The following is a 51,699-nucleotide window of genomic DNA, read 5'->3' as shown; positions in this document are numbered from 1 at the left end:
TCCCTAGAATTGAGTAGTAACGTTTTTTGACATGAGTTCTTAGATGGATTTTACGTTTGACCTCGTTTTGCGTGACGGGGTCAAAACTGTGGCTTCTCGGGTAGTCTTGGCTTGTTTCTCTTCAGTGATTTAGTTTAATTTAGTTTTAACAAAGTTACTGAAAATAAGATTATGAGGATGTTTTTTGGTTCAAATGAGAGCACTTATCGTGGATGAGAAGCGAATATATCTCAACTTTATGGAAGTAAGAGAGCTTTTACCATTTGAGTTAACTCTTGTTTTTAGATTATGAGGATGTAGCATTATTAAAATTAAGGATATTAAGATTTATCACCCTTAAAACGTTTGCTACAAGTTAGAAAATAATTGTCACCATATCCATAATCTTTGCTAAATTATCATTTGCATAGTTTGTAACCAAAATATTTTCTTATGAAAGCAGGAGTTCTTCTTTCTGGTTGGATAATGAAGCCTTCAAAAGGGATATTGTGTTCAATAGTCATATTAAAATGGAGAGTTTTATCGTTCTAGTAGTTCTACACTTAGCACTTAAATCAGCTAGTAAGGGGTTTTTCTAGAACCTTGAGAATGCATAAATGTTTAAACTTATGAAGAAGAGTTTTATCGCTATAGTAGTCATACCTAGCTCAAATCCAAATGCATAAATGTTTAAACTCATATAGAAGAGTTTTATCGCCATAGTGGTGATTCTCAGCTCACATCCGAACTAAACCATATCAAGTTATACTCCGTACTAAATTTTAATGCCAACGAGAAGAATTAAAATTCACATCATCGGGTGACATCATCTCATTAAGCCGTAAAAACCGTATGAATAAAATACGAAATTGCAAAGCTAGGGAGAAGCAAACAGAAAGTAACAACCAAACAGCAAAAAGGAGAGAGAAGTGTGAAAGAGTGAGTGAAATCATTGAATAATGGCGTGCACAACAGTGCTACTAATTGTATTCTCAACAGAGCCATGGACATGGTTGCCTCCCAGCTGTTCAACCCGATATCTTGGTGGGACCTTAAAAGCCCAAAAACAGAAAATGGGTCCGGGTTATCGGGTTAACTCAACCCAAAACTACAGAAGCCATTGTTGCTCTGCTCAAGATGACCAAGGCCCTCTTCAAGAGGCTGTTCTCTTTAAGATTTGCAAAGTAGCTCATACACCATACACAAAGTACAATCTCAAGGAAAATACATTAGACTATATCAAACCAACCTCCTTAACCCAATTCATATCCCTACTGTGAACTTTCTCCATACGCAGGCTAGTGAGTCTTCCAATCAGAACATCATGGATCCTCTTCTTGATGTGCTCTGGGTGGGGTACCCAGGTCTCCACTCTGCACTTGTTCCGCCCTTCCCATATGAAGTAGACAAGGCTAGCAAGTGCAGCTAATATAATCTTCTTGCGCAATACGGATCTATCTCTCCACGTTAAACTTCGAGCAATAACATCAGTAGTCCAACAAAAGCCGAGCCACTGTTGCACCAATTGTAGACACCTCTTGCTGAAAGGGCATTTAAAAAAGAGGTGTAAGGACGTTTCCTGCATAATTCCACACAGATAACACACCCCATCTGTTATAACACCAAACTTGGCCAATCTATCCTTAGTAAGTAACCTTCTTTGAATGAATAGCCAATTGATGAAATTCACTCTAGGTAGGTTAAGTCTATGCCAGACATAAGGTTGCCAAGTAACCTTCAAATGATCCCCAGACAACCACTTATAAACAGCATTAGTTGAATATGGAGACTACAACCAGTTATGATGCACAAAGCCTGGTTCCAGAAGAGCCTTAACTTTACACAATTGCCTCCACGTCCAGCTAGAATTGATTGTAGGAGAGTAAAGCCACAAGTCATGCTGCTTTATATAAAGATGATGCACCCATCTGACCCATAAGCAATCTTTCTTATTAGCTACCCACCAGATGTATTTCCCAAGAGTGGCAATGTTCTAATTGTAGCAATTCAGGATCCCAAGCCCCCCATGACTCTTTGGTAAACAACACTTATCCCAAGACACTGCAGGTGCCTTATGGTGCTCCTCTGTCCCAGACCATAGATATGCTCTTCAAATACTCTCTACCTTATGAATGATAGCTTTAGGTAGCAGGAATATTCTCGCCCAGTAACTATGAATTTGAGTCAGGACAGCTTTAACCAGCAACATTCTACCAGCATAGCTCAAATGTTTTGCCCCCCAACCTCTGCTTCTAGCTACCAATTTATCAACCAGGATGCTAAATTCCACATTTGAAATTCTCTTGTAAGAAATAGTGATCCCCAGGTACTTGAAAGGAAGAGATCCCTTTTTGAACCGAGAGATGCTAAGATTTACTTGTTCATCAGCTGCAGCCACTCCATTCATATAAATGTCAGATTTGTCTTTGTTGATATGCAAGCCTGAAGCTTCAAAAAACATTATCATAGCTCTCATTATCACTGTGACAGATGCTGGATCTCCTCTACAGAAAATGAGGAGGTCATCATCAAAGGCCGGGTGACACAAATTCGGAGCTTTGCACATGGGGTGAAATCTGAAACCCTGGGTTATAGTAACAACATTTAGTATTCTAGTGAAATACTCCAAACACAAGGTAAACAAGAGAGGGGAAATTGGATCCCCTGTATCAAACCTCTTCTTTCTTTGAAATAACCAAACTGGTTTACATTAAGGGAGAGAGTCTAAGCAGGCATTGAGACACATTGCATTATCCATCCAATCATTTTACTAGGGAAATTAAGTGCATATAACATATCCTCCACAAAGTCTCATTCAATGGAATCATATGCCTTCCTCAAGTCAATCTTCATCATCACCCTAGGAGAGCATGATTTCCTGTTGTACAATCTCACTAGATCTTGACAAATGAGGATATTATCCACAATATTCCTATTCTGTAGGAATGCACTTTGATTCATGCTTATAATATCAGCAAGCACTGCATTCAATCTGCCACATATGACTTTGGAAATGCATTTGTACAACACATTACAACAAGCTATAGGCCTGAAGTCCATAACTGAAACAGGTACCTCTTTCTTGGGAATGAGAGGTAGCACAGTGGAATTAATTTGATACAACAGATGACCATTAGTGAAAAACTCCATGACAGCCCCAACCACATCCTCTCCAATGATATCATATGAATCCTTGAAAAAACTGGACGAGAAACATCAAGACCAGAAGCCTTCTCATTAGGCATAGAGAATAAAGCAGACCTAACCTCAGTTGCAGTAACAGGAATAACCATAGCAGAGGCATGTATATCAGAAACACTCTTTCCCCTCCTAACAACTTCAAGATTAACTCTGGTTACTCTCTCAGAACTGCCTAAAAGCCTATGGTAATAATCAATAAAAGCTTGTTCTATGGTTGAATTGTCAGAACATAGATTACCATTCATATCCATAATACTAAGCACCTTGTTCTGAGCTCTGTGAACTTTAATAGAACTGTGAAAATAATGTGTATTTTCATCATTGCGGTGCATCCAGTTGATCTTAGCTTTCTGTCCTAGAAAAGAGTGCTTAGCTTTATGTAACTCCTTAAAAGATTGAGCAGCAGCTCTTTCTTCAATCTGAAGCATAAGATTTTGAGGATCTAAATGGAGTTGAGCTTGCTTTTCTTCTAGGACCATTCTTGCAACCTCTGCAGTGTTCAAAATATTACCAAACCCTTCTCTATTCAGCTTCTTTAGAGGGCCTTTAAGCATTTTTAATTTTTTAGCTACCTGAAACATGAGACAACCTCTAATCTGTTTGGTCCAAACATCCTTCACAGTATCACTGAAATGACCATCTTTGCTCTACATGGAGAAATATTTGAATGAAGTCTTATGTATGCCACCACCCTCCCAAAGACTGAGAACACTAGGACTATGATCAAACAAAACTTCTGGTAGAAAAGAGACAATACCAGTAGGTCCATTCAAAATCCAGTGATCATTTTGTGGGAAATAATCTGTATACTTCCCTTAAAATTGAAGGATTATAACGAATTTAATTAAGACGATCACTAGTCATAAATAAAATACATAAACAAAATAAAGGATTCAGAAATAACCTTCGGTCCTAGCAAATATGGCCTAAGAACAATATCAAAGTAGATATTCGCCTATCAGTTGCACCCAAGACGATATGAGATATGCCCTTCTGATTATGCTAGAATCGATCTAAAATTTTCTGTAAAATTATGTTGTTTTTGTGTTTTTCTGATGAGAGAGAGGGGGCTAGGTTAAAAAGGAATTAGGGTAGAATAATGATCTCTCTTTCCTTCTTATTCTCACCAAAATATGAGAGTCAAGTAGGAAGATATAATCTTCCCTAATTTCGGCCCATATAACCGAAATAAGGAGTGTAATCTCCTTATTTTTGGTTATTCCAAAAATGTATAAAATGTGTTAAATTGTCATCTAGTGAGGACCGAACCCGTGACCTCTTGGTTTGTGTACCCTCACTATTACCACTATGACACATTCATCTTGTTGATATTAAATATAACTGATTACATTTAATTACGAATTAACATATTAATTCGTCCAAGCTAACATTACATACATTTAATTAAATATAACTTATTATATTCAATTTACGAATTGACAGTTAATTTGTCTCAACTAATATTATTTAATCTTCATTAAATAATTGTCTCATCAACACATTGACTAACTGTTTAGTCATATTAAGCATCAATGTGATCATATTTCTATAACCACATCTCTCAAACACATCCTATAGGTGTGACCTTTAGGGACCAGTTGATCACCGCCATCTGTATGATAATAACGTCAAACTTTATAGCAAGCCAACCGTTATTAGGTAAACGTTAATCAACTGATTAAATATACGAAGTATACCCTTGTGAACTTGTAAGAGATTTAAAAATGTTATCACACTAATTTGTGGAGGACACAAGCTCCAACAAACTCCCATTTGTCCTCACAAGTGTATGTGCGATAACCGATTCTCATATCCTATAATTTCTCCCACTCAATGTAAAACAATTTGAAAATACGCATTCACAAAGGTCGTATTTTACAAGCGGTCAATATCAAGAGTGGTTTCCCCGACTAGAGAGTAACTTAACTGATAAACGAATCAACATTCGAGCATGGCCATGCATTTCAGTTACAACTCCTCGAGTGGCCCTGAGAAATAACTATACCTGATAAGGATTGGATATTTTCTTCAACTCGAATCCTGCAGATGTAAGCACAGTATGAAATGACCCATAAAAAATCTACTTAGCCTCCAGTTACGGCAGACCGTGAGAAAGAAACCAAAGTCACCCAAAAACTGCCTTAATCTCAAGAGACAGTCGATAGTCAAAAGAATCGACTCTAGGAACACAATAGATGTCCTATCCACGACCTGGCACCGAATGTTTTTAAACATTTAGGACTCCATTACGTTGTCACAAAAAGTTGTCCTACGAGGTATCATTATAATCTCGCATCTGTGATTGATCAGTCAACTGTTTGACTTATGGCTCGTTGAACCCACCATCAATCGACTGCACAATATAATAGCCGGAGGTATCAGCTCACATTGGCGATTACGGACCAAAACAAATATAATGTAATTCAGTTCACTTTGTGGCGTTCAATGTTGTCAGTACAATCCACATGAAAAACAAAATATTATAATAAAACGATGAAGTTATAAATAGTATATGAAAAAGATAATGTATCAAATCCATAATCAAGTACTACAACTCAGGAACGCGTTTAATTCCCATGGAATTAACGTGCCCTACATGTTTATCATAATTCAACGGTTTAGTGAGAGGATCCGCGATGTTATCATCCGTCGCAATCTTGTCTATCACTATCTCCTCTTGCTCCACGTAATCACGGATCAGGTGAGCTTTCCGATGTACATGTCTAGATTTGTTGCTAGACTTTGGCTCCTTAGCCTGGAAGATGGCACCTCTATTGTCACAATAGATGGTGATCGGGTCATTCGAACTAGGAACTACTGTAAGTCCTTGTAAGAATTGACGCATCCATATCGCTCCTTCCTTTCTTTGCCTCCGAGCGGCATAGTACTCGGATTCAGTAGTATAATCTGCTACAACACTCTGTTTGGAACTCTTCCAGCTGACCGCAGCACCATTAAGAGTGAAGACGAACCCGGACTGGATTTTGAGTCATCTCGATCCCTTTGGAAGCTAGCATCTGCCTAACCGATTGTGCATAGCTTAGTATCACCTCCATAACTCAATACCCAATCCTTAGTCCTCCGTAGGTACTTGAGGATGTTTTTGACAGCTATCCAGTGTGTTTCACCTGGAGTCTTTTGGTACCAACTCGTCATACTCAATGCATATGCCACGTCTGGACGTGTGCATATCATGGCATACATGATTGATCCTATTGCAGATGCATAAGGAACACGACTCATGCGCTCAATCCCTTCAGGCGTCGTGGGTGATCGAGACTTGCTCAATCGCATCCCGATCGTCATTGGAAGGTTCCCCTTCTTGGAGTTGGTCATCTGAACTTCTCAAGAATCTTATCCAAATAAGACTCCTGACTAAGTGATAACGTCCGTCGTGATCTATCTCGGTAGATACGGATTCCCAAAATGCGCTGTGCCTCACCCAGATCTTTCATCTGGAAATGGTTCTTCAACCATTCTTTAACCGAAGATAGGAGAGGAATGTCATTCCCAATCAAGAGTATGTCATCGACATACAATATCAAGAATACAATCTTGCTTCCACTCGACTTGATATATAAGCATGGTTCTTCGACCGATCGAGTGAAACCATACTCTTTTATCACCTGGTCGAAACGATGATTCCAACTCCGAGAAGCTTGCTTAAGTCCATAATTGGAACGCTTAAGCTTGCATACTTTCTTAGGATGTTCAGGATCTATGAAACCTTCGGGTTGCACCATGTACAACTCTTCCTCCAAATAACCGTTTAAGAAGGCGGTTTTCACATCCATTTGCCAAATTTCATAATCATGAAATGCGGCTATCGCTAAGATTATCCGAATGGAACGTAGCATGACTACAGGTGCAAAAATCTCATCATAATGCAATCCGTGCACTTGAGTGAAACCTTTTGCCACAAGTCGTGCCTTATAGGTATCTGGTTGCGCGTCTACAGAACGCTTTATTTTGTAAAGTCATTTGCACTGTAGAGGTTTTACCTTATTAGGTAAATCAACTAGATCCCATACATCATTCTCATACATGGAGTCCATCTCGGATTGCATGGCTTCGAGCCATAGCTTTGAGTCGGAACAGGTCACATCACCTTTATAGGTAACGGGTTCATTACTTTCTAGGAGTAAAACGTCATTCTCCTCGACCGTACCAATGTATCTGTCCGGAGGATGAGAGACTCTACCCGACCTCCTAGGTTCCTCAGGAATATTAACCGTATCATCAGTTGGAGGAACAACTTCCTCCATCTGTTCCTCGGTTGTTGGTTCTGGAATCTCCGACAGCTCGAAGGTTCTATTACTCGTCTTGTTCTCGAGAAATTCTTTCTCTAAGAACGTCGCACTAGCCGCAACAAAAACTCGATGTTCGGTAGGCGAATAGAAGTAATGACCAAATGTTCCTTTTGGATAACCTATAAAGTATGTCTTGACCGATCGCGGACCGAGCTTATCCTCGTGTCTCCACTTGACATAAGCCTCGCAACCCCAAACCCGAATAAAGGACAAGTTAGGGACCGTTCCCTTCCACATTTCATATGGAGTCTTGTCGGCGACTTTAGACGGACTTGGTTAAGTATAAGAGCGGTGACAAAAGAGCAAAACCCCATAATGAATCAGGCACTACCGTGTGACTCATCATGGATCGAACCATATCAAGTAAGGTTCGATTTTTCCGTTCGGACACACTATTCAATTGAGGTGTTCCAGGTGGAGTTAACTGCAAAACGATTCCACAGTCTTTCAGGTGTTGATCAAACTCATTTGAAAGATATTCGCCACCCCGATCTGAACGGAGTGCTTTAACCTTTCTACCCGGTTGGTTACGACCCTGCTTACGGTATTCCTTGAATTTCTCAAAGGACTCACTTTTATGCTTCATTAAGTAGACATATCCGTATCTACTGAAATCGTCCGTGAAAGTGATAAAATATCTATAGCCATCTCTGGCGGTAATTGACATAGGTCCACAAACATCAGTATGTATGAGTCCTAATAGGTCACTAGCGTGCATTCCAACACCTTTGAAGGAGATTCGAGTCATCTTGCCAATAAGACATGATTCACACGTGCCATATGTAGAAAATCGAATGCGGGAATAGTCCCATTATCGACGAGTTTCTTCACGCGTTTCTCATTTATGTGCCCCATTCGACAATGCCATAGATAGGTTTGATCTTTGTCACCAACCTTTATTTTCTTATTATTCACGTGTAATACTTCTGTGGTTTGGTCTAAGATATAAATTCCATTCATGGAACCTGCTTTGTCATAAATCATTTCATTGAAAGAGAAAATACAGCTATTATCCTTTATTGAAAATGCAAAACCGTCTTTAGCAAGTACGGAAACAGAAATAATGTTCTTAGACAAACTGGGTACATAGTAACAGTTATTTAAAAATAACTCAAAATCATTAGGGAGTTGGATTACATATGTTCCCTTCGAGACAGCAGCAACTCGTGCTCTATTCCCGACTCGCAGGTCCACATCACCTTTTTCGAGAGGTATGATGTTCTTTAGGCCCTGCAAATGATTACACAGATGAGAACCACAACCAGTATCAAGTACCCAAGTTCCGAAACTTGCATGGTTAATCTCAATCATATGAATATAAGATGACATACCAACAGGAACGACGCGGCCTGCTTTGATGTCCTCACGGTAGACGGGACAGTTCCTCCTCCAATGTCCAGTCTTGTGACAATGGTGGCACTCTATGTCACCGCCCTTGCTCTTTGCCTTGCCCTGTGAGCCACTAGTCTCACCAGGCGCACTCTTACCGTTTCCTGGCTTCTTGAACTTAGGCTTACCTACAGCTAGGTCGCCATGAGCTTTGCCCTTACCTTTACCCTTGTTGTGAATCGTGAGAACATCCTGCTTCATGCTCCCACTCAATTTCATATCCTTCTCGGTCTCTACGAGAAGGGAGTGTAGCTCATGAGAACTCTTTTTCAAGTCATTCATGTAATAGTTCGCCCTGAAAAGGGCAAAACCATCGTGAAGAGAATGAAGCATTCGGTCAATGACAATGCTCTCACTGATTTTACAATTCGATGCCTTCAGCTTCTCGATATTCTCAATCATGTGAAGAATGTGTGGGCTAACCGGTTGGCCCTTCTGGAGTTTCGCATCAAAGAAGCGACAGTATGCTCATATGTAACGATTCTCGGTGCTTTTGAGAACTCGTTAGTGAGCGTAGTGAAAATCTTGTTTGCACTTTGGGCAATGAAGCGTCTCTGCAAATTGGTTTCCATTGCAAAGATGAGTACGTTCTTTATCGCACCCGCTTCCATAACGAAATCACTATAAGCGAGTGACTAGTTGACTCCTGTATTGGGGCCTGGGTTGACCGGTATTGGCTCAGTTAAGTACTTGAGCTTACCGTCAGCAATGGCAGCATTCCGTAGTGCCGCCTCCCAGTCCGCAAAGTTGGACCCATCATTTTTCAGACGTGTGAACTGATTCATCTGGTCCATGAATACTTTCAGCCAGGACGCGCGATCAAGTGTGGCACTAGGCATTGGGATTGCGTTATTTCCAACCATTTCGTTGTAACAGTTTTATGAAAAATAATCGTGTTCTACACTGCGAGAAGAAGAATAAAAATAATAAGCATGTGCATCGTTTATATTTTTAAGTCTAATGAACTACTGTCATAACGCGAAGACTCAAAACATTTATACAATTGACCTCCCTCAAGAATTATATAAATGATCCCAAGACTCAATTCTCTGTAAATTGATAAGCTAACCTTTTAGCTAATTCTACCTTTAGAATTCTTGGTCGATAAATTTCTGTAAATTTTATCTTTAGTCCATCATAATCACGAGAAACTCTTCGGACTATGATGTTGAGGTAAACTAAGTCAACACAACTACTTACCCAACGTAGAAGGGGTCATATTATGCCTACCGACGAAGAAGGGATTCATAGTTGTTTGCCCTTATAAAGACTAATCTCAATTTCCATTTTAGAGGAAGATCCCATCAACTTTATTTTAATTCATTTTAAGTGAACTAATATCTAGCATGCGAGAATGAATAAACTAAGGTGATGGCTTAAAAAGACTGTGACATCTGTATGTCCATGAAAACTAACATACAACCTATATGAGTCAATTTTCATGCATTTTAGTAGTAGGTGGTTTGGTTTTAGGCGGAATATGATGCATAAACTAACATGTGAATGAAAAGCAATAATAATGAAAACGTAAAAATAGTAAAAGTCCTAGTGTGGCCTATCCTATCAAAATGAACAATAAATACAAGTTTGGAATCCATCCTTGGACCCGAGAAGCTTGTCTTGATGTTCCATCTTGATCCATGTAGCGGGAGTGAGCTCCAATCTCCATCTTTAGTCTTCTTTGAAATTACAATAATTAAAATTACATAATAAACCTATTTATTACAATCTAATTTCAAAACCCAAAACTAAAAATAAAGGAGATTCGAGATCTCATAATTACATAAAAATCATGTTTCCTTCATTACGAAAACATAATTTGACTAAGGCCACACTAAGTATTACAATTTACAACCGATTGCAAAAATAAATACGTAAATAAAATTCATTCATTCGATTCATTCAACAAAATTAAAATGCATCAACTAAAAATAAATTAAACATATATGACACAATTCCTTAATTATGTTGATTAATTTATCCAAACCACCTATTTAATTGATCAAATTAAGTGACAATTCCTTAATAATCACTATAAATTTAATCTTAATTCACATTAAACTTGTAATATGAATTCAATCCGTCAAAATTTTAAACTGCTTTAAAATAATTAGGTATCTTATAATTATGAACCGCATCCCAATAATTAATTTGCCAAAACAAAACAAAAACAAGACTACTTTTTTTTTATTGTCTCGGCAAAACCCAAAAAAAAAAAAAGATTTTTTTTTTATACAGCCTTGTCGTGAACAGTAACAAAACAAAACAAAAAAAATTTTTATCTTTTCTCGGTAAAACTGAAAAAAAACAAAAACATCCCGTAATCTTTTCTCGGTTTTTCAGCAAAAACCGAATGGAAAAAAAACAGAATTTTTATAAAAAAAAAATTACTGTTCATCCGTGAACAGTAACGGAAACGGAAAAAAAAAATTCCACGGCTCAAAAAACAATCCAGCCGATTACATTTTTTTCTCGCAAACCCTAATTATTGTTTACAAACAATTTTATGAAAATCATCACAATTAAAATTCGTGGCCTTGGCTCTGATACCACTTGTGGGAAATAATCTGTATACTTCCCTTAAAATTGAAGGATTATAACGAATTTAATTAAGACGATCACTAGTCATAAATAAAATACATAAACAAAATAAAGGATTCAGAAATAACCTTCGGTCCTAGCAAATATGGCCTAAGAACAATATCAATTATGTTGTTTTTGTGTTTTTCTGATGAGAGAGAGGAGGCTAGGTTAAAAAGGAATTAGGGTAGAATAATGATCTCCCTTTCCTTCTTATTCTCACCGAAATATGGGAGTCAATTAGGAAGATATAATCTTCCCTAATTTCGGCCCATATAACCGAAATAAGGAGTGTAATCTCCTTATTTTTGGCTATTCCAAAAATGTATAAAATGTGTTAAATTGTCATCTAGTGAGGATCGAACCCATGACCTCTTGGTTTGTGTACCCTCACTATTACCACTATGACACATTCATCTTGTTGATATTAAATATAACTGGTTACATTTAATTACGAATTAACAGATTAATTCGTCCAAGCTAACATTACATACATTTAATTAAATATAACTTATTATATTCAATTTACGAATTGACAGCTAATTCGTCTCAACTAATATTATTTAATCTTCATTAAATAATTGTCTCATCAACACATTGACTAACTGTTTAGTCATATTAAGCATCAATGTGATCATATTTTATAACCACATCTCTCAAACACATCCTATAGGTGTGACCTTTAGGGACCAGTTGATCACCGCCATCTGTATGATAATAACGTCAAACTTTCTAGCAAGCCAACCGTTATTAGGTAAACGTTAATCAACTGATTAAATATACGAAGTATACCCTTGTGAACCTGTAAGAGATTTACAAATGTTATCACACTAATTTGTGGAGGACACCAGCTCCAACACATTTGCCATTACCCTATCAATTCTGCTGTAGACCCTCGTATCTCCCTCTTATTTATTGTTCCAAGTGAAATAGGCCCCATTGACCACCAGATCATATAAACCACAGTGATCAACACACTCTTAGAAGTCCTTAGTTTCAGCATCAGTTACCTTAGCCCCTATCCTCTCATCAGCATAAAGAACATTATTGAAATCTCCCATCACTAACCAAGGACCACTAATGCCTGATGCCAAGTTAGTGAGGGAAGACCATAAGCTTCTTCTATCAGTATCTTTATTGCAGCCATACACCATAGAGCAGGTCCAACAAAAACCAGTCTGCTGGTATATGACGCTCAAATGCATAACTTGCAACTCTTTTTTTATCACACTCACATTGAAAAGAGATGGATCCCACAAGACCCAAATTCTACCACCATCTATAATATCATTATTCACTTCAAACTTCCATTTAGATCCTAAACCATCTTGAACTTTATTCAAATTTTTCCTTTTAACTCTAGTCTCTACAAGACCAAAAAAACCAACATTATTCATATGCAGGAGTCTTCTCACATCTCCTTGTTTATTCCTTTTATTAATACCTCTAACATTCCAAAAACTAATACTAACCATGAGAATGTAATGAGGTCTTCCCCTTTCCAATACTGTTCAAGAGATTCCTCCTAATGGAATAGTTGAGAACATCCATAAAAGAAGGCCCACTCTGAACACCACCATCTCCTCTCTTAGCAAACTTATTGATGAACCCATCCGGTGAAACTGAATTAAGCATTGAGCCCTGATATGGCATAGGAGTTCCCACAGATGCAGGATTCAACATTGGCAAGGTATCTGCAGCTGCCCCCTGAACAGGTTGAATAGGTGGTTGTACCACCACATGAGCCACAATCTTAGGTTTCCAGACCATGTGAACTGTTTTTGGGATTGATTTTGCTGGCTTCTTCTTGCAACTATCAGTTTCATGACCAATTCCATTGCACGTAGCACACACAACAGGTTTCCATTCATAGTGAACCAGTTAAGTCCTTAATATTCCATGTTCATCTAGAAATTCAATAGAATCAGGGAGAGGTTGTCCCACCTGTACTTCCACCAAGTACCTAGCATACTCCAGGAACTCCTTCTCCTGAGTAGCACGGTCACATTGGACAGGAGTTCCAACCAAGCCTGCTAGTTTGGGTAAAGCAAGCCCCCAATACTTGAAGTTAAGATTATAAAACCTAATCCATATAGGTACTGATTTAGGTTTTACTTTCTCCAGTTTAGAATCAGGGACCCAATCTTTAACAATAAAAGGTTTAGTGTCAAAGAAAATAGGTCCTAACTGTAATGCTTTAAGTTTATCATCACCAGTCTTAAACCGAATCAAACATACAACATTTGGTTGAAAAGACACCTTATCAACTGATAAATTCTTCCAAATCCTTCTAACAAACCCTCCTAATACAGAACTAGGTGGATTTTCTCCCAGAACATAGCAGAAAATCGATGTAGACCAGAATTTCAATTCAGTCTTAACATCATCAATAGATAGTTGTAATATCGGAGGCTTACCAGCTGCAGGAGTAGGCAAACGATTACGACGACGTCCAACCTCTTGCCATTCCTCATCATCCGTTGATTTGTCCTCCGAAATCACATTCAGCTCCTTAGTAAGATTGAAAGAGCGCAATTCAGCAGCCTTAGAGCTCTCACCTTCACTCACATTCCTTCCAATTTCACTCAATTCTATTATGTAACGTAATACTACTATTTTTTGATTTATTTGTATTAATACTTGATGAATTATTATTATTATTTGATCAATTAGGAGTGTTACAAGGGGACGTTGCCTTCTTACTTCTCGCCATTGCAGGGAAGCTCGAAGGAAACAGATTTCTCACAGTTTCTCGCCATTGCAAGAGGCTGTTCTCAAAGCCATTTCAGGTGAATGTTTTTTATGATTGGGGTTATCAGTTTATAATTGATGCAAAATGATCTATGTTTGTTAGAGAGTGGAAATTATCCAATTATTCTTTTGTTTGCTTTAAATTATTGATTTTCATGGGATTTTGATGCTTATTGATGATTAATGTGTAACACCCCCATACTCCAAGTGCCTTACCAGGACCACTCAGGTATAAGGATGCTACCATCTCGGTTACCCGAGGCAATGATAATCAAATAGACAATAACGAAACAACAATTAAGTAGAAATACTTTAGCGAAAGGTTACAAACCAAAACCAAAACCAAAATACGGCTACAAGTCCTCAAACCAACTGTCTAGCAACAAACTGAAACGTTTATTAAACTACTAAGCTACAACGGAAGACTTCTATCATCAGACGGTGGCACATCCCAGCTATCCCAGTAACTCGACTCATACCTGCTCAATAACTGCTCACCATCCCCGAATGGATCACCACGGTTTTTAAAACATTAAACGGGGTCAGTACTAATCACACAATTTATATAAACCAACAACATAGTAAAACAATCAGCTCAATCATCACAGTTATTCTCCGAACTCCAAACCCAACTCCACAATCCTAACTACACACTAAAGTGTGTAGCCCTGCTAGAGTGCCCATCGCAACAGGTCACTCCTCGCCGCCAGTGGGGGGCCGCAGCTGTTCCCACCTAAGCCCCGCTCATCTCCATCGAACGATAAACCCAAATCCATTAATGTGCACATCCCTTCTGTGGCGGGTTCAACAGAAGGCGAATCATGGGCGTGAAGCCACTCTCGCAAGTGACTCCACTCAGCCAGGGACGCACCCCGAAGAACACAGACAAATACAATCAATCACAACTACTACTCAGCAATCAAACCTAACAACTGTCACAATACGAGTATGATAATATTCAACAATCACAAACACCAATCAACACATCATGGGACTAGTACTGAGTAGGGAAACCCTACCTGGAAAGCACAACACAATCAGACGATCTCACAACTGATATCTAAAGGCTTCCTCTACGAATCCTCCTCCTAACATACAAACATATAATCACTACCAATCACAAAATACAACAAAACCCCCAAATCCCAATTTTAGGGTTTAACCAACTTTAAAGAAATACTATAAAAACGGTACATAGATCTTACCCTCGACGCAAGGATCACAACGGTATAAAGAAAGGTAAAATCCGACCTTCCAAGCTCCGGGATTTGCCAACAATGCGATTGATGCGAAGAACGTAGTTTGATTTCTCTCTTTGAAAGTAATTAGGTTTTAAAAGTGTTTAAAGAAAAGTGACGGAAGTTATTATATACTTAATCACATTATTAACAAAACCCGACAAATCATCCCCCTTAAACCGGCTACTCGATCGAGTAGCTGAGGTACTCGATAGAGTGCCCCCTTACTCGATCGAGTATCAACGTTACTCGATCGAGTACCCAACAGGTCAGAAACTATTTTAATCTGCAACTCGCCCTTACTCGACAGAGTAAGGCCTACTCGATAGAGTACCCAGAGACTCATAAATACGTAGTATTACATAATGTTTCAGTAATTATTGCGTAAGACCGTCTTTATACACGGGCCCATCTTTGAGGGTGTGTGGCCCGTGCGATTTCATAGGGCCCCCAAAATTTTGGCCCAAAACTAGTCCGAGCTAGGCGCATAGTAAAAAATGAGAACTGAAATATTAAGAATATATATTAACAGAGTATATTGCCGCCTTGTAGTTCAACGTAGCATAGTGGTTAAAATTTTACATTTTAAGTTTTGATTTAGCAAGACATCTCAGGTTCGAATGATGCTGGCATTTCTTTTTTTGATAAACTTATATTTTGTATTTTCTTGTATTTACAAACTCTTAGATTTTACGTCATCTTTATGGTAATTGTATTCTTTTTTTTTTTCTTGGGTTCTTCAAGTTCATTTCATACCTTATAGAATTACATAAGTTAAAGATAACATATTTAAACTAGTTGGGATAAATATAAGTTAAAGATAACATATTATTATACGAAGACAATTTTAGAATTTTTACATTAAAATTTTGAAATTTTCCGTGTTTAACATATGAAATTCACATTCGCCCCCTTGATTTTTTCTCACCTAACTGCGAATTTTGGCTCCGCCACCATTGAGTCAATTTTAATTTATATAACCGATAGAATTTAACAAAAAAATTACTATAATAGGGCCCCAATTTCAAATTTTGCACAAGGCCCTTGAAATGTTGGAGACAGCCCTGTAATTATACATGAAAACACTCATTTATTGATAATAATAATAACAACAACAACAACAACAACAACAACAACAACAACAACAACAACAACAACAACAACAACAACAACAACAACAACAACAACAACAACAACAACAACAACAACAACAACAACAACAACAACAACAACAACAACAACAACAACAACAACAACAACAACAACAACAACAACAACAACAACAACAACAACAACAACAACAACAACAACAACAACAACAACAACAACAACAACAACAACAACAACAACAACAACAACAACAACAACAACAACAACAACAACAACAACAACAACAACAACAACAACAACAACAACAACAACAACAACAACAACAACAACAACAACAACAATAATGAAAGCTTTTATTTTTCTTTTAATGAAAGCTGCGCGCATCCTTTTATAAAAAAAAATAATAGAAAATAATAATCTATCTATCTATATTTTAAAGAAAGCTTTTTTCGAGCAATTACAAAGAATCCAACTTTTACCAACTGCTTAAATTTTTAATAACAAAAAGATATATAAGTGTAGGAATTAAGATAGAAATTAATTAGCTTTGAAGTATTCTAGATAGATTTTTAGCTACATTAAAGTTGAATAGTTGATCCTAGTTGATCCATATACAACTCTATGAACAATAGAATTCATATACAACTGACGTTTAGCAATTTCATAAACATTTAGTATAAATAGAGCTTTAGGCACTTTTTAGTCCTCCATAATAAATTACCACCTTAATATATTGTTAGTTATAGTTATTTGTTGTTATTTATTACATTACTAGTTGAAATGCCCATGTGATGCACGGGACTCCCATTAGGATCATCTGTACAAATATATTCTATAGTTGATAAAACAAAGTCAATTATGTTTAAATCATTGATAAATAAACGTTCGTGGTTGGTGTAGTTGATCATCAATGAACTATTAATGCTTTTAACAAATAAGTTGTCATTTAGTAGTTATCATTTCAGTTGTAAAACATCAAGCAACATTGTAAGAGTATGTAGTTAGTTTTTTCATTATTGTTATAGGCATCACTGGTTTTTAATTAAATACAAAACGTTATCTCCATAAACATAGTGCACGCAGCTTACCAAATGAAACGCCCTTAATAACTGAGACATGCCTCTCTGAGTTTTGCAATTATTTTAACTTATAACAACTACGTAAAACTAAATAGTGTTACGTAAAGCAACATGTGTCATAATTATCTATATTTAGTGTATTTAGAGAAAATGTTAGATCTCTTATAGCATAAGTTTACCTTGGCTATCTACAATTAAGAGTGTTTTGCATATACTTATCGTAAAATCAAATTCATACTGAATTCCAATAAAATTAGTAGTCTCTAAACAACAGTACACAAATATATGTAATTCTATTACATATGATGCATGAGACTTCCATTAGGATCATCTTTAACAATATGCATGTTAAATGTTCTAAGAATTTGTTGAACAATAGATTGCAAACGTTGGTTTAATTTACATTGTCATGGTTTGGTAGTAGAATTCTATTAAGTTGATAAAAACAAAAAAGGCCTAACTATGTTGAAAATCGGAACACACAAAACTATTGGGTTGATTTAGTTGATTATTGATGGATCATCGGTCCATTTAACATAAAAGCTACACTTTTTGGTTTACTTCAATTATATTATGTAGTTACCTATTTTTATTGTTGTACGCACCACCGATTTTAGTCAATTTAAAACGTCATTCCCAAAAATGTGGTTTAATTCCTTAAAATGAACACGTGATAACTAAGACTGACTTTTATGAGATTCACAAATTATATTAACTTACAACATCTACCAATATATTCCATTTTGTAAGCATGCGACAATGTAAATGTTGAATAGTGGTACGCAAAACAACATGTATCTCAATTATATATGTAAACTGTTTGGAGGATTTTTGTTAGATCTCTAAACAATAAATTTGTTTTTGACTAATTATATATGTACAAAATTACTAATTATATATGTACAATCGTTTCACTTCTTAACCATATATATGTAATTAGTTGTCTTTATTTTAACCTAATTTATTACAATAAGCGATACGTTATATTCAACTAAACCCATATACGATATCTCATAGTTAACCGTTAACAACAAAAAGGAGTTTGTTTTCAAAACTCGGGTTACCAAAATGAAAAGCAGTCAAAACCTCAGGACACCAAAGTGGAATTATGCAAACCTCAGGGCACTAAAGTAGAATTAACCCAAACCTCGGGGCACCAAAATGGAAATTTTCCAAAAAAAAAAAAATCATGAAAAGCCACTGCAAAAATAATCGCACTTTTAAATATACGATTAGTGCATGACATAGTAATAACCAGTCATACGCAAACCACGGTAAATAATTAAGTGAATAAAAGCACATAGATGAATTGGAATTTAGAAAGTAAAAATTGATGTAACCAAATAATTTTGTATATTTGGCAGTTTAATACACTTAACTTGTAATAAAAATTGTTCAATAATGAGCAGATCTGAATTTAAACTAAACTAAATCATGCATGATCACACTAAGAAATCAAGAAGTAAAGAATGAGGGATTTATAAGCACTAAGAAATCATAGACAAAGGATGAAAGGTTGGAATGAAGACCGTAACTTTTTACTTATCACCAATTCTCATTGAAGACGGATACTTTTCGTCACAAGCTGAATACGGGCTAAATGTCGTCATTTTAACGATAAAATGTGACCATTTTAATGACAAATTGTTGTAGCTTAGAAATTGTTCTGGTAATTTTTTAGGTAAAATGGTTACATTTTTGTCTTAAATGGGTCATATTTTACCCCGTTTCAGCTTGTGAAGAAATGTACCTGTCACAAGCAAGACGCTTTGTTTACTTATATACATGTGTCAATTTCTTTTTTGTTTCCAACACAAACTCTAAAATCGTCAAAATAAACTTTTTTTCATATCTTTTAGCAATATTTTAGGGAAATTATCAAACCGGTATATCACATATATTGGGATTGATGGATAATTTTTAGTTAACGACTTCTATAAATAATCAAACTCTTGATATTTATCAATTTTATTTTAAGATTTTATTTATCCATTTACACGCGCCTAAATGTAGAATTCTGAGAGTTCCTATTTACACCACAAAAGCATTTAATGTGCAAGACCATGAACAACTACATTACATGTACGACTAATATAAGAAAAACATAAAAAAAACATCTTACACAAGCTCTTATTGCTCTTACTGAGTCTTTGGTAGGATTAAATTTAGTTGAATAATACCAAGTGAGTTTTCACTATGAACATGTCTAGAAATAATATCGTTTTATTTTAATTCTCTTTAATGCTGACAATACATTTTATTATGAAAAATAAAATAAAAAATAGTATTTGGTGAATTAAATTTAAGGAGTTTAATCTTGTGATTAGGCAATGTAAGAGCTCAAACACCACTTTTACACATTGTTCGTGTATCAAATTCTTTTAGGACTCTCCTTAGAACAAATCCATCTTAAACCGTACGTTGGTAATTTTATTCTTAGTTTTTTTTGTTATGTAATAAACTCCCAATAGAATTAATATCCTTTAGAATTTGATTTTTCATAAACTATTCGGAGCTAAGATGATTATCATAATATTGTCGTCTTTACCAAATTGAGTAAGTATATATAGGAGTTTCAAGGACACTGATGTGCTCGGCTAGCATTCATCTTCTAAAGCTAAATAACTCGTGCGTTTAATAATTGATTCCAAAAACTGTCGACTTGTACAAATCATAGGTCATTGTAGTACTTATATATCTTTAATCCTTCTATTATAATACTTTTTAAATCATTTATATTCATTATAGGCAAATTAATATTCTCACTCATTTAGTAATGTAGGTGTGTTATCAATGTTGCGATTAATATCTCACATTATTTAGAGTACATATATAATGAAAATCATGTTACTTGTAATGAACAATAAAGTGAATCACTAAAACTCGGGAGAGACGGTCTTTCAATAAGTTATTAGGAGACCAGTCCTTCGTACCTGTTTATTTGTATTTCGTGACCCTTTTGTTTTTGATCGGGACATAGTAACTTCGTACATATTTACATAACTGTAACACCCCAATTTATTCAGGAGTCTTTAGCTAGACATTCCCAAATAAATAGGATTGTTACCATCTCGGTTTCCCGAGGTAGTGAATAACAAAGTCCAACTCACCAAAGTACTTTAAATTAAAACTTAGCGATTACATGTTCATTACAACTTAACCAACTAAGACTTAATATAAAATAATTACAACTCGCAGCGGAAATAAATAAAGTGATTAAATATTCTATGTGGTCTAGACTTCTAGGTAGATTGGCCAAGTCCTCACGTATTCCCATAAGCTCCCAAGTCAGCTAATCTTTAGTACCTGTCAAATCTGCTCCCCATTATGGTTCACCACGGGTGTTCACGAACACACTGTCAACCACGAGGTTGAGTAGGAATAGCCAAACAACCACAATAAATGGCTACAAGAACAATATTAAATGCAAATGTAATGTATGCTCATGATCAATCCTCCGACGCTCCCGTTCATCCCGCCAATCCCTGGTCGGGGTAGTGTCATCATCCCAACCGAAGTTGAGGTATTCTCATCATCCCAGAACAGGTCCTGCAGAACCAGTTCTAAGGTATCCAATGCAAGTGCTCATGATATGAAAATGCAAACAATTGAGCAACACAATTTCTTACCATCTCAGACACGACGCTGAGGAATCCAATAATCAATATAATCATCTCAGTCACGAGCTGAGGTAGTCAATAATTAAATCATCTCAGTCACGAGCTGAGGTAGTCAATAATCAAATCATCTCATAGCAACCAACCAACAACCATATATCATCCATCACAATTCCAATTAATTCAACCAATACAATCAGCTAAGATCATTCAAGTAAACATTAAAGTGATTTAGTAGCTATCCTACCTGGCAAGCAAATCCAATAACGCAATCCGAATAATAGAATCCAATTAATAAAGCTTCTCACAACTCTGTCACCTAGACAAATAGTTATTATAATTACTAATTATATACTTTATTTATAAATTAATACCAATTATCAACATTACGATATTCTAAAACCCAATTAAATTATAAAACCCGAGTCAACATGCCCTAATAAACCCGCCTCCCAACACGTCAAACAATCCTAACAAACCACACACCCCCCATATCCCACGTTTAACATGAGTAATACAACCCGCAACACAGCCCTTTTAGCCCCCCCCCCCCCCCCCTCACACACACACACACACGACAGCCACCACCATGCACAGCGTGAGCCACAGCCAACCACCCTCCTCGACATCCACCACACGCAGCCCCACACGACCCTAAACCAGCAGCCCTAACACCACTAACACCAGACACCACTAACAATACAAACAATTCAACAACAACAACTCATCCACCCTCCAATACCCCCTATTCACGACCACCACCACCTTACAGACCACCACCGCACCACCAATAACACCTCCCTCACGGCCCACAAACGCCTGCACTTGCCACAACAACAACGACTAACAACAACCAACCCGACACACTCCCCTGTTTTTCCCCTGTTTTAATGAAACTCCGGTAAACCACCACGCTAACCACCACCTCAGAGCATACTATTGCCACCAATAGAACCGAATAACCCCCACGAACCCAACCAACCCAGGTTCGAGTCAAACAAGTCACGAGAAGGAGATAAATTACGGGTTTAGCGTGCAAACACCCAATTTCGAAAACCCGACCAACCACCACAAAAACCACCGCGTTTAACATCCATGACAACCCCTGATGGTCGATTCACCACCAGACACCAACCTAACCAAACCCAGGTCAAGGCGAGTCCAAATAAAGGTCGAATTCCGTATAAACATATAGTAATACCCTTCAAACAACCCTCGAAAACACTCAAAAAAACAACCCCTTCCCCTCGGTCAAAGATGGTCAACGGTGGTTCCGGTAAATCCCTGGTGTCCCACGGTCATTGTCACGGTCACGGCTTGTCCTACGGTGGCCTAGTATACGAGTTATAGCAGAGCAAAGTATATACATGAGACGGTCTTAAAGTATTACCTCGAGGCAATAAATAAAAGTTAATTCTTTTGCTTTTCTCTTCCTTAATTCTTTTCTTCTTTCCTTTAGATTTCTTCCTGCTTCTTTCATGAATTATTTTTCAGATTATTGTGTATTTATAGTCTAGAATTAGAGAGCATATGACGTTGATTAGTAAACTGAGAACTATTTCCTTATTCTAATTATTATAGGAATTACTAATATAATTATTATTATTACATATTATGTTATTCTTACCATAAGTAGGACTTCCACTTACTATTTTACTAATTCTATTATTATTATTATTATATCTTATTACAGATATAATTATTATTACCTTATTTATATTTTATTATTCCCTTATTATTATTTATTAAATCCCGATACAAAAATCCCGTATCATACTCGTACTAAATTAATAAGTTTCGGTCCAATAAACAATGGCACACGGCCCAACGCTCAATTATTAGCTAAGCCCAATTCCCGACTTGGATACTTAATTTATTATTTAATTAACGTCTTACTTGTAATTATTATTAGAAATGCCTTTAATTAATTATTAAATTACATAAATTATTCTCATAAATCATTATCAAAATACGGGGTATTACAATAACAAATGTATTATTTTATTACATTTAGTACCACCTTTTCTTAAAATGGTAAAATAATCTCTCAATAAACTTATTGAGAGACAAAGTGAATTTCATTATGAATAATGTTGCGTGAATTATTAGATGCTAATTTGCGAAATCATATGAAGTGGTCATACGAAATTCCTATGGAGTGGTGACGGTCCGTTTATGTAAAATGTAAACCATATCTCACGCCTTATCATTATTGACCAAAATAAAACAATATCACGAAATTCTTCAATGACCATGATTTGCATGTAAAGCCAAACTCTACTTTGTCGTAAAAATTATTATTTTTAATAAATAACTCAATTTATTTTCCATAATCGTATGCTATGGGTGAGTGAAAAAACCTTGAGAAAAACATAATAGGGTAAGATTAATGAGAAAATCATAAGAAATTTCGACTATTTACATAAGTAATCTTATGTAAACTTCCTTCTATATGATTAAACTGATAATAACAACTACCCTATTTAACGCAAAATTCTTGACATAATTTTGGGTTCATCAAATAATGCATGTCGTTTCTATTTCACCTAAAAATCCCGTTATAATAAAGAAAGGAAAGCATGGAGAAAAATTCAATGATCCAAACGACAATAATAATCTCGCAAGTTAATACGTATTGAAATTGTAGTACATGTCAATAAATAACTAAATAGATGTGTGAATAGTAAAATTTAGAAATACCTCTTGAATCATATTTGATCATCAAGTTAAAAAGTCATTACCTTTGCAACAATTAGATCCAAGTAATAATAATAAGTACTCCGTATATGAAACAATCATCAAACCTGCAAATAATTTGCCACAATTAGACCAAATAATGTTAAAAATTCCTCCGTGTATGAAAAAACACTAAACCAAGTCGGGATATAATGCATGCATTGCTACTACTATATTGTAATACACATTCATTTATTAGTTAAAAGAATACTAAATAATAAAATCATAGGAAAACATTACATGAGTAAATAAAATCATACTAAAACGCATGCAATATTGGTGATGATTCGCATGGTATATATACATACAAAAATATGGTATATTAATTTGATATAGCTGTTATTTTATGCAAATAGGATTTTCTCTTACGTTGGGGATATGGTTTTATTTTAGGTAAAGCCATATTTTATCTTTTACTACCATACTATACGTAATAACAATAATATAATGGCATATTATGTATCTAATCACATGTTAAATTGTATTATTTTAATTAAAGTCTTTCAGAAACGTTGGACTCTCTATAATCGCTCGAAAAAAGCTTCCTTTAATAATATAGATAAATATGCGTTGATTATATTATAATTTATTATTGTGCTAAATGCTATTGCTGCTATTTTTATTCATGTTGATTATTAAGAGATGTATGTATGCACATCGTTTCAATTCCATTGTCAATTACTCCAATTTGAATATTTGATACATTTTTTTATATTGCAGATGTTTAGAATATAGTTCAGGATTTCAAAGTCGAGAAGGTTGTATGATAACAACACAAGATGTTCACATTGACATAATAGAATATGATGGTAAGTAATAGGCATAAGTTCGAAAAATTGTAATAGATTTGAAAGAATTTTGAAAAGAAGATAACCCTTAAGATCTGTTGATCTGCATATTAACTACGTATACTAAGGAGTACTTTTTTATAACAGTTTTTCTTTTCACTGTTTTTTAGTTAATTAAAGCAGTATTTCTTTTTTTACAATCAATTTTTTTAGTGAGTCTACGAAAATGGAGCAAATTTGATGGTATTGAAATTCACTACATGAACTGATGACACATTATTTTCACGGGGAAAATACATGGTTAGATATTTAGATTTCATCTTAGCGAGAATATTATTGTTGGTGGAAATATTCTCCGAATATTTCCGACTATTGCGATATTATACTTGTGCATATGATTAGGCAATGTTAGTAATTAGTTAGCACATATTGAGGAAGTATCTCCTGTAAATTAGTGATAGCAATCTTTTTAGTTATTCTAGCAATTATCTTAGGTTGTTTATATATTCACAACCCATTGAGAAATACATAGAATTCACAACTCTCATATACGATTGTCAAATTCTATATGGTATCAGGTTAGGTATCGAAAAACACGAACCCTAAACTATGTCAGGTGGTACGGTTGTCACAACTTCTTCCCCTACGCCGCATATCACCAAACCTGTCTACGCACTTTCCAATTCCGATGGAGTCTCAGCCAAAATTACTCATGTTGTGCTGCAAGGCTCTAATTATGCGGAATGGTCAAAGGGTTTTCGCAATGGTTTGGGGGCAAAGAGGAAGCTGGGTTTTGTCGATGGGTCTCTCAAGAAGCCACCCGCTGACTCGGAGGATTTTGATGATTGGTCTACGGCCAATTACACGTCGATAGCATGGATTTTTAATACGATCGATTCCACAATTCGCTCGTCAATCTCATACAGAGACACGGCTGTCGAATTATGGGATGACATTCGTAACCGTTTCTCTCGTGGTAATGGCATTAAGATCTATCATTTGGAATCGGAAATCTCCGGTTGCAAGCAGGGGGACGACGAACCTGTCATGGAGTTCTACGGTCGATTGAAGAAGCTGTGGGATGACGTCAATGACTACGACGCCCTTCCCACATGTGATTGTTCTGGTTGCAGGTGCAATATTTCCGTCACTTTACGCGCACGTCGAGAGACAAGGCAGATTCGTCAATTCCTCATGGGTCTTCTACCGGTGTATGCGACAGTACGGTCCACTATTTTGGGTATCACTCCTTTGCCCTCTTTGGATTTCGTATACTCACGTATTATGCAGGAGGAGGAAGTTCGAGCCTTAACTCAGGAGACTCCTGCAGCAATGGCCTTCGCTGTTCAAGGTGGAGGACGCGGTGTTAAACAGGGGCGACCACGACTCATGTGCTCTCATTGCAAGAAACCCGGTCACAGTGAGCCGAACTGTTGGGAGAAGCATGGGTATCCCGAGGGTCGCGAACCACGGCGCAATAATGTCTCTGGTGGACCTGTGGGTGGGTCGAATTCTGCTCACACCAATGCGGTGTTTGGTGAGCCCACGGTTGATGCGAACCACATCCGTCTTCAAGGTAATCGCGCTGTCTCTTGGCTTGTTGATACAGGGGCTTCTACTCATGTGTGTGGAACCTTACATCTCTTAGACGAGTGTGTGCCTATTATGCCGCTTGCAGTCGGTCTTCCTAATGGTGCTCGCTTGAAAGCTACTCATCGAGGCAATGCGAGAATTAATAAGGATCTCGTCCTATTTGGCGTGCTTTATGTTCCGGATTTTACCTGCAACTTATTATCCGTTTCACAGCTACTTAATTCTCAAAATTTATGTATCCAATTAACTAATTCTATTTGTGTTATTCAGGACCCTATCTTGAAGACGAGGATTGGTGAGGGTACTCTCGAGGATGGACTTTATCATATGCCTATGGACATACCAAGTCGTGTTAAGGCAATCGAAGATGCGGGTAATATCGCGCTTTGGCACAAACGGTTAGGTCATCCGTCTCTTAAAGCAATGGAGTGTCTTTCTTCTATTAGGAATTTCAAACTTTATTTGGATAATAATCCGCATTGTGATATTTGTTTTCGGGCTAAACAAACTCGGTCCGTTTTTCCTTTGAGTACAAATATAGCCGAACATTTATTTGAGCTTTTACATTGTGATTTTTGGGGTACGTATGACCCAAATCAATCTTGTGGGTCGCGTTATTTTCTTTCACTTGTCGATGATTTTTCCCGAAGTGTGTGGGTGTTTTTGATGAAATCGAAAGATGCAGTAACTCGACTAATGAAGGAATTTTTTGCCTTAATTGATCGTCAATGTAATGCCATTGTAAAGAGAGTAAGGAGTGATAATGGGACGGAATTTAAACCTTTAATTCCTTATTTTCGTGAGCATGGTATAATTTTTGAGACATCTATGGTTAAAACCCCTCAACAAAACGCTCGGGTAGAACGTAAGCACCGTCATATCCTTAATGTAGCCCGTGCCTTACGCTTTCAAAGTTCTTTACCGATAGCCTTTTGGGGTGAATGTGTCTTAACAGCAGCGCATTTGATAAATAGGACACCAACTCGTATTTTGCAAGGGAAAACGCCATTTGAATTCCTCTTTGGTAAATCGGCTAATTTAAATTTACTTCGCGTTTTTGGATGTTTGGCTTATGCACAAAATCTACATCCCACCGATAAATTTGATAGTCGTAGTAGGAAATGCGTGTTCCTTGGGTATCCGTTCGGAAAGAAGGGTTGGCATCTTTTTGATCTTGAGACGGGTTCTTTTTTCCAGTCTCGTGATGTCAGTTTCATTGAGAACATTTTCCCGTTCTCGCAACCACAAGTTCCAGGTTCAATTAATGATGCTGCAGCTGATGCGGACTCCTTTGTTCCTGATAATGATTTCGTTCCGAGTATGGTTGATGGGCCTGCACGAAACATGGGGGGTGAGAGTAGTTACTCTCCTGTCGACGGGGTCACACATGTCGGCAATAGCAGCGGTACCGACTCTGTTTCGGTTGAAAACAGAGCAGGCGAAGACGATCATGGTACTGACACTATTGACGCTGCTTCTTCGAGTACAGAGAACGACATTGACACTTCTAATGAAGAAGTTCTGGGGCGTGGAAAACGTGCCAAAATTCCAAACCAAAATCATAAAGATTATGTCCGTTGGGATTGCATTAACACGTCCTTGGAAGAGTCACCCTCTGCCAATTCCGTCTCAGGTAGTCCTCATTCTTTAACTCAATTTGTGAATTACGATACTTTTTCGAGTCCACACCGTCATTTTCTTGCAGCTTTGACTCGAGATATCGAGCCCAAATCCTTTAAAGAAGCCATGGGTGATTCTCGATGGAAACAGGCCATGACCGAAGAAATCTCTGCCCTTGAGAAAAACAATACTTGGACAGTTACTGATGTTCCATCCGGGAAAACAGCCATTGGGTGTATGTGGGTGTTTAAAATTAAACACAATTCCGACAACTCTATGGAACGGTTTAAGGCTCGGCTCATGGTACTCGGTAATCATCAAGAAGCAGGTATTGATTTTACTGAGACTTTTGCCCCGACAGTGAAGATGGTTACGGTGCGCACCTTCTTAGCTGTTGCTACCATTAAAAAGTGGGAACTTCATCAAATGGATGTGCATAATGCATTCCTTCACGGCGACTTGTCGGAAGAAGTCTATATGCGCATGCCGCCTAGTTTTAGTAAAGGGTTCGAAGGTAAAGTTTGTCGTCTTCGCAAGTCGTTATACGGCCTTTGTCAAGCTCCGCGGTGCTGGTATGCTAAACTTGCTACAGCTTTATCTTCATATGGTTTTATTATGAGCGCTTCCGATAATTCCTTGTTTACTTTTCGCAAAAATGGGATTGAAATTCACATTCTCGTTTATGTTGATGATTTGGTAATTACTGGAAATGATGGAAATGTTATTTCTACATTTAAGTCTTATTTGAACAAATGCTTTCACATGAAAGATTTGGGGAAGTTGAAGTATTTTTTGGGACTAGAGGTTGCACATAGCTCAAAGGGTCTATTCGTTTAACAACGGAAATATACCCTCGACTTGTTATCTGAACCGGGTCTTCTTGGTTGTAAGCCGGCTAGTGTTCCCATGGTGAAAAGCACCAATTGGCGCTTGCTAAGGACGCTTCTCTTGAGGATGGTGCACGGTATAGGCGCCTTGTTGGTAAGCTCATCTACTTGACTCTTACATGACCCGATATATCCTACTCGGTTCATATTCTATCTCAATTCATGCAAAAGCCGACCACTATTCAATGGGAAGCGGCTTTACGAGTTGTTCATTATTTGAAAGGTCATCCGGGTCAAGGTATCATTTTTCGTGCTGATTCGGCTCTCAAGCTCGAGGCCTATTGCGATGCAGCTTATGGTAGTTGTCCAATTGCTCGACGATCGATTACTGCTTATTTCGTTTGTTTGGGTGGCTCTCCTATCTCCTGGAAAACGAAGAAGCAAGCCACAGTGTCATTATCTTCGACTGAAGCCGAATATCGAGCCATGACCGCCGCCATATGTGAAATAGACTACATTGCGACAATCAAAGTGCTATGCATATTGCCACTAATCCGGTTTATCATGAACGGACCAAGCACATAGAAATTGATTGCCATTTTATTCGTACTCATATTCGTAATGGTGTGGTGTTGTCGTGCTATATTCATACTCAGGCTCAGTTGGCTGACATTCTCACCAAGGCATTAGGTCGACCCCAGTTCAAGGTTTTGCTCGACAAGTTGGGCATTTTCGACTCCCATGCTCCAACTTGAGGAGGGGGGTGTTGGTGGAAATATTCTCCGAATATTTCCGACTATTGCGATATTATTCTTATGCATATAATTAGGCAATGTTAGTAATTAGTTAGCACATATTGAGGAAGTATCTCCTGTAAATTAGTGATAGCAATCTTTTTAGTTATTCTAGCAATTATCTTAGGTTGTATATATATTCACAACCCATTGAGAAATACAGAGAATTCACAACTCTCATATACGATTGTCAAATTCTATAATTATTTATTATTTATTTGGTGTACAAAATTAATCAGTGGACTGGATCACGTTGAGTTGACCGAGGAAGACATAATTTGTATAGTGTTCAAAAAAAGTTTCAAATACTTTCAAGAAGCCATATATTAGTCACTATTTTTTGTATATATCTTATGTATTTGTTTTGCCTGTATTTCCTACTATTTTCATTTTAAATGGAAAGCCCTTAATGAAAACTTTTTGAAACAACATTGTTTTAGTTACGTATACCATAAACCGAAGACATGGCCGGAAGCAAAGATCTTAAATTTTAACTTTAGAGTATGTAAACATGAAAAACTTCGATATGATATGGCTGTCATGAAACTTCAATATTCTCAATAAAAGCTACATATATAGCGCACTGTATCATAAACCGTAGATGGTGGACGGAATATTATTAGCTTTTTCAAAACCTTAAATATTAATAAGATAATGAGTTAACCATCCCAGATATTTAGGGGGTGTTTGGTTGGGGGGTATGGAATGGATTGGAATGGATATCACCGATTCAAGTGTTTGGTTGACCACTTTTGGAATGGATTTAGAAACCCAAGGGTTTCTCAATCCACCTCAATCCCTTGGAATCCCATACTCTACTCCTCCCCCAAGTTTCTAAATCCAATCCCTCCTGGATACAAAACCTAAAATTAAGAAAGAAAAAAAACCCAAATTGCTGTTGTTCTACTCTACGTAAGTCTTCATCTTCTACTTTCATAATATTTTTTTTTTGCTTTTATAAAAAATTTGCTTGTGATTGTTCATAGGTATACATGATTCGTTGCAATAATACATGTGTCTATTGCTTTAAACAATATTTACAGGTTGTATGACGACTCGTATGACAATTGCCTTAAAAAATTGTGTTGTTGTATAAGTAATATTGAAATATGCACATGATTGAATTATTTTCGAAGGATTGAATAGTAGAGTTCTCAACTACATTCCGTCTGTTGATTGAATTACAATCCATTACAAAATTGAACCAAACAAGTGTTAAAAGGTATGGGGTTCTAACTCCATTCTACCCTGAATTCTCATGTTCTTTTCGACTAATAAATTTCACTTCAGTTTAGATATTTTTTCACAAATTAACTCTTATTTCAGTTCAGTTCAGTTAAGCTCTTTTTAGCCGAAAAGAAGAGGGCCTAACTAAAAGTTACAAAGTACATGATTTAATATTATCCTAAAAATGCAGGTACCACATGTACATGAAATAAGAGTAACAGACTCGAAAACTATAAGACATAGACTCAGGTCATACACACTCCAAACGATTCTTCTTGAAGAAGCTTGAACTTGAGTTCCTTGGGAATTTAGACCCATTTTTCTATAAGTTAAGCTCTTATAAGTTCAGTTCAACTCTTATTAGTTCAGTGCAGAAAAATTACACTCCTAAAAGTTTAAATCAGCTTCTAAGTTCGATGCATAAAAGTTAAAAACTCCTATAAATTTAGTTCAGTTTCTATATGTTCAATACAGCAAAATTAATTGCGAAAGAACAGGGTCTTGTGATTATAATGTAATAATACGCTAAGGCCCTGTTCTTTATCCTGTGATTATGAGGCTTTTTATTTAAGGCTTTTTTCGAGCGATGTGATAGTCTCCAAATTTTTTATAACACTCTAATTAATAAATAATATTTTAACATTTCTATTAGAATTAGAAAACTTTATTTTAAGATAAATTAAATTTCAATTTTCTACTAAAATTAGTAGACTTTGGCTAATTAATTATTTGTTTTTACCAGTTCTACTAGAATTAGTAAACTTCTATGATATTTCATTTGGGTTAGTTCTTTCAAATCACAATCGTATTCTTTACTTTATTTTACTCTATTTGCTTTTAAGCGAGTTCACATGAAAGCTTGCAGAAATCAAATATACAGCTACAATTTTCATGATATTTTGTTATATGGTATACAACAATGAGGGTAACTTTTTTTAAGAAACATATAAAATAATTTCTCAACTCAACATATCTTAGCATTGTCAATATACATATCTCTACGTAGCCACTATTTTGGCTTAGAATTGAAATTACTATCAATCTACTACACTACCTCAAGAGAAAGATAATTAAAATTATTATTTGAATAACTTGAATTAGACTCAAACTTTTATAATTTTGAGAGTACAACATAATGTTAATGTTTTAACTGATTTAAATTATATGATCATATTCATTTTCAATTATATTATCCTCCTAATTTGGTTAGAACTCCAACATTAAAACATAACATTAGTATATATCCAAATTTTGGCAATTTCTTTCTCCTAAATACACCTACAAGGCTACAAGGTCCTGACTTCTAATCTAAATAATCATTTAACTATTGTGTTCAACTGGCTCTTTTTCAATAAAGAAAATATAAACCCTTTTTTTTTGTTTCCTAGCTAGAAAATAATACCAAGAAAAAGTCTTTTCTTATCGGGTCGGGTATGTAATACTATGGATTTTATAGGCTAGTACTCGACCGAGTATGGCCTACTCGGTTCGAGTAAAGTGTGTTGGGTATTCTGTTTGGCTTCTGCCCAGGAATACTCGGCCGAGTATGGGTAATACTCGACCGAGTAGAGGGTACTCGGCCGAGTATACTTTATACTCGACCGAGTATCCGGTCTGACAGGTTTAATTCTGCGATTTGGTTAAGGTGATTAGAGATTATTATAAATTATACTTTTACGGTTTCTGAATCATTTTACCAAAACTAAACGACGCTCACTTCTCTCTCTAATCACCCTAACCATTCTCAAGGCTAATTGATCGGTCGCAAGTCTACACTTCCGTCTCTTGTCTCAATTTAATGGGTAAGTCTCTAGTTCGTTGTAATATACTAATAGGTTGTCTTTTAGGGTTTTGCCCCAATTTGTGATTTGGGGGTTTAGGGTTTGTTCATCATATGTGTGTTGATTGTGGATTATAATTGTTGTAGGTGACGATGTGGTTATTGTTGTGCAACTATATGATTGATTGCAGCACAGCGGATTGCGAAAAGGTAGGGTTTCTCCTTCTCAGTACTGTTAATTGATTGAGATTGCATATGTTGTATAATTGTTGTTATCTGCTGATCATCGGAGGTTGGGTGTTGTAGTGACGATGTTGGTGTGGTTGTGTTGTGACGGTTGTGGTGTTCTGACAGCTGTGGTGTTGTGACAGCTTTGATGCTGTGTGTGTGATTGTGGTGGAGTCACTTCCGGGAGTGGCTTCACACCCTAGTTCGCCCTCCGTGGAACCCGTCACAGGAGAGGATGTGCACATTAAGGGACATGGATTGTTAGTCGCTCGTTGAAGAGCTGGACTAGGTGGGGATGGGATGCGGTCACCCACTGGCGGCGAGGATTACCTGTTGCGATGGGTAATCTGGCAGGGCTACACACTTTGGTGTGTAGTCGGTTACTATGTGAGATCGGGAGATCGGGGATAGAGGATGATCAGCCGGTTACATTATGTGTTTGTCTTATCTTGATTAAACGGTACTGACCCCGTGTTGTTGTTTTGTAAAACCTGCAGTGATCCATTCGGGGATGGTGAGCAGATTATGACAAGAAATGCAAATGTTTAGCTATGGGACAATCATGGGGAGTCATCACTTGAGTCTAGCTTCCGCTGTTACAAGTTTAGCTGTCTTTGATTTCAGTTGTATTGAGACCTTATACTTTTATTTTTGAGTCGACCGAGTTTTATGTAATCTTTATACTTTAATAAATGTGTTTTTGGATTGTTGCTTTTGATATATACTTACGTCGGGCAACCGAGATGGTAAGAGCCTTTCATGCTAAGGTAGTCCGTGGTAAGGTACCTTGGTATGAGGGGGTGTTACAAGTAGTATCAGAGCCGACGATTCCGACACCTAAAACTAATGAACCCAATGAACTTAGGGAGTCTGAATAAAATGAACCCGGGGAGAGTTGTTTGGAGCTACCGCAAGGACTTGGGAGACGTCCCGGAGTCGCACTAAGGCCCTTACGATCTCAAGCCGGTCACATGGGGAGAAACTGTTGTATGTGTGAGTAATGTGTGTTTGATACCTATAGTTTGAATCTTGTGCATGATTGGATGGAATGATGAAAGAAGTGGAATGTGTTAGTGGTTGAAAGATGTATTGAGGATTGTTGATGTTAAACTTTGAGCATGGAATATGTTGGCATGTTAAGTGTTGGAACATGATAAAACATGAAAGGTGAATTACGAATTCGTATATGATAGATCTTGAGCATGAAATATGTTGAGCATGTTACCTGTTTAATATGTGGCTTTCAAAAGGGTAGTGGTACATGTGTATAAGATTATGATGATGTTAATGTTTGGTTGTTGGTAGTAGCATGTGATTAAGGTCATGCGTCTATATATATATGAATGATGTGTTTAATTTTCATGTGAGTATGATAAGAGTTCAATTATGTACTGCTTTCTTGAAGTATTGAGTTGTTGTTGTTGCCTTATGCATGTTCAAATTGTTTGGGTTTAGAAAATTTGATTTGTACGAAGATCGATTACAGAAGGGTTGTCTTAAAACTGTCATTAGTCGAGTTCTAGAAATTATATGGCTGTGATTCCAAGTTGAGGTGATAGCTTGTCTTCTTACGATTCTAAAGATAGGTCACACGCCCAAAACGACCAAGTAGCGAGTGAGATATGACTGTTTTACGAAAACTGGACGATGCTGAGAATCGTGTTGGTAATCGACCGAGTAAAGTAATACTCGACCGAGTAAGGGCTACTCGGCCGAGTATTACCAATACTCGACCGAGTAATCCTCTGTGATAATTACGTTAAACTTCGAGTCGAAAACTCGGCCGAGTAATATAGTTACTCGACCGAGTATCCTGTACTCGACCTAGTATGCTATGTACTCGACCGAGTACCTCAGTGGGCGGCTATTTTGAGTCGGTGGCTATATTTTCACCTTAATTTTTAAGTCGGTGTCTATGTTCTTACATTTGTTTTGAGTCGTGGGGGTATGTTCACACATATGTTTTGAGTCTTAACGCATTCTTTTATATATGTGACGGTCTTGATACGTAAGTTACCAAATGCTATGATAGGGAGGATGCCGGTGTATGAGGGATAGGTGTTGGATATAAAGGACATGAGTTATATGTGGTTGTGAGGGATAGTGGAACAAGAAAAGATTAGATTGATGAGCTAATCGCGACAAGGAGCATGTTTTGTGAGATATAAAGAGTGATATAGTCGTGGGTTGAGTAATATAAAAGTAAGTGTATATGGGCAATGGTGATGTAAGTGTAAAGAAACGTGAGAATGAAAGATTGAGATGAGGGATACGAATAGTGGCATATTGGGATGTGTAAGGATTTATGGAGGGAGACAGTTTGGATTGAGTTGCTTAAGGATATAGGTGATAAAAGGTCGTTATAGAGAGATAGAAATGAATAGTGTATAGTGAGGTCAAGTTATGTCGCGATGAGTAGACAGTGGTTGATTTGAGAATTTGGAATATCAAGAGGTAAGCCAAGTGTGTAATTCTTTGGGCAATTAATGGTATGAGATGAATTTTTGGTTTCCTAGGGATACGACATGGAGATACGGCTTATTGAAGAATAACCGTTAGTGTGTAGACTTGATGGTAACAAGTGCGGGTGAATAGTATGATGGGAGGAGATAAGTGATAAGAAATAAAGAGAAGATATCGATATGAATTACTGGAATTTGGGTTGTGGAGTAACAAGAAGGTAATCGGATTACTAAAGAGTTAGGTAGAAAGAGAAAGGAGATGAATTATTAATTGTTGTTATTGAGTAAAAGGGGAAAGAGGGATGAAAGTAAGTTGAGAGAACGTTGACCGGAGTTAAGGAGCATGAAGGTAGGAAATTATGGATATGTACGATAACCTTACTAGAGGGTGTGACTTAATATTATATAGGAGAGCAGGACGACATGTTAGCCATGAGTTTCGAGGTATTAAGGGAATAAGAAGCTGGTAGAGTGTTTGCATGATCTGAGATTTTGGTGGAGAGTTAGGTAATGATATGATAAAGGATAGAATTGGGAATAATGTTGAGGTAGATTTTGTTGATGGATTGAATGTTCGTTATTTGGGATGATAACCAAAGGGAGGAAACAGATTGTTATATTAAGAAGTGATAGTAAGAGAGTAATCACATGAAGGATGTTGGCGTCATAGTATTGTTACAAGTGGTTGAGGATGATGTTAGCTGTCCTAATGAGGTTGATCTTATGGAGGTGATTAGTATGTTTGGTTGTGAGGGAGTATAAGATGTAGATATATGAGGTGCTCACTGGAAGTTGAGCAATAATGTTATGGCTATATTTGCCGGAGGGGTGATAATTGCGTGTATGAGAGGATATGTGCTGAAAGGCACCTGAGTTAAGTCGGGATGAGAGGTATTCATTGTCAAGTGGTAACTTACGTGGTCATGATTGGCTAGTTAGATTCGATTATGGGTCCATGAGGTGTGTAAAACTTTGTGTGAGGTCCTGGCCTCACGAGTAATGGTGTGGCGTGATAGTTACGAGTCGTTATGTGTGTGTTCCGCGTCATATGTTATACTTATATGTGTATGTATGATATCTGTAAGTGATGGTGTGAGGTTCCGGCCTCAAGAGTCATGGTATGGATAATATTCATAACGTTGGTATTTGTGATCCCGTCTAATGTGTTGCGTTGTGATCTGGTAGAAGCGATTTTAAAACGATCTTGTGGTCAAGGAAGTTGTCTTTGAGTCGATATTATGAGATTGTAAGAGTTGCAATGACTATTGATGTGGTGTTGTACACTGGGCACGGTAATTCGTGTTGTGATACGAGTATTTTCGTGTTGTCATCGATCGTTGTTTGTTTACTGCTATTTCTTGTCGATCTTAGTCGGGCATATAGACCGTTGTGTTGTTTCTGATGTTTCTTACCGATGTCACTTAGGAGTGAGAATAGAGTATGGTATGAGAGAGAGTTGGGTATGGTGCTGTTGATGTCATGGCATAGTAATATTCTGTTAATGGGACACCGTTGTGAGAGGTTGTTGGAGTGCTTTTGATCTTGTGTTAGATGAGGCATTGGTGGACATAGTTGTGAAAAGAAATTGTGGAACATGTGTGGTATTGAACTTGAAACTACAAGTGGTTTAGCACCTTTCCTTGGGACAGGGAGTACGGAGTTTTAGGCCTTAGTATCGTGTCAAGTTAAGAGAGTAGTGGTAATAAAGAAGATGAACTTGAGAAGCTAATGTAAGTATGTGTAGCACTTGAGGATTGTGAGATAAGATTGTGGAGATGAGTGTATATGTATATAGAGGTATATCGTGCTGTGGTAATGTAGAAGAGATGAAGTAGTGGTCATACCGAGGATTTTATGATATATGTTACGGGAATGCAGAATAATTGGAGGCACGAGAACTGTTAAAGAAAGAGAGTCCTGGATATAGGAATGGTTGTCATGCAGTAGTAATGAGGATTATGGAAGGTATAGCAAAGGACCTAGTATTAGTGAGTTACGAGGACGTAACATTTATCTTAAGAGGAGTAGGATGCGACAAGAGAGTTTGATGGTCATACAGGTTGTAATTGGAAGTTTGAGTGTTGGTGCAGAATAAGGATGGACTTGTGTGATTGCCGATTTTATTACAGGTAATGGCAGTGCTCGTAGTAGTATGATATTTATGAGTGAGGGTAACGGATTGTGTGAGGATGTTTATGTGTGTGAGTAAACTTCGAGGACGAAGTTCATTTTAAGAATGGTAGAATGTAACATTCCGTTTCGATGGTTGATTTTATTTTGTGGATTGTATTGGTATTGAATTGCTAGTGAGTGTTATGGAAGTGAGACAAGGTTGACAACATTATATTGTGGTTATAGATAATATTATGGAGTTTATATCGAGAGGATTTGTTATCTAGTAGCGTGGTTGGTGGAGTTAGTGTTAGGTGTCCATATGTTATAGGTTGGGTTGGAACTTCGGAGACGAAGTTCTTTTTAAGGGGAGAAGACTGTAATACTATGGATTTTATAGGCTAGTACTCGACCGAGTATGGCCTACTCGGTTCGAGTAAAGTGTGTTGGGTATTCTGTTTGGCTTCTGCCCAGGAATACTCGGCCGAGTATGGGTAATACTCGACCGAGTAGAGGGTACTCGGCCGAGTATACTTTATACTCGCCCGAGTATCCGGTCTGACAGGTTTAATTCCGCGATTTGGTTAAGGTGATTAGAGATTATTATAAATTATACTTTTACGATTTCTGAATCATTTTACCAAAACTAAACGACGCTCACTTCTCTCTCTAATCATCCTAACCATTCTCAAGGCTAATTGATCGGTCGCAAGTCTACACTTCCGTCTCTTGTCTCAATTAAATGGGTAAGTCTCTAGTTCGTTGTAATCTGCTAATAGGTTGTCTTTTAGGGTTTTGTCCCAATTTGTGATTTGAGGGTTTAGGGTTTGTTCATCATATGCATGTTGATTGTGGATTATAATTGTTGTAGGTGACGATGTGGTAACTGTTGTGCAACTATATGATTGATTGCAGCATAGCGGATTGCGAAAAGGTAGGGTTTCTCCTACTCAGTACTGTTAATTGATTGAGATTGCATATGTTTTATAATTGTTATTATCTACTGATCATCGGAGGTTGGGTGTTGTGGCGACGATGTTGGTGTGGTTGTGTTGTGACGGTTGTGGTGTTGTGACAGCTGTGATGCTGTGTGTGTGATTATGGTGGAGTCACTTGCGGGAGTGGCTTCACACCCTAGTTCGCCCTCCGTGGAACCCGTCACGGGAGGGGATGTGCATATTAAGGGATAATGATTGTTAGTCGCTCGTTGAAGAGCTGGACTAGGTGGGGATGGGCTGTGGTCACCCACTGGCGGCGAGGATTACCTGTTGCGTTGGGTAATCTGGAAGGGCTACACACTTTGGTTTGTAGTCAGCTACTGTGTGAGATCGGGAGACCAGGGATGGAGGATGATCAGCGGGTTACATTATGTGTTTGTCTTATCTTGATTGAACGGTACTGACCTCGTGTTGTTGTTTTGCAAAACCTGCGGATATCCATTCGGAGATGTTGAGCAGATTATGACAGGTAATGCAGATGTTTAGCTATGGGACAGTCATGGGGAGTCATCACTTGAGTCTAGCTTCCGCTGTTACAAGTTTAGCTGTCTTTGATTTCAGTTGTATTGAGACCTTATACTTTTATTTTTGAGTCGACCGAGTTTTATGTAATCGCTAACTCTTTATACTTTAATAAATGTGTTTTTGGATTGTTGCTTTTGATATATACTTACCTCGGGCAACCGAGATGGTAACAACCTTTCATGATAGGGTAGTCCTTGGTAAGGTACCTTGGTATGAGGGGGTGTTATAGGGTACAATATCATTTGTGTATATAAGACAAATATATTGTTTTTCCCTATGCATTCTTATATACACAATTGGTATGTACTTGACCCGTCTTAAACTTCAGACCAAAAGTGTCGTCTTAAGGGAGACTTACTGTTAGGCCGGAAAATTGGTTATAGGCAAGTCTGTGTCGGTGTTTTCTACTTTTTTTAGCTGGGACTCTGGAAGTATAATTATTAGAAAGGGTTATGAAAATATGGTTGGTGCTCTTAGAATGATGGTTATACATGTCACAAGAAGGCGAAATAGACAAAACCTCGAGAAGAGAGGGTAACATTATGTGAAGTATACCCCCCACCAATTCAAGTAAGCCACAATAAAAGAGAAATACGGTGTTAGGTACTATTAGACCCTATAATTATTTAAGGTTGGGCCAAGACAAGAAGGTTAAGGTGATTTTGTTAGGTTTTGAAGGAGCACCGAGAGCCGATATCACAGTTAGAACGAAGTTTAAAGGAAAATGTGTAACAAGAATATTTTGATAATGAAAAAAAAGAGCACAAATAATAAAATCATTATCAGAAACGTTCCAAGTGCCATTGCCAATAACAAAGAACATCAAACGCATGATTCGGGTGGGGAAGGGAGGTGCAAAAAGAAGGGATCCAAAATGCCTAAAGGTGTACCGCGTCTATGTTTGTCGTTTATCATACTTTAGATACATAGATAAAAAGAGATGCACCAGAAAGAAGGCCAACCCCTAGTTTAACCTGGATGACAAGTAGTTCGTTCCATAGGGGTAAAAATGGTAGACTTGAAAGTTCATCCTTCTAACCGCTGCCCTAAATGATCACGGCCAACCCAAACAATACTCATTAAAAGAGAAGTATCACAAAAGGTGGCGGCTACATACATTGATTTTGTATCATGGGGAATCAGGAGGGGCCCAATAGATTCAGTTGACAAGTGTTTGAGGGCGTTCTTCTAAGATTATTGGCAAGAGACCAAGAAAAGCAATGACAACGAGTAGAAGAAAGCCATTACGGACCCAAATGCCTAACACTGAGTTGACCAAAGGCACATGATTAAGAAGAAAAGATCATACTAAATCAAGAGAGTTGAAGTGATTGAGGTTTTATTTGTAATCTAGGTTGGAGCTCAGTGATACGTGCATTTTGTATAGTCTTTTTAGCCTATTTCAACACGTATTTCTATGCGTTTTTATACTGTTTTTATAGTATTTTGCCCCGAATTGGCTACTTTGGTTCGTTTTGCCCGTTTTGTAGAAATGAACGCGAAAGTAGTGGAATCGTACTCTTTTTCGTCGTTTTTGCATGCATTTAGAGGAGACGGGATTTTCCAGAGTGAGATACTGCGTTGGGAAGCGTCAAGGCACGGATTATGAGGCAGTCGGGCATGGACTTGAGCTGATTTGAAGACAAAGGACTCGATCGAGCGGTTTTACCACTCGATCGAGTGGTTTTACGTCCCTTTGTTGGTCGATCGAGTAGTTTTCTACTCGATCCAAAGTTGTTGAGAAGTTGAGTTACTCGATCGAGTAACTATCTACTCGATCGAGTAGATTATCTTTGAGGTTTTCTCGATCGAGTGGTTTTATTCCACTCGATCGAGTGGTTTCTATATATTATGGGCTTTAATCATCCCGTGTGTTGATTTATTTCGCAAAACTTATTTACTCTTCTATTTAAGCACGCTTTACTAGGTCATTAGGACTATCTAGCTTTTATCTTAATCAGTTTCTGAGAGAACTTTACTACGTTGCTTTTTCCCTTTCACTGTAACCTTGTTCTTGGATTTACTTTGCTCGGATTTTGTGTTCTTTACGCCGGATTCGCACGATTGTAATTCCTTTCTCTTCTCTTAATAATATTAATCGTTTGGTTACTTTAATTTCTCGTTTGCTTCATTTATTTCCTTTGCCCTAATTTACTCTTTATGCGATTTAATTATAGTTTTAATATGTTGAATCTTTGAAATTTATCTCTTTGTTAGTTTTGATAGTTTAATTAGCAATATGAGTAGCTAAACCCTTTTCATGTTGGGATTAGGGGATCTGCGGTAGGAATGTGACGATGTAGTAAATGAAATAGATGAATCAATTGTGAGATTCTGTCACCATAGCAATTTAATTGTATCTATCGACTTAGTTGAGTGCACGCTTCTGAGTCATCTCTTTAATCTGGCTAAAATTAATCCTAGATCGAAAGATTGGACTAAATAGGCCTGCTATGAACAGTAGACTATCCTGACGAGAATGAAAGTTAAGTTAGTGTATTTTAGGATAGAAAGTGGACCGAAAGGACCTTTCCACATCCGTCTTACATTAATTCGTCTGAGTCATTTACAGCTGAGTCACTGGACTACCGTAGTGAACCGAATTCCCGACATGTCCCTCTCTATCTGATAGTTTAAACTTATTTCTTGCCTTTACTGTTCTTGCCTTTATTTCTCTTCCTTTAAACTTCGTAGTTTAGAAAACAATTCAAACAATCCCCCCCATTTGTGACCAAATAGACGGACTTCTACAGATATCTTGCCTCCCTGAGGAGATCGACTTGACTTCCCTAGCTATATAGTTAGTTTAGTTAGTTTATTTTTGACAGGTACACGACAGACGTGTCACTCAGCAAATTAAAGGAGTACGTAAAAGGTAAGCGAGAGCTGACAAGAACCCTATACATTGAAAAGCGAGGGACAATCCCACAGTATGTGAATGGTGCTCTTAAAATGATGTTGACACATGCCACAAGAAAGCGAAATAGGCAAACCCTGAGAGAAGAGGTAACATTATGTGGGAGTATACCCAACCATGCAAGTCACAAGAAAAGAGAAATACGGTTCTGGGTACGAGCATACCATAACCATTTAAAGTTGAGCCCAGAAAGAAGGGTGACGTGAGAGTAAGAACACTATTTAAAATAAGAGAGGCCTAAGGATAAACTTTAAAAAGAGCAGTAAGAAACTGAGAAATAAGAATATTTTGATGATGAAAAAAAGATCACATAATTAATTCATTGTCAGAAACGTTTCAAGAGTCATTGACAATAATTGAGTACATCATATAAATGCGTGGTTGAAGTGAGGCGGAGGACATGTCGAATAGAAGGGATCTAAGGCCTAAGGTTATATCGCATTTACATTGGTCATTTATCATACTTTTGATACATAGATCAAGAGAGAGAAGACGTGTACATATTGTATGTAATGCAATGTTATGTGAATTAAAAATTTAAAATACAATTGAATTATCATTTTTATAAAAAAAAAAACCTCTCAAAACTACCATCTAAAGTAAAAAAATCTGCCATCAAGTGTCAATCAGTCTAGCTAATAAAATCACAAGTTGAAGCAATAATGATCGTTAATAAAATTATGTTAGCATAAATTTTTTTTTTTTTTACAATCAGGTTAAAACGTCATTTACACATTATACATTTAGTCAATTATTTTAGTAATAATAATAAAGTAGTCTTTCACCAATAAAAGAACCGTCTGACCCGATAAGATGATCTTATTCTACAATTTGTGTTATTGTCTACCGGGGTTAGTCAAATTCAATTTGTGCATCAGTGGAGTTGGAGTGAATTCTGCATAATTGTGTATGTTGGGAAGGGGTATTATAATAATGCTATTATTGTACTTATGTGGATAATGTTAGGTATAACTTCATGAAATGCTTGACGAGAAGTTATATTGTGAATCATTGCGAAGCTAATTTTTGCTACTTTCTCTCTCTACCTTTCCCAAAAAACCTCAAAAAAATCCCAAAAATCCCCTAGTCTGCTCCGCCGCATCCTCCGACCACGCACCGCCTTCTCCGTCTCCTCTGCCCAATCGCCGGAGATGAGGCCATCCAAAGGCCTATCTCCGGCGATTCATCGCATCTCGCCACTGTTTTCGTCCCATTTGTTTGACCTAGACTTTGTTCCTCTTGACGGCGATCGGATCTTGGTTTGACCGACCGACGGTCTTCTCGGTGGACTTCATGGTCTGTTTTTCTTCCTTTCCCGTTCTTACAATGCTCTGTCCTGTCATTGAAAGCTTCTCATGCAACCCAGGGGTGTCTCCCCCTCCCCCCACCCCTCCCCCCACCCCTGGTAGAAATCGTCCATGTGTTTTGTCGGTTGGTGGTCATGAGTTTTGCGCTGTTTGTTTGTGTTTTGTAGTTGCGGTTTTGGGGCTGGTCTTGTGTTCCCCTTCCCCTTCTACTGTTTTTGGTCCTTTTCCGAGTCAGGTTTATGTCTGTATGTGTGTCTCTTATGGTCGATCTAGTTGCATGCAAGCCGATGGTCCTGGGGAGTATTGTTTGGTGTCGGGTGTTGTTGTTTTTGTTGGTGTCTTGGTGTCAGCGTGTTCCGTTTCATCGGTCAATGGTTTGGTGATCCGTCGAATCCGTCATTTGTTTTGTGTCTGAGGTCGTGTTTGGGGCTTTTTTTGGTTGAGATGTGTGGGGTATGATGGAGTCGGGTGTTGGCTGTGTTGTTTGGTTTGGGTCGGATGCGGTGGAATCCCTCTTTAGCTCATGATTAATTTGTGGTTTGTGTTTTTTCTGCTTTGTTATTTAATAAACTCCCGGTGGTTTGGGGTGTCCTGTCCTCTTATCCATGGGTTAATTAGAATGACTAGTACTTTGCATTGGGTATGTGTTGAGTTTAACTCTCTGCGGTCTGCGGAGATGGTTTTGATTAGGAGGAATTTCAAGTGGTTTCCTCCTTTAGCTACCACCTATTTACTCGCTTTTCTTGGCTATGGGGTTCTGGTCAGCGGGATTTGTGTTACAAAGTGTAGGAGATTACTCTCCGTTGGAGACAGATTTTTGTGGTCTGCTTTCCGCCTTTTCTTTCTACGTCCGTGTGGCGTAAGTGCACTTTGTTTTCTCTCGTTGGGTCAAGGGGCTTGTTGGTTTCCAGATAAGGTGTATCACAGCCAAGGAGATGAATCTCCGAGACGCTTTCTTGGGTCTTGTTGTAGATATTTCTCCGAAGCTGATTTGATTAAGACGAGTAAAAATGAGTTTGTGGAGGCTCGTTGGTTTTCTGAGGAAGATTTACAAAGCCAAAGAGATGAATCTCCGAGACTCTTTTTTGGGTCTTGTTGCAGGTATTTCTCTGAAGCTACATCAATCAAAACAAGCAAAGATGGGTGTTTTCCTTTGGCCAGCGTTGCTCATCCATTAGAGATTGGGGTGGATATTGAGTTTGAAGAGCGTGTTCCGACTTCCGTCGTACGCCATCAACACGACGTTGTTTACCGATGCAATTGTTACCATGCTTTAGTTTATGTTGTTAGTAGTTCTATGGTGTTTTATGTTGTAGTTTATAGGTATGGTTTAGTTAGCCGTACCACTATAATGTAAAACTCTTTTTTCACAGCTGCCAAAAAAAAAAAAAAAAAAAAAAAAAAGTTATATTGTGAATCACTGTAAACTCTCCGTGTGCCGTGTCTCAAGGGCTACCATAAATGGTGAGGCCTTGGGGTAAAAGGTCGAATGCACATAACCTTACCGTGATTTAATTGAAGGGACCAAGGTTGTAATCACAACACCACCACCAACAAGGATCAACTTCAACACAATCAATCCAATTAGACAATGTTTGGATACTTGGATTTCATTTTAAATGACCAATCTCAAATTAGAAATGTGAAATCATAAATCTCAAATCCAAATTCTTTGTTTGGGAAACAAAGTATTTGAAATTTAGAATTTGAAATCCAATTTCTATGTTTGGCAATACAAAGAATTTGAGAATCCAAATTTGATCCAAACTCAATTTTCAAGTAGTTAACTCATATTACAAGGTTTTAGGCCAAAATTTCCCGCAATACAAAATAGTCGTTCGACATAGATTGGGCATGTTTGGCCAAACTTTTTAAGTGCTTTTCTAACTGGAAAATGGGAAGTCAGACCAAACAGTATAAATTTATACAAATGTAAAACTACTTTTGAAAAGTCAAAAACTCATTCTAGGCCCCAAAAAGTAGAAGTAACAATTTTCTACTTCTCATTCTACTTTTCAAGGAAGCACCAAAAAATCCAAGTGTTTTGCGCCAATTTTTTTTTTTTTTTTTTTTGGCTCCAGAAAATCTTTACCCCTTTATATGCTGTGTTATTGGTGTTTCCATTTACTCTCTTCTGCACAATCCTTTGTCTCTCTCACATACACACCATTAAAGTACCATGTAATCAATCATCAACTCCAACTATTTATCGGCGTAATTTTGATTCGACAAAGGTGTATAAAACTATTTTGAAGAGTAATCATATGTTTTAAGTACAATTCTCGAGTGATTACATTAAATTTTTAAAAAATTGTTTTTATTCAAATAATGATTCTACAAACAAAACGAGTATTAAAAAAAAAAAAAAAAAGAAGCTAGATAGAAAGTTAGGCCAAACATATAAATTTGATAAGAAGTAGCTATTACAAAAGTATGGCCAAACAAATAATTTTTTTTCAAAAAGTAGCTTGTGAAAAAACTCCTTCTAAAAAGGAGAAGCTCTTTTACACAAGTAAGGCCAAACAGCACCTTTAACTACAACCCACAAATTTCAACATCAAAACAAAAAAGAAGCAACAAATTGTCCAACTATCATAAAATTCAATTTATAACTTTAACTAGAATGCTCTACTACACTCGTCAAGACAAAGCAAAATCCAATCTAATTTTTGATCACTCGGAAGGTCTTTGAGAACTTGAAATTTCACCGGTGCCTCCACGAACATATTTACGACTAGACTATCACTTTTTCGTTTTTTTCTGGAGCTTGTTGAAATAGTATTGATGCTGGAAGTCGAACCATCACATGCTTGCTCATCCATCATAGTAGCACTCTCTTCATAGTGCTCCCCTTCATCACCAGCAGCTCTATCGGGTCCAAGTAATATCGGTATATCATCCCAATGCTCGATATATTTATTGGCATAAGATGAAGGAGCTGGGTTAGCCTACAATGAGTATGTAGAAAAAAGACATACATGTTAGTCTAGAAAAAAGACAGCACTACATACTTGATTATACAAGAAGATGAAGTAGGTGGTTTGTTATAAAGATGAACAGAAGGTTATATAACATTATGGAAGTAGTCAATGTTATACTGGTTTCTGTAAATATAAAGCAGTATATATTCTGCAACATCTTTTCATTTCAAAGACAGCAATAAGGAAGTATGGATGACAAAATTACAGGGGGACAAAACTGTAAACTGTGCAATATTATTGCAGTTGAATAGTTGATGATGCAGACTGTTATATACATCAGAACACTGTTATATACAGCAGAACACTGAGGTTCAGAACAAGAGCCACTGCAGGCAATGCTACTGCTATCCTCAGAATCATCAATGTACAAATACCAACCATTGAAGCAAGCAGTACATAAAATAGGCAGTGCTAAATAAAAGAATAAAAGGCAGGCGCATTACCTTGGTATATGTATCTCATTCAGCCATCTCGTCACGTGGTACTAACACCATCTTCCTCTCCTCATCTCACTTGACTTTTGTTTTTGCTTTCTTTTTCCAGCCATTACCTACAAAAAGATGGGTCAGAGCACCCTTTGATCTCAGAATTCTACATAATTTCTCAAAACAACTCCTATCGAAACGCAATTGCTCTTGACATTTTCTATTGTTTCTTAATGTATCTAGCCACATTGTTTTTTTTTTCTGAACGTTCGTGTTCGTTCCAAGTCAAATCTGTAACCTTATACCTTTTGTAATTCAACGCCCCTACTATAACAACACAACCCACAACTAGTGTAAAAAGCTTCATATCATCATTTTCTTCTTCTTCTTCTTCTTCTTCTTCTTCTTCTTCTTCTATTCTGACTCGTTTCAGTGACTCCCATTCATTATTCTCACCAGCCATATTACTATATTCCGTTTTCAATGAATTTTTGTCTAGTAGCAGTAGCTGCACATAAAAAAAAAAAAAGTAACAACAGCAGTACATAAAAAAAGCAATAGTACTAAATAAGATCCAATAAAACTAACATGTAATTAAACTGTTCAAATTATCCTTCATGCCTTCTGAAACTTAATATCAGACACCATCACTCTCAGTCACTGCTATATAACCATTTTCGTAACGAAAAACCTATTTTATGAATATTACTCCACAGTTAACATTGTCTTTTCATACTGAGTCACTACTAACAAACCTTCCTCATCAATTCATATAATGATAACCATTTCAAATTTTACGTGTTTCCAAGTTTCCATATATTCGGTTAAATTGAAACATAAATTACGAGAACAAATCATCACCAAAACGCATAGCTAAATTGATTTTCGAAACAGCCACAACAAATATAAATTATCACAACAAATCATACAGAAAACAATCAGATTTTCGAATAGAAGGAAACCTAATTTGATTATGATACAATCATAATAAAAGGAAACCTAATTTGATTGCGATACGATCATTAAAAATCCATAGAATCGAATGTGCAAAAAGATGGATTAATTTATGTAGAGAATAATTGAAAAGATAAACAATATAAAAATCGAAAGATAGATTAACATACTTGAATCTGATTGATGTTTGTGAGAAGCAAATCATCGCATGAACCCTAGAAATCCGATTGAATTCATTGAAATCGTCGTGAGAAGCTAATCGTTGATCCCCAATTGAAAAGGTGAGATATGAGGTTTACTACGGGCTGGGGATTTGGAAATACGGGGGGTTGGATGCGGATTTCAAATGGGCTACTTTATTACTGTTAAAAATTTGGTGGGATTTCAATGAAATCCAAATACAAATGTTGCTATGAGCCCAAACATTGTATTTAGGCCAAATCCGTATTTCCAAATGAAATGGCCTTTGCCAAACAGGCCATTAGCAGTTAATGTATTACTCCCTCCTAGTCTGTGTGTTGGTCCCTTTCTTTTGAGCACCAAAATTAAGGAAATGAATTTGGACCACACAAAACCCCCTACCCCACATGAAATTGATTTTGGACCACACAAAACTTAGCAAAAAAGGAAAGAGGAACCAACACCCGACTAGCATAGAAATGGAAAGAGGAACCAACACTCAGACTAGGAGGGAATATAAAACTGGTGGTATATACAACTTATTCAATGTAGTTGAGCTTTGTTATAAAGTTATCGAGCTTTACTAACATAATTATTGAGCTATGATACAAAGTTATTGAACTTAACAGAATAATTATTAAGCTCAATAACTTCATAAAATAGCTCAATAACCTGTAAGATAGCTCAACAACTTTGTGTATAAGCTCAACAACTTTGAGGCGGTTGTACAATGCTATTATACAACTGGTTGTAGGATAATATTTGTGATCCAATTAGAACACCAATCCAAATTTACCCTAACAAATCACCAAGTATAAACCCAACAATGGATTGAAAAAACTGAAAAATAAAGAAAAAGCAGAAAACTAAGGGGTCGTTTGGTTCGCTAAGGGAATCGAAGTTCCAAGGAATTGAGAGATCCCATGATTTTATAAATCACATGAAATTGGAAAAACTTGTTTGGTTGGAATGTGGGAAGTGAATTCCACAGGAAATTCCACTTACCTAGGGGGACCTAGGTAAGCAACTTCCCACATCATGGAGGAATTGGAGTTCCTATGGAACTTCAATTCATGTGATTTGGGGCAAACAAACAACGCCCCCATTTTGCAAATCCCATGAATTACAATTCATGTGTTTTAGAATGGGTAACCAAACAACTCCTTAAAACACACACGAATTATACGTGGAAAACCCCTTCCGTGTGAAGGATAAAAACCACGGGACTTTTAAGGAGTCCACCCCCTTCTTCCTCTCTTATTATGATAAAATTGAGGGTAAAAGAAACCCAATTTTAATCTACAAAGGCTTCAAGTCCCACCAACAAGTTCATACATAAGAGCTTATAAATAAGAGAGCAATAGTGAAGAAATATCACCAAAAACGCAGATTCTGTCTAGCAACGATTACAGACAAACCATAGCTCAAAATGATGATCCCAGCGGTCAGAATGTGGCCTTGGATGTCAGGAACAAGCTGGCAAAGTTTCAAGACGATCCAACAGTTGAAACTCCGGCAATCTTCAGTTTACTGAGGGCTGTCCTGCAAAATCCGAGCTGAAACACTTGTATACTTTCTACCTTTCTCTCCTTTTTAATTTGAGATTTTTGTGTGTATTATGAGCCACAAAATAGCTGCTGCCTAGTTTAGCTTAAAGCAACAAAAGATAAAGGGGATTACACAAAACCTTTAAGTTTGGGCCAAACAAGTTAAGTCATTTAGACTTAACACACAAAACACAATATGAATAACGGAAAATGCACGCGTGTCCTTGAACTTTGAAGTTTTGCCCGAAATACCCAATTTTTTTATTCGGAAAATTTTAAAGAGGTTATAACTCGTGTTTACAAACTCAGAAAGTGACGATTTTTTTTTTCAAATTGATTATCTGTTCGAGAACTACGAGTTGAAAAAAAAATTGTCGAGTTTGGAATTCGTGACCAAGAGATATGGTAACTCAAAGTTTGTTCGGTAAAAAAACTTTGACGTACAAAAACTCATAGCCACGGGATCCAAATACGACAATTTTTTTTTTTCAAATCGTAGTTCTCGGAAAGATAATCGATTTGGAAAAAAAAAATTATCACTTTCTGAACTCGTAGACACGAGTTATAGTCTCTTAAAATTTTCCCGAACAAAAAATTGGATATTTCGGGAAAAATTTGAAATTTCAAGAGCACCATGTGCATTCTCCCTATGAATAATATACATACCTGTGCACCAAAAATATGGGCTGGACCCATAACATTAACGTCACAGAGATGTTGTTCCTCCATAATCCATGATGATTTTTTTGTCGGCAATTGCATCGAATGCAACTTCCCTTTGCAAAGAAGCGCAACCGCTATAGGCCGGGAGCCATGTTGCTTCAAAACTGATTAAAAAAGAGACTTCTGTTAGCAACAGACATCCTTTTTCATATAATCTGAGACATCCTTGGAACTTTCTATTCTTTTGCCTTTTCGTATAGTCTTGGGGGTACAGTCCAGTGATTGAGTATTTGTGTGTATACACTGTTTTGTTCGTTCAGAAGTGTCAAAGACGGAGGGAAGAGTTGGACAAACTACAAACGTTGTGATTGGAGGGACAGTGGCAGATGACTCAGCCAATGAATGGCTATCTTTGGATAAGAAGGTATGTTCTAAGGCCTTATTTCAATAATATCTTGTTCTGATTGCTTGATGAGGACTATCCTGACATTTAGGTTATTACACATAATAGGAGGGGAATTTCTCTTTCTCATCTTCCCTCGTGGTGTTAATTGTTAAAAACAATTATGGTGCTATTGGAACTGGGGGTGAAGACTTCGTACATTCCATGATTATAGCTGTTGAATCTGTTCTTCAACAACCCATCCCAGAGGTAAATCTTGCCCAAAATGATTGCACAAATGTGTTTCATTGGCTATTGAGATGCAGTATGGTGTTTATAAATTTGTAGATAAAGTGATTGATGTTACTGATTCAAACTAACAGCAATGAAAATGTTAGTAGATACTCGTATCATTTTGGGCATCCCAATGTTTTTGGGTAGTGAAATGGTACAACACTGATCACATGGTACAATCATTCCCCTCCGGTTGATGATAGGTATACCTTCTCCTCGTTTCCCTCATACTGAATCCTTGTCAAGAATGAGCAATATTGCTTACTTAGGGCCACACTACCGAGTACAACAGAATCAGCACAATGAAGTTCCATTTTAAAACCTACCCAATCTGCAATCAAAGTGATTACACCTTCAAAAAGCATGGCTCCTTGTCAGTCACGATGCTTTCGTAGGTGACAAGCGAGGGTCAAGGTAATTCTTTGGAAAAGGGCAATCTAAATAAAGTTTTCCAAGGTGATGTTGGAGACGATGTTGTGACGGGTTTCTGCAGTGGAGAGTAAGGAATTGGAAAACAACGTCAGAAACTACGAAAGGCACAGGTTTGTGACGTCTAGGGAACTAGCATTGCAAGGGAACCGTTCATTCCTCCTAGAGATGCAACAACAACAACAACAACAACATCAGAGCCTTAATCCCAAAATGATTTGGGGTCGGCTGACATGAATCATCCTTTCGAACCGTCCATGGGTGAACGCACGCCTCAAAATGCGAATAAAAAAGGGAAGATAAAAAACAAAAGGGAGAACGAAAATGTAATGGAAAGTCAAGGTGAACTTAGGGGTTTTAAAATCGAATTCCGTCTTTCTTTTATAAAAACTTAAAATTTAAATCGAGAGAAAAGATTAAAACGATTTTTAAAAACCGAAATAGAGTTAAGGATCCGGAATGAACCAGGTAAAATCTATAAGAAAGTGGTTGTTGAAAAAGTGTGTAATAAAGGAGAGAAAAATAAATAAATTAATTTCTTTAAATTAAATAAATAAATAAAAACACTAAATCTGTCAAAAAACATCAAATACTAAAAAACCACATGTATCCTTTCCCTCCATTGTGCCCTCTCCGTCACCATACTCTCCTCAAGCCCCAGAACTCTCATATCGTG

General features: G+C 37.2%; 2 protein-coding genes and 1 long non-coding RNA gene across 4 annotated transcripts in view; 1 reads left to right on the top strand and 2 right to left on the bottom strand.

Annotated features, from left to right (window-relative positions):
• Nucleotides 1-1,213: 1,213 nt before the first annotated feature.
• LOC141629726 (uncharacterized) lies at nucleotides 1,214-13,229 on the bottom strand. Its single transcript, XM_074442687.1, has 7 exons — nucleotides 12,932-13,229; nucleotides 12,470-12,825; nucleotides 3,055-3,827; nucleotides 2,812-2,971; nucleotides 2,105-2,563; nucleotides 1,715-1,768; nucleotides 1,214-1,558 (listed from the first exon to the last, which is right to left on the bottom strand). Exons 1-7 carry the CDS (start codon nucleotides 13,227-13,229, stop codon nucleotides 1,214-1,216), a joined length of 2,445 nt encoding a protein of 814 aa, XP_074298788.1.
• A 32,418-nt stretch (nucleotides 13,230-45,647) lies between these two features.
• On the bottom strand, nucleotides 45,648-47,850 carry LOC141626830 (uncharacterized). 2 transcript variants are annotated; one of them, XM_074440449.1, is made up of 4 exons: nucleotides 47,699-47,850; nucleotides 46,950-47,082; nucleotides 46,355-46,574; nucleotides 45,648-46,116 (listed from the first exon to the last, which is right to left on the bottom strand). In XM_074440449.1, the coding sequence occupies exons 2-4, from the start codon at nucleotides 47,015-47,017 to the stop codon at nucleotides 45,787-45,789; spliced, it is 618 nt and encodes a 205-aa protein (XP_074296550.1). In that variant the 5' UTR covers nucleotides 47,018-47,082; nucleotides 47,699-47,850; the 3' UTR covers nucleotides 45,648-45,786. The 2 variants fall into 2 exon arrangements, 1 of the variants encoding a protein (XP_074296550.1); XR_012536417.1 differs by lacking the exon at nucleotides 46,355-46,574 and adding an exon at nucleotides 46,593-46,699 and having other exon boundaries at nucleotides 45,658-46,116; nucleotides 46,880-47,082.
• Nucleotides 47,851-49,955: 2,105 nt separating this feature from the next.
• The window catches only part of LOC141626926 (uncharacterized), a 13,099-nt gene continuing 11,355 nt past the window's right edge, over nucleotides 49,956-51,699 (top strand). The window contains exons 1-2 of the long non-coding RNA XR_012536496.1: nucleotides 49,956-50,342; nucleotides 50,430-50,570. This is a non-coding gene — a long non-coding RNA (uncharacterized LOC141626926). The remainder of the gene's footprint in view (nucleotides 50,343-50,429; nucleotides 50,571-51,699) is intronic.

The sequence above is a fragment of the Silene latifolia genome, chromosome Y (assembly GCF_048544455.1).
Source record: "Silene latifolia isolate original U9 population chromosome Y, ASM4854445v1, whole genome shotgun sequence".
In the NCBI taxonomy this organism is placed as follows: Eukaryota; Viridiplantae; Streptophyta; class Magnoliopsida; order Caryophyllales; family Caryophyllaceae; genus Silene; species Silene latifolia.
The sequence above is the reverse complement of the archived record's forward strand: the minus strand, read 5'-3'. Positions and strand labels throughout refer to the sequence as shown.

Excerpts from the sequence above, each read along its gene's own strand:
- LOC141629726 (XM_074442687.1), bottom strand. The coding sequence starts at position 13,229 with ATGGTCTGGAAACCTAAGATTGTGGCTCATGTGGTGGTACAACCACCT. Across the intron at positions 2,564-2,811 it reads TGAAGATTGACTTGAGGAAG|GGTTTCAGATTTCACCCCAT; the intron begins GCATATGATTCC and ends ACTATAACCCAG. Across the intron at positions 1,769-2,104 it reads CTAAAGCTATCATTCATAAG|TCTCCATATTCAACTAATGC; the intron begins GTAGAGAGTATT and ends AACTGGTTGTAG.
- LOC141626830 (XM_074440449.1), bottom strand. The coding sequence starts at position 47,017 with ATGGGAGTCACTGAAACGAGTCAGAATAGAAGAAGAAGAAGAAGAAGA. Across the intron at positions 46,575-46,949 it reads AGAAGAAGAAGAAGAAGAAA|ATTCTTTTATTTAGCACTGC; the intron begins ATGATGATATGA and ends CGCCTGCCTTTT. Across the intron at positions 46,117-46,354 it reads GTTTACAGTTTTGTCCCCCT|GCTAACCCAGCTCCTTCATC; the intron begins GTAATTTTGTCA and ends TACTCATTGTAG.